The sequence below is a fragment of the Elgaria multicarinata genome, chromosome 4, assembly GCF_023053635.1.
Source record: "Elgaria multicarinata webbii isolate HBS135686 ecotype San Diego chromosome 4, rElgMul1.1.pri, whole genome shotgun sequence".
In the NCBI taxonomy this organism is placed as follows: Eukaryota; Metazoa; Chordata; class Lepidosauria; order Squamata; family Anguidae; genus Elgaria; species Elgaria multicarinata.
This window is the reverse complement of record NC_086174.1, coordinates 93,991,832-94,063,920: the sequence shown is the minus strand read 5'-3', so window position 1 is coordinate 94,063,920 and position 72,089 is coordinate 93,991,832. Positions and strand designations below refer to the sequence as shown.

The 72,089-nt window shown below is 41.8% G+C and overlaps 1 protein-coding gene across 2 annotated transcripts; it reads right to left on the bottom strand.

Annotated features, from left to right (window-relative positions):
* Positions 1-15,785: 15,785 nt before the first annotated feature.
* On the bottom strand, positions 15,786-65,406 carry SCML4 (Scm polycomb group protein like 4). 2 transcript variants are annotated; one of them, XM_063124837.1, is made up of 7 exons: positions 65,200-65,406; positions 48,987-49,116; positions 44,775-44,975; positions 38,642-38,833; positions 31,723-31,992; positions 22,316-22,461; positions 15,786-15,911 (listed from the first exon to the last, which is right to left on the bottom strand). In XM_063124837.1, exons 1-7 carry the CDS (start codon positions 65,398-65,400, stop codon positions 15,786-15,788), a joined length of 1,266 nt encoding a protein of 421 aa, XP_062980907.1. In that variant the 5' UTR covers positions 65,401-65,406. The 2 variants fall into 2 exon arrangements, with proteins under 2 accessions (XP_062980907.1, XP_062980906.1); XM_063124836.1 differs by having other exon boundaries at positions 31,723-31,989.
* Positions 65,407-72,089: the final 6,683 nt, after the last annotated feature.

Genomic DNA, 72,089 nt, shown 5'->3' with positions numbered 1-72,089 from the left:
CTTCCCTGCAATTACACCCAGGCCATTTTAATAATTCCCCTCCTCCCAGCTGAACTCCAAAACTAGAAGTAAATGTAGCTGAGGGGAAAATGGCCTGGGAAGAATCAATGAGCACGGGAAGAGTTCACCTTTCCTCCCTCCCCTCTGATGATCCCCCCACCCCCCGCAATGGCCACCTCATTCCCACACTACTGTGACCTTGAGAAATGCAGATCTAGAAATGGATGCTGGCCGAGCTAGCATGTACTTTTGACATTCATAGTGCACTCCTATGCAGGTGGAGCTTAGAAGAAAGCTCCGCTGGGATCTATCTTCAGGGAAGTGTACATAAGATCCGCAGCCTAAGAGAATAAGTTATAAACTGGTAGGTCTCCAGCTCAGTTCTCACTTCACAAGGTGAGCATAGGCAAGTCACTATAATCTCAGTCGTAGTTATACAGCCTGTAAAATGGGGATATTACTGACTATCTTGCAAGAATGTTGTAAAGATTCCTGAGATAAAGCATACGAAGTACTTTGAACACTCAATAAGTGCTGTAAACCACTAGCACATGTAGTAGTGGTCAAACAACTAGAAGGGCCAGTGATGGAGCTTGGTGCAGAAGATTAAGATGGCAGAGCCTAAAACTGAGTAACCACTGGCGACATGCCCCTACTGTGGTTGTGGTAGCATGAATTATAAGGACATTTATATAAAAGCTCTTTCTAAGGCATGTCATCACAAAGGCTTTCTTTCTTTCTTTCATCATGCGAAGTAGGGAAACCGCCATTTGCTTTTCAGTGGACATTTTAACAGTATTCCAGCAGGCCTACCCAGTGGAATTTTAGGGTATTTTTAATTCAGTTTTATGTATTTTATACTTTTGTTGTTCCCCGCCTTGATCCAAATGGAGAAGTGGGTAAGAAATAAAATTATTATTATTATTATTATTATTATTATTATTATTATTATTCAATTGATTTTACCTTGCAGAAGAATGATAGAGAAACGCTACCTCCTCCTGATATTTGCTTGTCAACATGACTTCTATAACCAACTTTGCACATATGTATATGAGAGAGAAAGAGAGAACATATGTCTATCCATATGTTGAAGAATTTTCCAGTAATTGTTTACTTAAAAATACAGTTTATTAGACAGTTTATTAAAACATACATAAAACCAAGTGAATGTCATTCATTATTAAAAAAAAATACAGAATTAATTTGGCAATAGTAAAAGAAAGCATTGGCTTTGCTCAAGGAGTTATCAAAAACAGACCCTCAGTTCATCGTGCAACTGAAGCCTACTGCTTCAGGTACTAAAACCAAACCAAATTCATTCTGTGACAAGCTCATAATGTTTAAGGCCAGTAATACTCAGCTCAATTCAGATGCAAACAGCAGCATCCAGGACATAGAACGGTTAATATACACTTAAACATTAAAAACATGCATATAAATAGTGGCAGAGTGTACACTTGAAGGAATAAATTGCAAATAACAACAACAACAACAATAATGGCTTTGTCTGAAGAAAAAAACACATTTGACGTAATGTCACTTGGGATATTGTAGCATATATATTTTAAAACACCGCACAAGGTTAAAAATGAATACAACCAACTCACCCATTCAGATCATGCTGAATGTCAGGTCTTTTATTCACTTGCATTTATCTGCATTGGATATTTATAGGAATATATACAGGGAGGTATGTATATACTGTATGGAGATATGATGTATAACCACACATAGACCATTCAAGTTGAAATATGTTTCCATCTTTGGAGATGAAATAACAATATCACTAATATTTCTTTTGCTCCCTAAACATTAGATAGCTAGGCAGGATCTACACTACTGCTTTAAAACGGTTTATAACAGTAGTGACAACTATTGGGGCCCAGGACACACTCCATATACAGTTTTCAAACTGTTTTCAAAATGTCATATCCTGTTTCGGTAGATCTGGCCATGGTCATCCATTATTGCTTTGTTAGACAACTCTTCCGAAGTATTCTGGAATGGCCACTGCTCCCTATTCATATCAAATTAAGGAAGCTGATTGGCAGATTAACTCACTTTATTGAAATGACTGCTCACTGGCCAGTGTTGTGTGGAGTACTGTGGTGAATTCCACTGGAGATGGGTAAACAATTATCTTCACACGCTGACAATGAATTTGGCTCTCTTGAGTAGCCAATACAGAGAAGTCTTTTGAGGTGGAGTTTTGATGTTCAAGTAGAATGCTCAAGGGGCCTGGCATGTCCTGCCATCTGAGCATCCATCCTCCACACTCACCATCCCATCCTGGTCCCAATTCCATCTCCAAAGACTGCATCCTGGTCAAGGAGAAGAAGCTTACCTTGAGGACTAGGATGAATTCACTGATGGTGGCTGTGACATGGTAAGAGAAGACCACTGAACCCCTTCCCTGTGGTTTTTTTCTAAACTCCGGGATGCTGACAGTATCTCTGTGTGGCCAACGTCTCTTTCTATCTGGATTATGGGGTTTGAACTACAAGTCCCATGGTTTCAAGGCAGTGTCACTTTCTGCAGGGGCTCATGAGAGTTGTAGTTCAGCTCACATGATCTCAGTCAGAAAGAGATGCTGCATGTTTTAATTCTGTTGTAAATCACATTGGCTCTTTTTGTTAAGAAAAGGTTCATTGTCATCATCATCATAGTGGCATAATAACACTATAAGAATCTTCTGCAAGGGAAAGGAGAGAAGCCCGATGGGAAAAGGGAGATGCCCAATTGGCATCCTCAGTTTTCCAATGATCTACTGCCACTGCAGCCATTGCCTGGCCCCCAGGGTCAAACTTTTCTTCCTTGGGGGCCAGGATGGGCTGCCAGGTGGGATCTGTGCCAGCAGAATCAGGTCATGTGCCCCTCTGTAGATGGGCTGTGCTGCCTGCCCTTACTCTGCTCACAGAAATCAAGCAGGAGTGAAATCAACCAATGGGAGCATCTTGATTTGTCACAATACCCCTAATTCCAGTGCAACATTTTGTATCCACAGGTTCTCTTAAGATGGCTGCTTGACACATTACAGTATCTCTTACAAATGGGTCACGCACGCAGCTTGAACCCCACAAACTCAGCACCTGGAATTCGCTACTAGCCCGTTGCATGTGGATTATCTATTTGTCTAAAACACTTCCATGTGCCTGCAGCTACAGCAATCCATCCAGGGGCTGTTCCATAGATATTACACAAGAACTGGCCCTTAGATACCATCTCGAAGGATATTGAACTGTGGTCCAGCTGCCCATACATCATTGTCATGCTGTTTCTAGTTTTCCAGACATTTTATCTCTATGTTCATTTCACCTCTTGGAGCAGTTAAACACTTTTAACTCCCTGCTATCAGCCATCTGCATATTTTTTTAGCAGGAATACAAAGAGCAATATTCGGTAGAATGGAACACTCAGTTGTATGATAAGTGATGATGGTTAAACATGAATATCGTGGATGTTTTTATTATCGGAGGTTACTGTGAAGAATTAAAGTGTCTGAGCAGTGCTTCCAAGGAGGAGTAAGATGCCTCTGCTACACAATCAGTTAGAACCACACTTTAATGGCATGCCATGGACGCTATAAATTGTCTTTAATGAGGTCTCCTGCTGCAAAACAGGAGAGCACTTACAATAAAGGGGCAAAAGCCCTCTGACTTTACATGGCTCCCCCAAAAAAGCTCGGTGAGAATCACCCTAATGAAAGCAATGCATCGCATTGAATAAATCCCATGAAAAACAATGTCAACATAAGTGAATGGACTCCTTACCCTCTCACCGAGACCTGCACCCCATTCACGGAAGGGAGTGGAACTCGCATGCCAGGAACAGAAGCTCCTTTTTGTGAAAGAGCAGTAACTGAAGCCCATAAATGCAAGTACAGCTGCAAGAGGGAAGTGCACCGAACCCATATCGTAAGGATTGTCACATGAGTGTCAACCCTCCCCACCACAATCTCCTTACACATCTCTGTCTAGTAAAATGTCAGATAGACATATGGAAATAGAATGGGTGCGAGGAAACACTTGTGGGTCAATCTCACTACATGAGCAGGTCATTACACACTACTATACTTGCTTGGTGAGCAAACTCCAAAACAAAATGAGAGATGTTTCACTTTTATTAATGAAGCTTGAATATCTGACTACAGGAGGTGGTGCAGAAGTTGAACTTTGGACGTTATAAAGATGCATGGAGAAATGGGAGCATGGGTCATTTGCACTGCCTAACCCATCCTCCAATTTTGTCATGTCTGACACGCTTAAACCAGGATTGATAGGATTGCTTTTATCGTATACTAATGTGAGAGATGAAATAAGTGTTGAAAGTCAATGCGTCATGAGCTAAAGAGGCCGAGAAAGGTGCCCTAGGATGTGAGGAGGTCAAGAGAAGCTGGGAAGGTGATGTCATCCAGGGAGACTGCTGGCTGATGTGCTCGGGGAAAGGTTGATGTCTTTTGTATTGTGGTGTGGAAAGGCTTGAGTTGAGCCATTTTTCTTTATATGCAGTGTTGCTAGAATGGTCGGGTTTTACAATGAAGTCATCCTCCTGGAGAAACAAACCAAGTTGTTTTTCACGTGCTAGTAGGCACTAAAATGAAATCTGGTCATACCAATGTAGAAAAGTGGGAATGGAATTTTCCAGCCGAAACGGCAACGTAATCAGTAAATTTCAGCATTAATCATTTGTTAAAAAAAAATTGTATACTTTTTACATTTAGTCATAAATACTTTAGCCATTTGGGCTCATATTCTGTTTTTATAGTTTATAATTGTTTTTAAATATATGTTTCTGTGTATGTTGTATGTTTTTGTGGTTTAAAATTTGTATATTGTTTTAAATTGTTTTAATCTTATGTAAACTGCCCAGAGAGCTTTGGCTATGGGATGGGATAAAATAATAATAACAATAACAACAACAACAATAATCCCATCATTACAACACATCTGTATTAAAAAGGAATTCTGATGTATTTACATTTTTATATACAAATTGACAGTAAAATTTCCCAATAACCTAACATGTAGTCAATTTTATTTCTAATAGATCTTAATTCCCAATGCCATGTCAATATAAACTTGTTAACACAACTGGACTTTAATGCATAAATATCAGTTTCCTTTAATTACTTCAGAAATCTGTTGGTTTAGAGAATGTATTGGTAAGTATGCCAAAGTAGCTCCACTGAAATCCTATAACATGTTTTTTGACGACTACCATCACAGAACAGTTGAAATGGGAATAAATTAGTATTTTAAGAACATAAGCAGAGCCATGCTGAATCAGGCCAAGGGTCCATCTAATCCAACTCTCTGTTCACACAGTGGCCAACCAGCTGTTGACCAGGAATCCATAAGCAGGATATGGTACAACAGCACCCTCCCACACACGTTCTCCAGCATGGGCTTACTGCCTATTTTAGAGAGTTTGATCATTTGGTCAAGGTTTAATGAACGGCTGATGTATACAAATATTGTATATCATTATGAAAAATATGTTTAAAAAACCCCATAATCAAATAAAACCATAATAAAACATTAAAAAACCTCCTTGAAAAGCCATGACAACCATAACAATAAGAAGGTAACTAAAACCTTCCCCACATGTGCAAGACTGCACAATTGAAAAGCATCCCTCTTGTGTTCTTAGGATATGCCACAAGGTTTTACTAGGCTCTGTCATGAGGTTTAACCTAACAAGTGGCAGCCTATCATAATTCATTTTGAGAGACCATTGTAAGGAAGAGTTTCTACCAGGAAGAAAAGTCTGTCCTCCAATCCATTACACCCACGCTTTGTTGAATTTTTGAACATTCTTATGAACAAACAAACAGCCACTCCTCCTCAAATAAAATGGTTGCCTAGCTAATAAGCTGCCTCCTAGATGCATCAGTATATTAGAAATACCACCAAGAAAAGAGAGACAGAGAGAGAATACTTTCTCAGGTCTATTGATCAATATACCCAACAGAATGCCACTACAGCAAAAAGAAGCGGTCATAAAACACGTTGTAGTTCAGCACATAAGAAACAAAACTGGCCATTTCATTTTGCTGCCTTTCATGCATGCCACTTCAGAACAGTCTCACAATGTGTTCATTTCATTTTTTCCTCTTCTCAAAGTTTGGAAAAATCACAAAACAACAGTATTGACAAGATTTATTTAAATTTCCTTTTTGTTTTTTCCCCAATTGCTGAGAAAACGCAGTGGAAGTCAATGGGAATTACTTCCGAGTAGACATATTTAGTGGGCTGTTTTCAGGGCCGAAGTGGACATTTCCAAAGAACAAAGTCATCCCAAAGCAATGTGCTTATTTTAAGGTTCATTTGAGGAGAAAAAAGCACGACCTCACACAGGTCCAGTCCTCGGGCGATGACGCAGCTTTACCTTCCTCCTATCAGCATTGCACCCCCAGCTGACTTGAAAGGCAGTATCACTAGTTGAGGTCACGCAGTCTCCCAAACCACACTGAAGCTGGTGCGATGGGAAAATCCACCACAAAATGACTTTGCAAAAATGCGGGTTTTACAGGATGAAAATGCATAGTTGCTGTAGGGAGGGAGGTACATCATGTATGATGTATCATGTACTACATGTACATGTGCATGTATCATGTACATCATGATGTCCAGCTGGACATCAGGAAAAACTTCCTGACTGTTAGAGCAGAACGACAATGGAATCAGTTACCTAGGGAGGTTGTGGGCTCTCCCACACTAGAGGCCTTCAAGAGGCAGCTGGACAACCATCTGTCAGGGATGCTTTAGGGTGGATTCCTGCATTGAGCAGGGGGTTGGACTCAATGGCCTTGTAGGCCCCTTCCAACTCTGCTATTCTATGATCTTCTGTGAAGTGCAGGAGTACAATAGTAAATCCCCCATCTAGATGGGGCCCCAGAAGTAAAGAGCTGGGAGTAGACTTACAGCATTTCCTCATGTGACTAATGTCGAGGGGAACACAATGTGCTAGTTCATATGGTCCAAAGAGCCACCCATCTTAGGGGAGGCACCCACCTGCTTTTAAATTATATATTGTTTTAACTTGGTTCATGGTTTAATTTGTTTTTAGCTCTGTATATTTATTGTTTTATACTGTATGCTTTTATCTGTATGCACCCAGAGATCTTAATGATATAGGGTGGGATACAAATGTTTTAAATAAGTAATAAATAAATAAGTCACATGTGACCTATTGCATTGCCATATACACCCAGATTCCTGGTGACAATTCTAGTGAGTTAAATACAGATTTCCACTACTATGGAAATCATCACTAGGAAACTGCAGTTGTACCAGGTTATACAGACAGACAGACAATCATATGCATAATCCATGGCATGGTGAAGGTACTTTGGACTGAATAAACCCTCCCTAAAAAGTACTAATGTTTAGGATGAACCAAATTTAAGATTGGGAAAATGCTCAAAGTTCAGGATGGGAGAAACTGAGTGAAACTGAAATTGACAGGTTCTTTCATCCCTATGTAAAATCACAGGTCATGGACAGGAGAGGTGGATCCTCGAATCAGGTACAACCAGGAGGGGATGAGCAGACTTCTAACGACAGAATTTTGACACTTGGGGCATGCCATGTCAAACAGAGAGCAAAGGGATGGGGATTGAGAGAGATGGATATTGGCACTTTTCAACAACCCTGGAAGCTGGAAGTAAAAGGTGAGAACATGGAGATATTTCTAATCTAGTCCTAGGAGAAAAAGCTGGTCTGTGTGCATGGAAGATGCTTGAAGTAGTAGGACAGGAAGGTTGCTATGTAATGGAGAGAGAGAAAGGCATTTTATTCTCCAAAGTCTGTTCATTCTGTTAATGCTACCTCTTTAACAATCTTAGTGAATGCACACTTAAGGATTGCCAAGGTGCATCAAGATGAATAGCGCTTTTAGTTAGCTGACTGACAGATAGTTAAAAATTAAGGCATAAGATGTCCAATACTAGTTAATTCTTAGCATCTAATAGACAGAAATATACTTTGTTTCTGGGAAATGCAGGTTGTGTTTTTCATTGCTATAGCTAGATGTGCTCAGTGGTTACTATTCTCCTTGTCTTAGTACTAATTGTAAAGGCATTTATGCAAACAACCATTTCTGCAGTCTATGGCAAAACAATTCATAGACATCGAGTAAAAAAAAAAGACGGCGACTGAGCGATAGCGTGCACATATAACTCTTACCCACAGACTGAACCCATAGATAAGTATTTTGACTCTAGCATATAAAGTCAACAGGAGTTCCTAATCAACTATCTTGTTAAGGAAATGGACTAGAAAAAAGACATCCATCTTTTAAATTAAACATTTCCTAAAACTGATTTGGGGTTGAATGAATTTGTGGAATTCATGCAGAGTCACAGGGAGGGAGATTTTGCATCTTTCATATTTTCTCAGAACATGTGTGATAATTCCACTACAGCCAAAAAAGCACTGGTAAGAGGAAGCCTCGCAGCTGTTGCTTATTAGCTTTAGCATGAATTTTACAAAGCAAATTGTAAGCAGACTTGTTTCCACAATATTTAACTTATGGCAATGAATAAAAGTTATCTTTCTTTTTAAAGTCAGGCAAAAACTTCTGGTTTCCAAAAGAATCCATTTCCAATTGCCCGTGAAGAAATGAGTATTACATAGCAGCATGTTACCACTGCAAGGAATCAAAGGCTGCCTGTGTTGTGATTTCTTATGGCCGGGACATGGTGAAGGGTGTGTGGCCTTCTGGGGAATCCAGAGGGCTGGATTGGGGCCAGATTGACCCCTGGGCTTGAGGTTCAACACCTCTGATATAAATAATTCCATATTTTGCCATTCTTATGCTATTTCTGTTAGCTATCATAAATGTCTGGGTGATTTATTTATTTACTTACTTCAATAAATGGCTCAGATACAAAGAAAAATAACTGGTTTTAATAAACGTTTTGTCTAAAAAGGAATCAGTATTGCACCACACATTTTGTAAAATAATCTTTTCTAGATTGCTTAGGTACATGCTTTCATGAACAGAGCTTCTTTCTGAGACTTTTGTTTCCAACGCTGCTTATGTACCTGACGGAAAAATAAATAAATGCTAGGGCAGCTGATGCTAGGGAAAGTGGAAGGCAAAAGGAAGAGGGGCCGACCAAGGGCAAGATGGATGGATGATATTCTGGAGGTGACGGACTTGACCTTGGGGGAGCTGGGGGTGGCAACAGCCGACAGAAAGCTCTGGCGTGGGCTGGTCCATGAAGTCACGAAGAGTCGGAAACGACTGAACGAATAAACAACGAACAAAGGGCAGCAATTGAGAAACACTCCTTGCTAAGAGCTGGATGACAGTGCAATCCTCTACATGTCCACCCAGAAATAAACTCTACTGAGTTCAATGCGATTTACTCCCAGGTAAGTGAGTATAGGATTGCAGCTTGAATTGCTTAAAGGGCTTGGATTGAATGTGTTAATTCTGTGCATATATCCCCCAGGATTTAAAAACAGTAAAAGGAGGAAGGGTTAGAAAACGTCCCAGGTGAATCTGCCCACTAAAGCAACAATAGACTAGGAGGTTTCACGAAATAAAATAAACAAACAAACCATGTGAGCAGAGGTGATAAAATCCAGACATTGCAAACACCCCGATTTATTTCACTGCTGCATTGGTGATCCCTGAAACATGGGACTGGAAGTACAAGTCTGAACTTTCAGTTACCCGTTGCCCTTCCCTGAATTAAACAAAACAAAGAGAAACAGCCCAAACTTTGATATAGTGAAAAACAGTGAAAATTAATCTCTACTTTAGTTGCAGACCCACAAACAGGATGCACACACACACATACTCCTTCTGCACTAACTCTTACATTCTACAGGAAATGTAATGTTCATAACATTTTTTAAAAATTGCTGTAAACAATACCTTTTGATCTAGCAGCGTGCTTTCATAAAAGAAAAAAGAGATGGATAATTGCATTGGAGGGCACAGACCTGCTCAGAACAAGTAAAAAACAATCTGAAGTGAAAGTGAAGGGTGTGGCCTAACAAGCAATGTGATTTGTACAAACCCTTTTTGAAATAGCACCTCATTTAGAAATGAATGGTGAATGGTCCTGACTCTTCATCATCCATTCACAAGAAAAGGCCTGACATTTTTACACCACAGCAAGTTAACAAATGCCTTTGACAAGGCTTGCAGGGATAGAGGGATTGTGATAATGGCTATAGCGCTACTAGACTTTTTGGCTCCTAAATGCCTATCAATTCAAAACATGTAAGAACGTGGTCCTGGTGAAATTCGTTAAAGGTTGCCTTGTTTTCTTTGGTTCAGGACAAAACAATATTCACTATGATAGTTCCACAAACCTTCACCAAAGGTTTAAAATAGCACCATTAAATGTCTGGACAAAAGCAATTACATTATGTATTAAAATTTGTGAACAGTGGTTATAGAACCTGCTTAGTTTGGTGAATAAATTAGACATCAGAAGGAAGGCAAGAGAGAAAACAAAAAGTATTTATGAGTATAAGAGGCATAAGAGTATAACTAGACAACTCCAAATACACTTGAAGGTTGAACACTTTTATACATACAGATCAAAAGGACTCACTCCCCCACTCTTTCAGAGCATTGAAAGGGGCATTACTTTATTCTATAATACCAATTAAAACAAACAGAGAGTGGTAGTTATTCAGGAGTTACGCATCCAGAATAAAAGGTTGTGAACTCAGGTATGCTTCTCTACTTAGCACCCAAGGGGGCAAAGGAATCAATAGCTTACCAGCCTTCCTGAATCTCTTTCCTTCCAGACATTTAGGACTTCAGTTTCCATCTGCCCCAGCCAGCATGGCCAATGATCAGGAATACAGTAAGTTGTAATCCAAAACATCCAGAGGGCAGTAATATAGCAGTAAAATTTGACATGTAGGTGCCCAAGGCGTGGCAATGCTTCAGGCAGAAATGTCGATGCATATCAACAAACCAGTCCTAGCAGTTTTCATCTCCACTACAAACAGGTCTTTTGTAAAATGAATGGGTCCCCAAAATACTTTGCATTATTACAGAAAACGATATATTGTTGTGGGGAACATGGATTTTCATCCCTCTCCTCCAGATACTATGAGGATTGCAGCCTGACTGGGGTGTAAGATGATGCTAATGAGGAAAAAAAAACCACCCAGCATTTCAACACCACTACCAGACGGCATCAGGTTGGGGAAGATTGGCTTACTGTGGTCAAGTTCTGTTCATTTCAGTAGAACAATACTAATGAACCGATAAATTGGTACCTTCTTTTTCTTGTTTTAATGATGAAGATGTGAACTGTAGTAATGTAAATCCAACTCTAAAGAATATTTTGAGGTACTGGCATACGGAAAAGCGGATGTCCTCTGTCCCTCCTTAGACATGCAGTGTTACCCAATGGCCTTGTGTTATTCTATGGCCAACCACAGTGATCCCAGCTCCCTGTACTCTCATCACCACAGCTCTCTCCCATCTTTTGTTTCCTATGGCTGATGGCTCCCAGCTCCACACACCCCACTTCTTGATGCTGCTGTGTCCAATTGCAATTGTTTTTCTTTGTATTGAAACAGCATCATCAGATTTATTTACAGAGGCACTCATTTTATACCCTTGGTCCCTACACAGCACAACCCTGTGTATTCCTCCCTTTGAGTTCACTGAGAAGTCTACTAAGCTCAGTGGAATTCTCTCAAATACATGTGTGTAGGATTGCACCTTCAGTATCTTAAGGCAGCAGCTGGGATTGTGGAATTGACAGTCACTGAGAAAGCAGAAAGGGCCATGAGGATCACAGGAATGGATAGGGTGGGAAAAGGGCTTTGAAGGGTTGCTCATGCCCCAGGGCCATTTGTTGAAGAAGAGAAAGTCAAATCCAGGTCCAGAGGAGACAACACTGCTTTTTAATGTAGGGAGAACCAACATAAATCAGGTGGCTATCTTGGGCAATAAAAAGTCATTGGAATTTTGCCTTTCAGCTACAGTTAACCAGATAGGGTGACATCTAAAAATGTTTTGAAAGCCAGGTGGTTAGAAAGCAGGAACAATGTTTACGTATGGTTCTTAACAATGAGAGAGGGCTTCATAGAAGGCAAAGAATGCAGATAAAGACTTTGAGATCATATGTCCTGCTGTTCTTAAGGAGAGGCAGAAATCTCCCTCTAGAGAATCTGTCTACCTTACAGAATGTGTAGAAGACAAGATTGTCATAGGAATTTCAGAGCAGATTATTACATCTATATTCAACTCTATATACACTCAGATTTAAGAAGACACAGAAGATACAGAACAGCTTTGTTTTACCACAAATCTGGCTCTTTAAAAGCAACAATTGTGCATAACTGTATAAACATCCCGTTCATGTGAATACAATTAACATATTTCAGTTTAATGGAATTACCCCCATGTACCACCTTAGATATCATGTGCTGTCAATTGACCTAAAGTACTACTGCTTCAGTACTTTTTCAAGCACTTGATATGCCAATAACTTCGTTCACACATGCATTCCATTTACATTGACCAGACCTTTGCAAACTTAACCTGGTTAATAGGTGCTCCTTAAAATAACTTAGGAACCCTGGTCCTTGGTATCATCATATATGGCCCCAATCCAATGAGGTGATCAGCACACAGGAAGAGGTTTCTGCATGACATTTGCTCCTTTCCACACAGCAGGCTGGTGTGGGACACATCCAGCAGTCATGCTAACAGGGTCCCAAGCCAAGGATCTCTGAGCAACAATATTTGTGGATACTCCCCACCATGATGTCGCACCTGTAACACACTCCAAGCACCCTACTTCCTTCTCCTGTAGAGCATCTGTCCAGGGTTTTGGTAGATCTGCAAGGATTTATGGACTGCAGCATAAAGATGTAAAGCTATTTGTGTTAATAATGTATATCAGGATAAAACCTTGAATGAATACACTTGTGAAGTTCATTCTACTAATGTACACCAATACTCTGTATATTGTCCAAGACATTGGGTTTCACATTTATCTACACAAAGTGAGTGGAATGGCACAATGCAAAGGTTTAGGAGTACATTCTCTAGGTTATGACAAAACACCAGTTTCTTATGAAAGATCATTACTTAGATACAAATTTTCAAAACAAGAAAAACAGGATAATATACATCTCCCTCAATATATCTCTTAAAGATCTACCTCCTGTCCTCCTCCAACCATGGCTTTATTAGATGTAGGAAATCATATTATTGTTATGCAGACTGGCAGGGTTTATGCATTTCAGTTTTATAGGATAACATGTATATTGACAGGTAACAAGGTTATTGACAGGTAGCAAGAGAAACCCAGCAAAAAACTGTTTCTTCTACATTTAATGTCATTGTGAATCTACAATGTGGCAGCTAATTTTCCCTCCCTCTTCCTGCTCCCCCTTTCTTTTTCAAAATGCATTACCAAACATCTTTCAAACAGGACAGCATTAAGAAGGCGGCTGGTCAAGATACTTGTTCGCTTTGTATGCTCCCTACCCACAAGTCCTGGCAACAGGGATCATTATCTGTTGTTGTGGCATTAGCCCAAGAATATTTTCTGGGACTGAAGGGCAGAATGCACCATCTGTGAATCAGGAAGGCTTGATTAGAGTGGGAGTGCAATTCTGTATGTGATTGAAGGTGAGATATAGCTCAGGGGGAAGTCGCTCTTTAGAAAGCAATGATGCCATCACAGCTCAAGAGTGGAATTTATTAGCATCCTCAGACCCTCTAGTGGAAAAAACAAGGTACTTGAGATTGCAAAAAACAAAAACAAAAAACCCACTTCTTGTTTCCACTGAAACAATTCAAGATTTTCAACTAATGGGAGACATCAGACAGGTCTCCCCAGAAGATAATAGGTCAATTGGAAACACTTTCTAGGTCTCTTGGCTCCTATCTTACCACCCTACGGTTGATGTGCCTGCATCAAATTTGTAGGTACAAGATCGTCTTACTTAAGGAAAGAGCAACAAGCATTGCCCAGACTACTTACTGTATCAGAAAAACGTGACTAAATGAGGGATGCTGTTAAAACTGGGTTACACTCAGAACTCTTTGGTCCCTGGTTATCACTCTTGACTTGGCCAAGGATGTGCAGCAGTTAATGCATCCCCTTGACTCTCTGAGCTCTCCACATAGACCCATCCTCTGATTGGAGTCCAGGAGGGGAAGAGCCTTCAGTGTGGTGGCCCCCCTCCTATGGAATTCCCTGCCTCTGGAGGTCAGGCAGGCACCAACTTTGTATTCCTTTCGGCGCCTCCTGAAAACATCATTCTTCCAAGAAGCTTTTCCTTAATGACTAGCCACAGTTCACTGTGCATTTTGCTTCTTTTAAAATCTATTTTAAAGTGTTTTATTCTGTTTTTATTTTATTTTATCTTGTACACCAATTCCAAATTTTCAGTGGAGAGCGGTATATAAATATTCTAAATAAAATAAATAAATAAATAAATTGCAGAGAGCATTGGTGCGGGGTGGGGTGGGGCTCTCTCTTGTTACACCAAGCTTTGGAGCAGACAGGTGTGTATTCATACTCCAGAGCTCTGCGCAAAATGTGACTTCCTGCTCCCCTCTGTGTGAAATGAGAGACAAAAATGGGGGGGGGGATTTGCAGAAGCAAAAATGTTAATGACAACCACAAAGCATGACTAATTACGATGCCAAGTCAAAATGTGTGAGCCCCTGGTTCAAGTGATGTAACGCTAACGTTTGTTGCACAAGAAATGCAAACAATATGGAGCTCACAACCTACATATTCCAGATGTTAAGCACTGGACCCAGTCTGTGTAGTCAAAAGAACTGGGTTCAGATGCCAGGCAATCCTAAATCTCTTCACCACTTCCCACTCTGGCTTTGACCCTGGGGAATGCTGTATGCCCATCGTTTTACAAAACAGAGGTTGCGTGTCTCAATATCTTCGTGTATATTACTACATTGGAGAGTTCATGATGGCACTAACTTGGACTAGAAGGGAAAGATATGAAGATCAGCACAAATACTGACTAGCTTTCAAGGACTGGATACCATGTAAACATGCTTGAATTCACAGTAAGTCTCCCATGTAGATGCACACCAGTTTGATGCCTGTGTAAACAACATTCCCATCTTCATATACCCAAGATATTCTCTGTGACTCTCCCAGGCCACTAGAATAAACGAAGCTGGACCTCTGCTGACAGAGGTATGCCGGTGATTACATGACAGACTTTGTTTATGAGTTGGTTCACCCATGCACATACATCACTAGATTATTCAGCAATTGATGACTTGCTGCTGAATGTGCTGACTGATTACAATGAAAAGCAATGTATTTGGGATGATATGAAAGTCCTGTGATGGTGATAACTTATTAACAAAGGCAAGTCACCTTGATGCTGCACAGATCAAGTGATGAACTTGCATAGGTGAAGCAGCTCAGAGAAAGGTTTGATAAAGCTTTCCAAAAACTCCTTTCCCTAAAAGTAGTCTGATTTTCAACTAGTGATTACAAAAATAGGACTTAACAATAATATTAACAATAAGAACAATATGAATAATACAAAATAATCATCATTATATACTTTTTTGGAAAAATTGTTAACACAAACCAGCAAAACAGACTCCCCACCCATCCCCCACCCCTCCACTGGATAAAAAAAAGTGAAGATGTACATTTGTATAAAGACCAAGTTCTCAGTACAAAAAGAGGGAGAAACAGCTTGAAAATGGACATCTCTCTGTAAGGCAACACGTTACCTTTCATCGACTTTCTGGAGTTACATTGGGATTGTTCGGTGTTTTTTTAGAAAACGTCAGAACTTGGCTTGCTTCAGTTTATCGATGTGATAACACAGTTTCAGTGCAGGTCCCAACTTCAGGCCCAAATATTTCATGATCATGTCACTTTTCAGTAGCAATAAAGCATTGCCGTCAATCTCCTAGTTAAAAAAAGAAAGTAGGAATCAAAAAGTGGGGTTGATAAACTATATTGCATAGGAGGGAAGCGAATCTCGCAATGAGCTCAAAAGGACTGCTTTATTGTGCCCTTTTTGGATTACTAGCCATCCTATGTATGGGCATGGGAGACTGACATAGGTGAGCCTTTGGAAGAAGATAACTGGCAGTGTATCTGGACTTCTTTTGAAACTTTATCAATTAACGTCAATATAAAGGAAGCACAATGCAAAGTTCTCAGTAGGTGGTCTATTAATCTGGCAAGGCTTCAGTTAATACAGCCAAACTATAGCCAATCTTATTGGAAGGGGTGAGGCCAGACTGGTTCATTCTTTCATCTTTGGTGGAAATGTTCTTCAACAGTGCAGGAGTTTTGGAACATGATTGCTGATTACTGTCAGGAATTTCTCCATGTGAGACCACTAGTAACTCTCATATTTATGCTTCTTCATGTTTTTTACCCTAATGACTCTGAGTTCCTGCATAAAGATCTCCTTAAGTGATTGTATATAGCTGCAAAGTCATGTACAATGCATAATTGGAAATCACCAAAGCAACCAACTAAACAGCAGTGCACTGATAAAATTTGGGAGGCTATGACTTTGTATAAACTTACCCAGACAGTGCAACAAGCAAGGAATCCTAATTTTAAGAAAGACAGCATGGCACCACAGTTTTTATTTATTTCCTGTATAGAAACCTTTGGAATTGTTGATCAAATTCTAACCAAGTACAGTCGCCTATATTTTTTCTGACTAATATGTACGTGTGCACACACACTTTATATATGCTGCATAACTTGAACTTTCATTCTTTCATTAAACAGTGAGCTAATAATAGTTTCCTGATCATTCATCCATCTATTTATTAATAATATGTATAACCTGCCTTTCCTCAATTGAACTCAAGGAGGCTAACAATAAATTGAAACAATAATTATAAATAAAATAAAAATGGCAGAATCAAAGTATAAAAAGCACAATTATCCATTAAAATAATTTAACCAGACAGCTTTTAGCAAGGTAAAACAATCCAAGAAAACCATTCATGGAACAAAAGTCTGCCTTCCCTTTCTAGGCAGTCAAGAGGGACAGGGAAAGCAGCCCTTGAGCGCCAGCATTGTGATCAGCCACCACAAAGGCCCTCTTCTCCCTAGTCCCAGCTAAGTGTACTTCTGGAGGTGATGGGGAAAACAGAATGACCTCTGCACTTTTCAGAGGACCACATAATATTTTAAAGGGAAGGTGTACAGGTATACACAGTTCTCACTTGACAGGAGCAAGTATGTACTATTCATTTTGAATTACTTAGGTATATTACCTCAACTGGAAAATCTAGAGTGAGTAGTAGCCCTAAGTATGGCTGTGTGGAATGCTCCCAATTCAGCATTCCAGGGTGCAAAAGAAAGGGTGAATGCAGGGTCGTGCCATGTGTGGTCCTCCAGATGTTGTTGGACCACATTTCAAGTTCCTGTTGGACTACAACTCCAGATGTTGTTGGACTACAACTAACCAAACCACTCAGTGGTGAAGGATGATGGGAGTTGCAGTTCAACAGCTTCTGGAGGATCACATGTTCCCCATCCTTGGCTTAGCAAGTGCTTTGTAAAGCAGAAACAGGATGGCATTCAAGAACTCAACATAGCCTCCATGGACATAGGCTTTGTTCAATTATAGATCTCATCTGTATTAATAATTTCTCCAGTGGTTTATAACCGCCACCAGGACTTATGACCGATGCTAGCATCTCACACACTCTGCTGGAAGGCTGCAAAAGTATACAGCAGCTGGAAATATTTCATGTGGCTTTATTAAGATCTAATCCTGGGAACGCTGACTGCCAAGCCTAATATTTCAAGCTTAGTGTTAAGCACTGTGAAAAAGGCCCACCAACCAACGCAAACGGGCATTAAATCAGAAGCCTGGCTTCACTGTGACTACTTAAAGTGTAACACACTTTTCTTGGTAATGAAACTGAAATGAAAGGATTGCTTTGCCAACCCAATTCCTTTGTGCCATACTCCTGCTCCTGTTTTCATAGGAGCAAAATAGACTGGCTTGTCCAGCAGTAAAAACACTCCGAACAAGAAAGAACATAAAGGGTGGTCAGCTAATTGGAAGAAAGCTAGAATAATCAATACTGAGATGGTTCAGCTCCATGAAACAATATATGCTTTCTGTTCTAATATCCATCATTGGAAGAGGCAGGATATAATTGTAAAAGGGCAGGTTTAATTGGCCTCAACTCAAAAGCTTTACTCTACCTTCAGTATTCATTTTCCAGCTACAGATCAGAATTAAATGAACAGCCCCATTGCACTGTTCTGCTCACTGTTGGATTGGCTTTCCTATTTGTTAGTCTTCCTTGATTTTAATCTGCATTCCTTATCACTTCCTTTCTAATTTTTATGCAGGCTCCTTTTCTAGGCCCAAACTCTCCTGAAACTCTTCCGCACCTCCCTCAGAAATGCCGAGAGGGCTATTTACTGGCAAGGAAAGTACACCTGGGAATTCTGGGTCAGGTACAGGTTGTCTTCTTTTGCATCTTGTCCCCCGGAGGAATGAAATGCTGCTTACTCAGAAGCCTTCCGACTAACTTAAAAGAGAACTATTTTCAGTAAACATAACAAAGAGTCTTGTGGCACTTTCAAGGTGAACAAATTTATTCTGGCATAAGCTTTTCTGGACACTGTCCACTTCATCAGTATAAATGTGTTCATCTTTAAGGTGCCACAAGACTCTTTGTTGTTCTTGTTGTAACAAAATAACACGGCTACCCCTCCGGAAATTCAGTATACATGTTGTTGGTCTTGAGTGAGAAGCGGGTCATCGCCTCTTCTTTTGTAATCCTGGCATGTCAGGGCCAAATTAGCTGGCTGAAAAAGCAAGGATTTCAGGTGCTAGCCGGGAATGTCAATCGGCGTCCAGGGCTTCAAACTAAATTATGCACCTGCTCCGTAGAATCATTTAACTCACCGGAAGACATGGCTAAGGTTAATGGAGTAATCACTTGTCTCTCACCTCTGGAGTCTTCCTGCTAATCCAGTTTAGATATAAAGGCTGAACAATTGCAAGGAAATGAGTAATTCAACGGCATAATTGAGCTGAATTGTGTGATGGCCTTAATCAAGCATTAGACCTCTTGTATGTTTCTCCGTGAAGCTGGCTGAATTATAAGCAGCAGGTTAGCGGGTGCTTCAATATGGAACATTTAGTGGCTGTACACCTTTTAATCTACAGCAGTTATCGGGCTACGGTGCAGCACAGAATGCTAGAATTCTGCTGGGCTGTTCTCATAAAAGCATAAAAAGAGCCCTGCTAGGTCAGAGCATCCCATTTCACAAAGTTGCCAATGTGAGACCTCTTGGAAGCCCACAGGAGGAAGGCTTGAAAAGGCAAGTGCTCTCTCCCACTATGATCCTTCAGCAACTGGAAGACCACTTCTTCAAGCAACTGGAAACGAGCCAAAATAGAACAGAACATGTCAGCGAACTAGCAGAAAGGAGCTCTGCTAACCTCTTCTGTCACTTTTTAGCTTTAGGAAGCACTAGCTTCCTGCAGCCGGTGGACACCACTGGTGCAACAGGAACAGTGGAGGTACAATATTGAATACTGCCCATTGTTATTCATTCATGTAATGTTTATTTACTATTAACATTTATTAACCACCATTACAGGCATGCCAGGTGGGAACGGGCCTTCTTGGTGGCTGCCCCAGGGCTCTGGAACTCCCTTCCCAAGGAAGCTAGACTGGCTCCCTCCTTGCTATACTTCCGGAGGCAGGTAAAAACTTTTTTGTTCCAGCAGGCCTTTGGCGAATAGTCTGGAGCTGTTTATACATTGGACTTCTTTTAAAATTGTTATTTGTACAATTTGTAAAATTGTTATTTAATATTGAAGCACATTTAATTACATTTTTAACTTTTGTATATTTCTATTAATATGTTTTAATTGTATATGTTTTAATTTTGGAAAGCCGCCTTGAGGCCCAGTATTGGGGAAAAGGGAGGATATAAATAAATAATCTGTACAGCACCATGAAAACTTGAAGGTGCTATATAAAATAATAATAATAATAATAATAATAATAATAATAATAATAATAATAATAATAATAATAATAACATGCCTCAAAAGCCATCAAGGCTATGTACAGCCATTTAAAACAATAACACATTGCAACATTAAAACTTGAATGTTAAAAACAGAAAAAACTTACAACATTTGAAAAGGCAAGATTGGAAAGATGCATCTTTGCACCCTTTCTAAAGGCCAAGAGAGTGGAAGCCAATCATAGTTCTAGAGGGAGCACATTCCCCCTTTGGGGGCAACCCAGGAGAAAGCCCTTTCATATGTGCCTGACCAACAGACAATGGTGCTCTCAAAAGGGACTCTCCTGAAGATCTTAGTACTCAGGTAGGTTCACAGCAAGATAGGCGGTCCGTCAGATACCTAGGTCCTAAGCCGTTTAAGGCTTTAAAGGTTAAGAACAATGCCTTGAATTGAGCCTGGAAAGCAATTGGCAACCAGTGCAGGTCTTTCAAGCCAGGTTTAATATGGTCCTCGTACTGTGCACCAGTTAGCAGCCGAGCTGCTGAATTTGGCATCAATTGAAGCTTCTGGACCCTTTTCAGGGATAGCTCCACATGGAGCACATTGCAATAGTCTAACCACGATGGAACCAAGGCATATTGTCACCAAGCCAGATCAACTCAGGAAGTATTGCAACTGGCGCACCAAGTGTAATTATACAAGCACACTCCTTGCTAAAACTGCCCACATGAAGAAGCAGGAACAGCATAGGGTTAAGGAGCACTTCTAAGTTGCAGACCTGATGCTTCAGTGGGACACAACCCTTCCAGAACAGGTTGAATTCCAGCCCCTGAATCAGGCTTTCTAGTGACCAACACCACCACAGTCTTGTCTGGGTGTAACTTCCAATTGTTCACCCTCATCCCACCCACTATTGAAACCAAGTGAAGTTCAAGGGCTCCATCTGCTTCCTTGGTGTTACATGACAAAGAGTTGGGCATCATCAGCACTTTGGGTGTCTCTGTTGGCACCTTACACCAAAGCTCCAAATGACCTCTGAGTGTTTTTATGTAGATATTATATAAGATGGGGGTACAACATAAAATCCTCTTTGACTCCTCAGGCCAATGGCCATGGAACCAAACAGTAATCCCCTATCACCATCTTCTGGGCACAGCCTGATAGAAAGGACCATAACCACTGCAAACAGCACCCCCAAGGACCAGCCCCACCAAACAGTCCAGAAGGATATCAAAAGCCACAGAGGTGTCCAAGGGACATACACAAGGGTCCCCTCAATCCAGGAGGGGACCCTTGCTCCCCTCAATCCAGTTCCTGGTGTAGGTCATCCACCAAGGTAACCAAAAGCAGTCTCAGTCTCATATCCTGGCCAAAAGCCTGACTAAAATAGATCCAGATAAATCAGTTTTAGCCACATGGTTCTGGAGTTGCAATGCCCCCACCTCTTCTATCACCTTAGCCAAGAATGGTACATTAGAGACTGGCCTATAGTTAGATGGATCTCCTGGGTCAAGGGAAGATTTCTTTAATAAAGGTCTTATTACTGCACCTCTTTTAAGCGAGAGGGAATGACCCCCTCCCACAAAGATGCATTAATCACTTCCTTTAGCTGTGGCACCAGTCCCACCCTGGCTGATTGAATCAGGCAAGAAGGGCAAGGGGGCCAAGGGCACAGGGGGTGGCCCTCACCACTGCCGATGTCCTGTCCACATCCTCGAGATCTACTGTTCACACAGTGGCCAACCAGATGCCCACTGGAAGTGCACAAGCAGGACTCCATGAATTTGTCTATTCTCCTTTTGAAGCCTTCCAAGCTGGCAGCCATCACTATATCTTGTGGTAGCAAATTCCTTAACTGTGTGCTGTGTGAAGAAGTACTTCCCTTTATCTGTCCTGAATCTCCCACCATTCAGCTGACAGACATCCTGTATAAGAAGTGCCTACAAATGTGCCCAGACTAGACTGTTCTCAGACTAGCTAAGTTAACATCGACACAGGGGTGTTTGGGGTGACACAACATATAGCAAGAGCAGCCACATAATTTGTAGCTGCCAGAGGACAAGTGCGCCTCAGACCTGTGCAATTTCTGTCCCATTGGCTCAAATGCAGCCCATCAGCCCTATACTGTGGCCTGCCAGGGGCTTCACAACCTCTCCATTTTTTTCAGTCCCAGGCAGACAGCCAACCAGGGAATTTATCAAGGACCTGGTACATTGTCACACTCTCCTGGTGGGTGTCACTTGGCTTGGTGTATCACAAGTTGCGCAGGCCTGGGTTAGTCACCTGAAGATTAGATTTGGATAATCTCATTCCATCGTGGACAACTTCCTACATACATGTTTTCTGAAGAGTTCCACGTGGGGTCCTAAAGCGTGAGGGTCAGCATCCTTTACGAACCAAACCACGTCATCAACCGTCCAGGTCAAAGGGTTCTTGCTTGTGGGCCGAATGACATCTTGTCTTTCTGGCGAAGGACTTGAGGCTATTGGTGTGAAAAGAAACAACAAACAACGTCTGAATTACAAAATCAGCACACTGATTGGGTTGCTTCCATTACAATTTTTCAGCCATTACTTGTAGAACCACAACAGCTGTCATCCATTGGACCTGTGCCATGCTCACAGTAGCGGTGCTTCCAGATGAGGCTTTTATCCCAGTATCACCCTGCCTCGTTCATGGAAATTTATGGGGTGGGGGTGGTCCAGATGACAGTATCTTCCACATGTTGCCATCCCATGTTTTCCTATTACTTCTTCCCGGGTTTTTTTATTCTTACCAGGGAAAATCCATTCAGAAAAAAAAGAAGAAGAAAAAGACAGAATAGCTGCACAGGGCCTCTTGACTGTCTATGCTTAGGAGCCCTTTGTCCAGAAACATTCTGAGTTTAACCAGTACCTGCATGAGACTTGAGATCTCCTCCACGTCCCACCAATGTGAAACATACGGTATGGGGGGGGGGCTTTCTCTGTTGTGGCACCCAGCTATGGAATGCCCTCCCCTTGGAGACCCGACTGGTGCCAACGCTGAACTCATTTCAGTGCCAAGTTAAAACATGGCTTTTTAACAAAGCCTTTGATGGCTAAATTCACCAAGGCTGCACTTAGTTTAAATTGTTTCTATTGCTTTTAAATTCTATACTGGTTTTAGCTTGATTAATGGTTTAATTTGTTTTTAGCTGTGTATATTTATTGTTTTATACTGTTTGTATGATTTTATCTGTACGCCGCCCTGAGATCCTAGTGATATAGGGCAGAATACAAATGTTTTAATAAATAGTCATTTACGTTATTAGTGCTTGTTCATTCTTGACCTGTTCACATGAGGGAGAAGTTGGAAGTCAGGAAGGCAGAATGTGAATGTGAACTTATGCTGTATCCAGGCATAGTGAATTAACTACACACCCTAAAGTACAGTCCACCCTCCACTGTTCCCCTTTCCTACTCTCCTGTTGCCCTAAGAGAAACTCTGCTGCAGGCCTGTATTTTAGGTTCCCTGCCAGGAAGCTGTATAAAACATTATTTTATACATTTGTTATGTTACTAACACCTTTGTGGAGCTTGAATGAGCAATCAAGATTCAACAGGCAATACAGGGTAAAAGGCTTTCATCCTCTTCCTAGATGCCTCTGATACAATGACACAGGAGTGCTCTGTTCTTTAGCTAGGTTGATGGTACAGAGATGTTTGGGTTGACATAGCACAGAGCAAGAGAAACCACAAGAGTCTGTAGCAGCAAGACAATGAGTGCTGTGGGCTGGGCTGGGAAGAGCTCTGGAGAATCCACATGACTTCTTTTAATGCTGAGAAAGGGGGAATAACCACCATTGGGAAATGCATCTCTATGGCCTCCAAGCAGGGATCAGTAATGTTTAAATTAGCTCAGAACATTGATTTTCCTGAGTTACTGTCCATTCCTATTCATGTTTTCTTGAAATTGTCCCACTAAGTTTAATGGGACTTACTTCCAAGTAAGTGTCTATGACAGAGAGAGGCCAAGGGGGGAAAGAGAAGAAGTCAGCCATTTTGAATCAGACTGCTTAACAGAAGCCATCTTCCTCAATTGGTGAACTGGGTTATAAAAATATAAAGGCCTCAGTCTCCTGCTGGGGGAAGGAAAAATATGCCAGCTGCCATACTCTTAATGGAATAACCCCTGCTATCATAACGACAGGCAGCTGAGACAGTGGCGTGAGAGTACAGCATCTTCCCATCTGGAATTAAAAGCATGAAGATGCTAAACAAGCCAAAACAAAAAAGTTAGTAAGAAAATTAGAAGCACAAAGGAGGGCTTTTGTCAACTGTTTCTTTTGGTGTTCTGGTAGGCTATGGGCTGCTTCACACAGGATATTCTTTCCTAGAGGAAAAGAGGGGAAAACAACAACATCTGGGTATGAAGTCACATAGGATATGTCTGTTTTGCTTGTTTATGTATGTCTGGAAGTTAAAGCACACATCAACTTCCAGATTCATGGAAAAGGAGTTGTTTCCTGGATTTTCTACAAATGATGGGGTATCTGTGTGCACCCTTCTCCTGACATTGATATCTGGGTCTGTGAAGGAAATGTAAATGTTCATGTGGGGTAACTAACTCCTGCTGCAACCTAAAGATGTTTTACTGCCCCGTCTTCTCCTAATCACTGGCTTTCATAAAACAGCGTCCCAAGAATGTCTATTGGGAGAGCTACTAAAACTGCCCTAAGATGAATGTTGTGCATGTGACTTTTTAGCGACATCAAGGCTGAGATGATTTAAGGCCACATCAGCCCCTTTCAACATTAAATCAAGGCAATAAAGCACATTGGGAGGAAAGTGCATTTATGTTTTTAGTCTCTGTAGAATTATACATCTCAGTTGCTATCACTATGGCCTGTTTCCTTCCTGAACTCTACCCCCTTTGTGAGCGCCTCTCCTCTTACAGAGAGCTATATTATGTTGAATAAATGTTACCTGCTTGGTTTGTACTTGCCTCTCTGGTATGTCTGCTTATGTGAGAACGTGCATGGAGAAGGGAAGGTGGATGAGCTCAGAGGAGGTGACATAATGTGAAAAAGGCTATCATCTATTTGACACGTTGGGCTCTATCATGAGTAAAAAGCTGTTGGAAATAGCAAAAGCAATTTGCACAGGAATTTCCCAGGTTTCAGCATAGCACGCAGCTAGAAATGAATCATAATATTTGTAAAAGATTTAAAGTTAAAAATGATCAAATTTCATGAAACTTGACATAACGTTTGATTTTAGTCGCTACAATTCGGAACTGAAACTCTGCAATGGTAAATTTGATCATCAAAGAGTCTAATACAGTTACACAACTTCCTACAACCACAACTTTCCACAAACTTCCTTAGGTGCTTCTGGGCAGAAATGCTCACATGTTGCTACAGTATTATTATTAATTATATTATTATTATTATTATTATTATTATTATTATTATTATTATTATTATTATTGCACAGAGAGGCCAGTTTAAGCTGCGAGGAGATGGAGAATGACACTTACGCACAAATGCCCAAACATTTACATTAGGGATGCTTATATTTTTCATAATGGAAGAAGACCTTCCTATTTTGTCATGGTTCTGGTGGATTGTTTGGAGATAGTAGCATAAGATATGTAGAGCTTCCTTCTACTGATTCAAACTGTTAGTACATCTAGCTTAGGAGCTCTGACTATTCTGACTTGTAAATATGCTGTGTCTCCAAAATCTCAGATGCAGGTTTTCCCCAGGCTCCTTATCTAAGATCCTTTTCCTAGAAATACTGGGAGCTGGTCCCTTATGTACAACTCACAAGTTCTATCCTTGAACTATAGATTGACTTATAATTGTAACTATTTAGATGCTTGATTGGATTTTAATTCAATTTTATTTATTTATTTATTTATTTATTACATTTCTATACCGCCCAATAGCCGGAGCTCTCTGGGCGGTTCACAAAAATATTTTAGGGGAATATAAATTCACATGGAGAGTTTCAGTACCTGGAATTCTTTCTTCTATGGCTGTAAGGGTTTGAAAATCTACCATTCTCAACCTCCCCTACACACAGGATTCATGGTGTACAGACTGTTGTGAGCATAAACATGTAAGTAACTGAAATTAATTTAATGAAAGATAGGAATACAAAGCCCCATCACATCTAGGTCAAAATGCACGGCTCCCGTCGCTTCTCTGTTGTTGCTCTGGCATCCCTTCCTGAAAACAAGAAGTAATTAGGCCCATTCAGTCCAGTAGGAGAGAGCAGCAACCAGACTTTTTCTGGGTGTGTGTGTGTGTGGCACAACAAAGGCCAGAAAAGGCAGAAGACGTGCAAGAGGCAGATGACGTCATGTGAGCAATCCATGAGTGCCCAGTAACGAGCGTGCAGTAAGACACTCGCGGATGGAGCTTACAGTGATTCACCTCCACAGTAAAACGTATGAAGCTGGTCTAGTGTACGTTGGCTAAACATCTGTCTCAATGTGCCTAATAATCATGTTGAGTGTGCAGCGCTAATTTTTGCTACAATAACTGACATTAAACTCAAATGAATTATATTTTTGAATTTACAAAGAATGGACTGCAGGATGTTGCAGTGCTATGCATGTGCAAATATGGGCTGATGGGCCTTTGTATTGGGAGTTGATGTAAAATATAAGAGTATAATTACAGGAGGAAGAGATCTCTGTACTAGAAGGAAAGGAGTGACTACAAATCTTCTCATTAGAAAGCCATAATTGGTGCTCAGGTGGAGTCAGGTAGTACTCTAGGATCCTAGCAGAACAAATGCCCTGCTCAATGGCTAAAAGGCCATCTGGAATTTTTGCCACTGAGCTGTAAAAAAGAAAAAGAGCAACAATGTAAAACAAATGCCACCATATGATCCTTAGTAATACTAAATATATCTGAAAGTATATTCCAGGTGTTAACAGGTGGATAAGGGCAAGAGAAAGCTACGTATCTCTCAGATCTGATAAACTACTGCTCTTCTAACCATATCAAATTTGCCAGCATCAGCATTCAAATGGGGTTTTATTTCCTACAGCTGTAATGCGATAGGTTGGTAATATTAGGATCATGGGAATATTGTCTATAGGTGGGTCGTCTGCCTCTACTGAACTTATAAAAAGCAGGTCAAATTCCACTTTATTTTCCTTATATAAATATATAATATAGCCTGTGGTAAAGAGAGTCTTTTAGATTCATAAGGTTTATTTACTTATTTACAACATTTATATACTACTCCCCATTCAAAATTTCAGAGCGGTGTACAAAATAAGATAAAACAAAACAGAATATAACACTTTAAAATAGATTTTAAAAGAAGCAAAATGTACAGTGAACCGTGACTGGTCTATAGGACAGCATCATTTGGCCCCCAAGATTATGTCAAATTACAGCTTCCAGAAATGTCACAATCGAAATGGAAACAGATGACTAATCAAGGTACCTTTCAAAGGCATTAAAAAAATTAAACATATAAGAAAATCTTGTATCAAGTTATCTGTACCCTAGAATCTTTGTATTTCAGATCCAAGTAAGAATTGCAAATGTGGAGTAGAGACATGGGTAAAGGTTAATATTACTGTAAATCAAACATTTACTTATACTCTACTTTTCTAAATATTCATAGAGGTGAACATTACAACCATTACAATAATGCGAATATGAAATCCAAGCCTACAATTAAATGCAGGATCTTTTTCCAAAGCATCAGGCACTAGATTGAATTAAAACCATTAGCCATCCATTGTTATTATTTCTTTAATGCTTATAGAGAGGACTGACTTTACAGCCCTTCTGAATCCTGCATGAATAGGTTAAGACAGGACTCAGTACTTTAGCATTTCTAAGTATCAGAGCCAATGCAAATAAGCCCCTGCTATGTTTTTTTTTTTTATTGAATTCATGCAAAAATACACCTTCCCCGACAATTTTAATTAATGGGAATTGTTCAGATGTCAGATACATTAGACCCACACCATGAAGGGCTTAGCAAGTTAAAACCAGCATCTTGAACTGGGCTCAGAAACTAAATGGTTGTCAAAAGAGCTGTTGCAAAATTGGTTCTTTTTGTGCAGTTTATGTGGGTATTTTTGTTTTTTCTGGAGTCCTACCTGTATATAAATCCTGCAATTTATGCATCTGAAATTATTCACACCAGGGATTAAATACATTAATAACAATCTCATCTCTCCCATGTCAAAGGTATCCTAGGGCATTGTGTCATCAGAATTAATCAAGATGATAAAGAATACTCAGATTACAAAGGGAGAGGAGTGTTTGGTACCAATAATTATCCTTAAAGATCATAATTTAGGTAAAATCCAATTTCCTGGCTTTGGCAGGTGGCAAGGAAAAAAATGTAAATGAATTGTAGGGTGCTTAGAAACTCAGGAAGCATTTCAGAGGGAAAGTGAACCTATTTAACTGTTTTTAAACACAGCATGTGGAGGGCCTGGAACCATCTGGTACTGTTTGGTTGTTTAGGTAAAACACCAAACCTTGGCCGGCTGAATAGATTGAACCTTAGTTATTCTATCTCAAGACTTGACAGCGCAATTGAAGCTAAAGAAAGCATTGCCTCAATTATATCAGTTGCCTTTCTGTTAGGAACTAGTCTAAGAATGTTCTGATATTAAGGCTACTTGGAAGCAAGTTCCACTTAATGTGAACACAAGTCCCACTGAACTCAGTGGAGCTTAATTCTGGGTCAACATGCATAGGATCATGCTCTAAGCGATCAATGGACACTTTCTACAGCAGCACAACCCTAATTTAAGCCATCTTCCATTTATTATTTGATTATTTATTTATTTATTAAGACATTTTTAAACCACCCTTCATTGTTGGGGATACCAGGGTGGTTTCTTATATAAGAACATGGTAGTGTAAGGCTTATTACTTGAGATTTACCAGACTGATTTTGCTCATTTTTGTTTTAAGCCAAAGCTTGAGCTGTGTAGACATGCAGAAAATTTTGAAAGTTAGAAAAAAAATCAAAGCTTGAGCTTTAATAGCAAAACAATATGTTCCTGTGCCCTGGCCTGAGTGACTTGGTGAATACAGCTCCCATATAACTGAGCCATGCAGCTGTGCATGGAGGAAAAACACAAAGGCATCGAACCCACTCTCAAAGTTGCCATATTGGTGGCAAGGATGATGGTAGAGGAGGCGGTAAACGCTCTGAGGTGGAGGCAGAGGAGGAAAAGAGGCAGCACTAGGAAATGTCTGGTTTTAAAATTTGGGGGAAGAGGGAATGAGTTGGGCTTGAGCAATGGGTATGAGGAAGCATGGGCCAAAAGTCCTTGTTTGTAACCTCCATACAGCTTCTAGAGAACTGACATAGCAGGAGTAAAGGAATAGTATGTTTCATGCTCAGACTACTAGTGCCTATGGTGACATGAGCTTTAAACTAATACAATATTAATAAAATATTACATAATGCAATAAAATACTAAGGAACAAAGGAGAACATTCAGGTGGTGGGAGAAAAGAATCTAAAGTTCTTTGGATCTGCATTGGATTCAATAGTTTAACAAGGAAGAGAAGGAGGAACAGATGGAAGAAGTTTACTAGGTTGCCTGAGGTACTTTCCTGGGTTGAAAGGAGTCATATGACATTAGAAACTGAGGATGGGGTTAGTCTTATTAGATGTGTTGTGGATAGCACAAATTGAAAGCCCAGAAAAAGTAACTGAAATTAATTTAATGAAAGATAGGAATACAAAGCCTTGGTAAAAATCATATCATGTGAAGCCCCAGACTTTGTGTCCTTTGCCTTCAGTGCCTCTTTTTCCGTCCCTACTCAGATAATTCATTTGATTACATTTAAAATTGATGATATACTGAAAACTTTGGTTCAAAACCTTGTGATTATACAGACCCCTAAATCAACTGTAAATATTGACTTATCCTAATGAGAGACTTTCTAGGAGATTTATCAGTCCTTGCCAAGAGTGCCCTTCATCTTCTGCTTCAGGAGTTAAAACAACAAGTTAAGCAAAGAATATACTGTTCAGCAAGAATACACTGAGTGATTCCCCCACCCCCACTTCATCTCCACCAATACTTCAGCTGTGACTTGCTATGTTAAGGTAAGGGGAACTCCGCTGCTGACAAGCTGTGGTCCCAAGGGGGAGCCAACGCAGCGCAATACAGCACAGCAGGCTGGACATCACAGCACCAAGGAGAGCTCCTAGAGAGCAACTTTCTCCAGCAAGTTCTGAGACCATACTGAAGCTTCTTATGAGTGGGCTGCCAGAGCCCCCTTTCAGTCTCCACCCCTTCCTTGCAAAGTGGACAGTGTTACAGATGAAGGGGAAGGCCTCTTGCCTGGAACCCAGCACTCTGTCCTTCTAAGAGCTCGTGCCAGGTGGACTCCATGGACTGTGGAGCTCTGGGGGGGGTGTAACCTGGCCTACTGCTGGTTCCCCATGCTCTGTGTCCAGGTCCCTGCTGTACTCTGGGGACATGACATTTGCTTCTGGGCTCTTCCTATTCCTAGGTTTCTTGCACATGCTCCATTTGGGGAGAATGAATGCACAAGGGGGTGGGGGAGTTGCTGTGGCAGCAGACTCCGCCCCTAATCGGTGCATGTCCTAAAGCAAGTGCACTAACATAGGCTCTCTTCAGATGTAGATCAGCCTTCCCCAATCTGCTGCCCTCCAGATGTTTGGGACTACAACTCACCACTCTCATGACCACTGGCCATGCAGGCTGGGGCTGATGGGAGTTGAAGTCCAAAACATCTGGAGGGCAGCAGATTGGGGGAGGCTGATTTAGGACAAGGGTGAAGAAGCCCTCCATGATGTTGCTTCCCCCACCCCCTCCAGCCTGCTTGTCCTACTGAAACATTCCATTTGGGAGGGAATTAAAAGGAAACTTGCAGGGGCTGAAGTGTGAAGGAGTCTTAAACCTTGGCCCTGCGCTTTCCTTTGCATTAAATTGATTCTCAAGAAATTGTTCTTAGGGGCAGGGGTGGGGGAGGAAAAGGGATATTATTTTAGATATTTAATCACAGCAACGTGATCCAAGGAAACATTTACTTCATTAAAACTGAACAACATAGGAATGGTAAAGAGTAATAGCCCTTGGGAGAATTTTTTTAAATCTCATATAAATTGTATTCATTAACACCTTGGCTTAGCTGAGATTTACTTTGATGAATTTTACTTTGTTCATGCCACATGTAATTCCATCAGATTTAAGGAGAAGAAAAAGAGCTCATAAATAGTGAGATAACAAAAAGCTATCTGAGTTCAGCATAGGAAGTAAAATGTACTACTGCAACTTACAAAGGCACTATACATGCATACAGTTCCAATAGATGGTCTTATGACTGTATCTAGGTTGGGGGCGGGGCTCGTTGCCATGACCACACTCCTACATACATGCATCCACTGTACATGCTGCTATTATTCTTATTATTGTTGTTGCATTTATATCCCACCTTTTTTCCTCCAAGGAACCCAAGGTGGCATACATAATCCTCTTCCTTTGCATTTTATCCTCACAACAACAACCCTGTGAGGTAGGTTGGACTCAGAGTCTGTGACTGGCCCAAAGTCTCTCAGTGGGTTTGCATGGCCAAGTGGGGACTAGAACCCGGATCTCCCAGCCTTCAGTCCAACACTTTAGCCACTGCACTGCAATTCTCATCAGTCCTTCCACAAGAACCAAATCAGAAGATGTATGAAATGAAATGCATGAATATGGAACTCAACACAATCTTAGAACCATGAGAGAATTAAATATATTACATTACCACTTCTGTTTCCTTCCAGATAAGTTCCATTTCGGGTTGGGCTTGATGTCTGATGCCTCAAACTAGCAGTTGATGGCCCTCCAGAAGCCAGCTGACCAGAACGATGACTACAAGAGGAAGAGGATCCTCCACCATGACGTCCATCTCCAGAACTCTGCCTCATAGAGTACACAGATCCCATACAATTAAAGGCAGAATCCGAGGGATCTATGCTGTAGTGCTTTGTGGTCACTGGGTCAACCAGGTAATCTTCAGGGATGACTGTTTCTGCTCAAAAGGAAAGGATCAGGGGTTAATGAAAAAATCATTGATTTTCTATGAAAGCGAAAGTAGTTTTTTAAAATTAACTTTTTCTGCTTTCACGCAGTCTTCGATATCAGACAGACAGCTTGAATCCATTAGAAAACTAAAGTGTGAACAAAGTTGAAAGAACTGTACTATGTGAGCTTTAATTCATCGATGAGGATTTATAATAGGAAATGGATTTGAATTAATTTTTGCGACAGGAGCTCTCTAGTCCTGAAATTAATTAATAATAAACTGGTTAACTGCAGTGCTTGGTTTATTTCCGAATGATTTTTTATGTAGTTAGAGAAAGTGTATTATCTCTTATTTCTTAGGCTTCGCTCATGCTTTCCTTTTTGCCCCCCCCCTCTCTCTCTCACTCACTCACACACACACTGTCTCTAAAAGACAACTGTGGTATCCAATACATGGACATCAGGAGTAGGGCAGGGTTGCCAAAGGGGGGGAGTGTCAGGTGGGGAAAGGCAGCCCATACTTAATTTTTGATCAATGTGTGCCTAAGCAATATAACTATACAAATTGGATGGCCAGACTTCAGTGTACTGCTAGAACATTGGAAACTCTCTACCACACACACAGAAAAAAGTTCCATAACTTCTATTTTAATTTATCTTTATCTCAGTTTTTGCAGTGTTTCAATATGTAGGCTTTCCCAATTCAATTCCTCATTAATATTTGCCCATGTCACTTTCTTTCTTTCTTTCGCTTTCTTGTCAGTGGCACTGCTCATATTATTTCATCCTGAAATCACCCCGTGACCCCATCCTTGTATCTTTTTAAGTGCTATAATATTTTTCTTATAATGGGATGACCAGATGTGACCCATCCATTTTCAGTGTTGTGAGCTCCTGGTCACCCAGACTTCTCTTTTGTTTTAGCTATTCTGCGGGTTCATCCAATTGCCTGCCCTGCTTCCTAGGCATTGTTGAGTAGATCCAACCAGCCAGAAAGCCTTATTTTAAAGACTGCCTAAATAATTAATATCTGGGTATTGTTGTTGTTTTAATTTTGTATATAATGCTGAGAACGATTCAGCATCTTTGTCAGGTCTGATCTCACCCTAATGCAAACAACTCACGGAAGTTCTAATCAAGATGACACTCTAGAGAAGCCTTACAGAGGGCCTTTCTGCTCCTTCAAACCAACAGTCATCACCCCAACTGATCTTTGCTAATGCATTTAATCTTCCAGGAGGCTTTTTATTTTGAGCTGGAAGCCCCTCGCCAGGTGTATATCATAGGTGTGTACAAAGGGTGTGACAGGCGTGCCCAGGCACACCCTAATGTCTCAAGCAATAAATGCCGAATTAAGGGGGCCACTGTGTAGGGATCCACAGGGTGATCCAGACACAGCGAGTATAGCCCTCCAGCTACGCCGCTGCTGACTACCACCACACCTGACAGTGTGTCATTGCTTCCAGCAACAGGAGTGAAAAGGAATCGCTCTGCTGGGAGCCTCTCTGCCAGGAGCCATGCTTCAAAGAGGGCAGGAGGAGGGACCCCAAAGGCTAATATCACCTTGTAAGCCCTCCTCCAGCCAGTGTCACCAAAAAGCCCCACCAATACTGGGGCTTGAGGAGCGTCTCCTCATTCTCCCCCCTCACCTGCAACGGCCGTCCCATAGTCATGCAAGCCAAACATGGAGTAAAACTTCAGTTTCTACAGTATTAAATAAATAATGAATGAATGTCCTTTATGATTAAGTATTCAATAAATGTTCACCTTTTTAAAAAAATCCCTGGGTGCACACCCCTACAGCGTACATCTGCTTCTAGCTACCCTGAGCACATTCCACTGGAGCTGCAAGAGAGGAATCATGACTGACATTTCCTCCTCCCATCCCTCCTGCCTCATTTCTGGTTTTCATGCCAAGGGGCAAGACAAACATCTCCCCCACAGGGATAAAGGTGTGGCACACCAACAACACAGGCATGTACAATGAGAATTACTTCGAGGTGGCAGGATCTATACTACTACTTTATAATGGTTTATAATGGTTTTGACAACTGTTCGGGCCCAGGACACATTACATATACCATTTTCAAATCATTGTCAAAGTGTTATGTGCTTGGTGTAGATCTGGCTGGTGAGAACTCTGCGAATGTTTAGCTCAAAATGCTTATCCACCGTGGCTTAGCGTGTCATCTGAACAGGGCCTATGAAAGCAGTATATGGAATGTGGGTTGTGCCCCAACAGTTATCAGTGCACTTCAATACTGCTATAAAGCAGTAGCATAGATCTAGCCTTTGGTAGTTGATACAGGAGAAGGCACTCCCTGAGGTACAGTTGTATTTTAACTATCTATTAACTATCAAAGAAAAGCACGCAACTACCTAATTTAACTTTGTTAATAGTGATTCATCTCTGAATCTAAAATTTCCCAAGAATAAGAATCATTTTCTTGTTATGGCTATATACTTCTCACTAATAAGCCAAACTGCTGCTCTTCTCTGGTTTGCAGAGCAGTTCACATATCTGATAGGCCAAATTACACAAGCCCTGGCACCAATGGGGAATTTAACCCTAAAGAGACCTCACCAATGATCTCACATATTCTTGGAGATCCCAGCCTCCCAACAGCTGGTGTAATTTGCATTAAAAAGAAACGAACTAGGTTAGATGCAAGCATCATATATAGTTTTGTCCATAAAGGATGACAGCTAAAAATAATGATCCAGGTGTCTCTTCCATCTTGTATTGGAACAACTTGGGGTCCTTGTCAGCTTCCTAACTCTTATGGACGAATTCTGACAGACAATTCACCACACATGTGGTGGTGTGGGAGCTGCTTCTGTGTGGTTCCATACCACACCAGGAATGCCTGCAAAGAAGAGCCATGTCAGTTAAGCTTGTGGCAACTTTATTGTAGAAAGTAAGCCCATAATTTCCCTGAAGGAAGTGGTTTCTTTTTACAGAGATTACTGTGTGGTGTGTACAGACCATACCACTGTTGCTACTAGTACTACTTTGCTCAACAAAGTCATACTCATAACACTTTGTTTGCAGGGGATACAGGCCCTGGAATCATATAGGGCTAGCTAATGGTGCCCTTCCACCAATGGAACAGAAACTGAAGGCAGATTGATTGATTTATACATCCCATTTTTTCTCCTCAAGGAACTCAAGGCAGTGTACATAATCCTCTTCTCCAATTTACCCTCACAACAATAACCCTGTGAGGTGGGCTGGCTGAGAATGTGTGACTGGGCCAAAGTCATCCAGTGGGCTTCCATGTGCAAGTGGGAACTAGAACCTGGATCTCCTGACTCCTAGTCCAACACTCTAGCCACTACACTGGCTCCTTCCCCTGGCATGTCCCCTGAATCTGCTCTGCAGAGAGTAGACTTGAGGAGGGGGAGGGGACATAGCTTGGTGGTAGAGCACATGCTTTGTAGAAGGTCAAAGGTTTAATCCCCACCTTCTCCAGGTAGGATTAGAAAAGCTCCTACCTGAAACCTGGAGAGCTGACGCTAGTCAATGTTGACAAGGGCCTGACTCAGTATAAGGCAGCTGCCTATGTTCCTATGACTATTGGGGGTGGGATGCTACATTGAGCCACTGCATTTGAACATCCCTTGCATTCTTCCTTCCTGTGCCCTTGGTCTGCTGCCTTCCTTGCCAGCTAGCTTCCTGTACAGTGTTGGGAAGCACTTAGACCGGGATCTGACTAGCGATGGATAGATTAGTTTTCTCATGTCATAGAATCATAGAATAGGACATAAAGGAGATCCACTGGCTAAACCAGCACAGATGGCGATCTTAGCCACAGCAGACCCAAGAAGCGAGGATGACACAAGAAGGAGCCGAGGAGCCCTTCCTTTCCATTCCGTGCTCCAGCCTGACCATCATCTCTGTGGGGGAAGTCAGCTGCCCCTTGAATTGTGCCATCCAATGCATCATTCCATTGCCCAAGACTAAGTGATAGTGTCACTCCGGCAGGTTATTTGCTGTGTGGGCAGCCACAGTAAGAGCCCATCAGTGTATCTGAAATAAGGGATCAAGTATACTGCATGACTGCATACAATACTGAAAATTAGCATTGTGAATATGAGCTGTGAGCCAAAACCCGAACAAAACCAAACCACCACATGGCTTGATATTAGCAAAAATTGTCCAGCCTGGTTTAAAACCAAGCAGGCAGCATCCCAGTGTACCTCCACAGAGACATGAGACAGCTGTCACGAATTGAAAAGCAGTACAGTAAATAAATGTCGGTTTCTACTTTGTGCAAAGTAGATGTTTACAAATGGCGTATTATGCTAATGTAATGTCTCCTTCACTGAATCACTGTCAACGGGTGCCTGAATTGGGGGTGTAGAGGCAGCAGTGCCATAACCCCACTTTTGACTGCAGCTCAGCTGTCAAAAAGAGTGAAAAATCCATGTATACAATCATCACGTTCCATCTCATTTCAAATGCTGCAGACAACATAATGACCTCCTCTCCACAAACCTTTTTAGATCAGGCAAATAGTTTTCTATTAAATTTTGTTGTGGTTGAGTGGATTGCACGGATCTCCCATTCCCCCTTTAAATCTGACCTTAATATTTTATTTATTGTTTAAGGGATAATGTTCATGGCAGAGGAATATATGAGGCAATAAATGGCTTGTGCAGGTAATTAAATGCTGAACCAAAGCCGGGACTACTGATAACCATAAAAGCCATTTATTTTGACTGTACTCCAAAGCCATGCAGTGCAGTTATTACAAGGGGGAAGGCAAAATCGAACCTGCTTGCTACAGGACTGAAGATGAGCAAGAATAACACAGCATGTTTATTGCCTTGGAGGGATAGAACTCATGTTGCTTCCCCCACCCCCTTCAGAAGATCACTTTGAAGACAGGCCAGAGACACACATGGCTATTATGCCCAGCCATTATAAAGTTTTTAATAAAGTCCTTGATGGGTTTTAAAAATTAATGACTTTTTATGACAGAACAAAATATTAAATGACACTATAAAGCTTAACTCTCAAAGCACTTTTTTCCTACCATGTACCTAGAGATGTGAAGGTTTGGAGAAAAAACAAGAATTGGGGAACCTGGGGGGTTGGACCCAGAAAAGTTAGTAAAAATGTTTTTCTGTGTTTTTCCAGACATTTGGGGGGCAAAAAATCCATCCACCTCCCCATTTTTTTCTGTTTTCTTGCCCATTTTTTTTAAACCTTCACATCTCTACTTGTACCCCAATGTCCTAACATTTGACAGATCTGAAGGCATAACTAGAAAAAGCAATCCAGAAAGTCATACTGCAACAAACCAAAAGCAGTTTTGCATCTTTGCCAAATGTGATTCTTTTCTTTTCTCCCCCCACCCTTTTTTTATGGGGTGGGGGTAATCATGCAGACATTGAAATGTGACCTGTGGACAAATCTTTGAGGGTGAAACTGTATAATGCATGTATATGCAAATCAATCTGAGCAGCTTGCCCCAAAATCCCACAAAACCCAACATTATGAGGGGGAAAACGGGATTCGCGTGTTTGCCTCACAACACCAATGTAGATGGTTCTGGGAGAGAGATTTGCCAGTGAGAATAGGTGGATGGGAGGAAATATTTTTATCTTTTCCCACACCCGCTGTTTCTCTCTTGCAAATCTCTACCAGTCTGCTCACCCAGTTTTCTGTTTTTCCCTCAGTTGGGTCTGAGACCAGAAGAAACCTGCCTATGGGGAAATACAGTATTTGCTGAGTCAGCAGATATTTGCAGAGAAGTGACACAGGTGGGCAGGGTAAGCCCCCATGTCCTGCTGATTCTCTCTTGAACATGCCTCTCTGCCTTGCATTCGCGTTAACTAGCTCTTGCGTCTTTGGAAAATATGTTTGCTGATGTGTAACGTATTGTTCCACCTAAAGTAGTGGCAATACTACTGATAACACTGCACTTTCTGGCTCTTTGGATGTGCCTACCACAACTGTTATTCCTGAAATATACCGTGGATATTTATCTAAGATACTCTTCCTATCCCATGATCTGCCAGTGTTTAGTATTTCATGTTCTCCACTATCCTTCTCCCAGGTGGGAAGGCTTACACCTAAATTAATCATATACTATTTTTATTATTGAAAGCTGCCCTAATATCATGGAGAAAAGCAGGTGCAAACATTTTTAATAAGTAAATAAGAGTGAGAGGCAAGTGAACAAGGCAGTCTTGACACACTTTCCTGCTTTACAGTAAGAAACCTGTTGTGAGATCTTATCATGGATCTCCTGCATCGCATGTGATTTGGCCCTTAGAACCTGTTGGGAATATTGCAATCTTGTCTGCAACTTACAGGAAAGTATTGCTGTTAGCTAGTTAATGCTTGGGAATTTGGGGCATAGTTAGCCTTAGGAGGTATATAGCCTACAGTGAGGCTTCCTGCTCCTCCCCTTTCTCCCCTCCCTCTGATTTTCCACCATTGCTGGGAGCACATGGCTTGCTTTCTCATTCCTGCCTGAACAAACAGGAACAAATGTCCTGCTCTGTGCCTGCATGCAAGAATACTGGTGAGTAAAGCTGAGTGTGGTCTTCTTCATCATCCTCATCCTCATCATCAGACAGTCTTGTGCGCATGTGGGACTGATCAGTGCTCATTTAAAAGAATTTCTTCAGTATCTGATAAAACCTACCTGACTCCATCCGTCCATTTTCATACTCTTCTGGGTTTTCAGCAGTGTTATATTGTGGAAAAGGCTGATTGCTGAAAAGACTGTCACACAATAAGCTACGGCAAAGCTTTTTGAGGAACCGCAAAACATAACCAATGCTGTTCACCACCGGAAGGCTCAAGAGGTGCTGTTTTCCATCAAAAGAAGCAGAAACTGGGGGTGAAATGAGGAAGGATTAGGGGGTCATTCAACATAAGCAATAACACCATATATAGATATGAAACAGACTGGGGACTGTTCTTTTGTTGGCCTCACTGAGAGTTGCGTGGCTTTTGAGCAAATGCTTATAACTGTGACCTCTTGGCCTTTGGGCCCTTCACTAAATAAATACATGAAGGACTAAAGTGGTATAGTGTAACATTGATTGTTGTTGCTCTAAATATATCGCTGAAAGAGGCGAGTCAGAATTTCTCTTCCAGAGCCCCAGTGTGGATTGCCTTCAAATCCATATACAAACTTAGCTGTTAGTTCATCTCTTTGTGCTGAGCTGAACTTAATTACCAGAATAAGGCAAAATCTGTACTCTGAACTTGGTTTCCTGCCATCGTGGAACATAGGACTAATTTACACAATTACTTTCAGTGAATTTCTATCCACCCACTCCAATCTACGGTGACGTTCTTTTACTGTTGTTCACATAGGTGACAAATAAGAGCTAATTGTCTTTTCCAAGAATTAGAAATGGCACAATATATCAGGGATGAAAGCACTGCAGATAGGTGGCATACATACGTGCATATACCCGCACTCACACAATAGATAGACTGCCTCTATTTCCCACTTGTAGTGGAAAATATTACAATGGAATGGGGAAATGGCCCTAAAATTGTTTGTCAACTGATCTATACATTCCTATGGTTGGGCTCAGATCTGAATGGGAACAAACCTGCATCTTTTACGTATGTAGTGTAGCTATAATCTATGCCATTTGCTGTTGTAGATCTAAAGCAGTTCATCATGTCTGTTTAGAAATGCTGGGAAGTTGTTCTGTTTTGTTATTGTTGCACTAAGAGCTCAGTACAAACTAGGGTCTGTACTGATGACTCCTGTGCTTTGTCTTCTGGGAAGAAAAAACAATGGTCTCAATACATGTATTTATCTTTCATCTTTGGTGGTTCTGAGTCTAGTCAGGACCCAAGGCAAATCATTTTGCAGCCTGAACTCTTAAGTCGATCAACTTATTAATGTTAATAGAAATTCAATCGTATTCATACTATAAGAAAAGAGTGGGCCTTTATTGGACATAACTGATTGGCATGTTTCCAAGAATTAGCTAAAATAATTTCTCGAGCGTGTGGGGCTTTGGATTTCTTTCAATAGGGGTCCAAACTGGGATCAGAGAGCCTATAGGAGAAATGAAACTGGAAATGGAATTAAATGTTGCACAGTGGAATAAAGGTCAGAGTTGCACAGCATGAAGGGTCCCAGTGACACAGTAGAAATGGTACAGCAAAACAGGTCTTATCTAGATCCACTGTCTATAAACTAAACAGTCATTACAGTGTATTTGTTCTTCACATTTATCTTAATAAAATGGCCTCAACCTTTTAATCCCTTATTTCCATGCACATTTATAAACATGAACTGTTACATGTATGGGTGTTTTGAAAAACAACAACAACCCGCAAATCAATATGAGTCAAAAGCACATTAGCAAATGAAAAAAAAAATATCATCCTAGCTTTATTTATTACATTTCTACACTTCCCAATTACAAAAGCTTTTTTGGAGAGTCACAACAGTTGTTTAATAAATACACAGTATCTGGGTTCTTTAAGTGGAATGTGATCAAACAAAGAGGTTAAGTTATTTCAGTGGATGTCTTGTTCCATCCTCATCACAGAACTTGTCAGGACTCAGCAGGAGCATCAAAATAATAAAGAATTTTGGGGCACCTTAAAGACGAACAAATATATTACAGCACAAGCTTTTATCAGCTAGAGCCCGCTTCATTAGACACAAGAAGTGTTATTAGTTGGCAGGTTCATATACTCATGGGTGTAGAGAGAGAAAGGTTAACAATGAGATCAGATGGAAATGCAATGCAAAAAATTAAGGCTGTGGCAATTATGTTGAAGCTTAAATGTATTTACAATTAGCACAGTCACCACTCAGAACAGCAGTAATAGATTACTACTGAGTTACTTCACTTAGGGCCTTGCTAGACGAGGCCTTAGCGCGCTGTGAGGCCCGGTTTCCCTGCTGTGCGTCCAGATGACGCACAGGGGAATCCGGCGCCAGGCCGCGCTGAAGCCTCCCCTAACGGGCCATAAGCGAAGTCGCTTATGGCGCGCCTTTTCCGCCGCCCCGGCCTGCGGAAAAGTTAGCGCGCCGTCGCCCCGCCTCCCTGCCGGCTTATCCGGCATCGTCTAGCAAGGCCCATAGTTATTCACAAAGTTGTGAATTGTTGCTTTGCTTCCTTGTCAAAGCAAGACACACACAGCTTGGGAAAGGCCCAGAAAGGAGCTTGAACATGTCTAGAGGTCCTGCCTATCCCACAATTTCAGAGCCTGGCTCACACTTCAAGTAAGGGACCATGCCTAACAGGTGAAATGAAGTAACACCTCTTTTCAATTTGCCATTTGGCATTCTATTAGTTTGTCTATTTGCCTCTAAAGTAGTAATACAACTGAACAATAAGTTTTTGGAATGAAATTTGGTAGACACTTTCAGGGCACAATTCTATGTTTCATGTTCAAATACTAGCTCAATTATTTCACTCTTCGTCAAATGTGAAATACAACGCAACACAACATGTCCCTTGATGTCTGAGATATTAGAAATACTGAAACTTAGGCCATTTCTATACCTGTGTGTAATCCAAATGACACACAGGGGAACCCGGGAGCAGGCAGGGACAATCCCTCCATTTGCCTGGGATAATCCTTAGGTGTAGAAAGTAGGTTGACCATATTTTGGAAACCAAAAAGCAGGACAACATGGTCGCCCCCCCAAGGGGGCGTGTCCAGCACCAAGGGGGCATGCCCACCCAAACATAGCCTTGGTCACATGTCTGATTTTACAGCACACATTTAAGCCAAATCTCTTCTACATAACATCTTAACGTTAAAATCACTGAAATAAAGAACAAGTGAGAGATTCAATGTATCTGAAATTAACTTCACTCATTCCTACTTTTGTAGGTTTTGCTGTACTTTGAAGCTTTTGCTATACTCTGTGTGTTACATTCTCCCTTTCCCTCAAATATCTTCTCTGACTGTATCTTCACTCATTGCAAGCTGCTGTTGTTGTTAACAGGGTTTGCTACTGGCCGGCCAGATGGCTGGCTTTTTTTAATTTCATTTTTTTTAAAAAAGCTTGTGTATAATTGTCCCAAGTTTCTCTACTCTAACATTAGGGTGGGTGTTGTGGCAGTGAACACTACTTTGCCCATTCACACTTCTCACTTATATACATTAGCTTCTCAAGGCTTGTGTGTTGGCATCACTTCGCACATCCAGACTTAGAGCTTCTGTCTACTTCTTGCACAAACATGCGACTCGAAGACCCTCTTCCTAATGCCCTGCTTTTCATGCCAGCACCATGGGGCTAAGTTACAATAGATGTCTCTGGGTTGTCTGTGTAGCCTCTGTTGTTTCTCACTCTAAGTCATTGAAGAGAAACCAAAGCCTCCAGCCTCAAACAATCTCTCTCTCTCTCTCTCTCTCCCCCAAAGTCTCCCAATGATCCAGCTAGGCTGCACACTTGTGGCTTGGGATATTGCTTATTGCAGGTTATTGCTTGGTCATGTCTGGTGACTCTTACATTATTATTATTATTATTATTATTATTATTATTATTATTATTATATCCCGCCTTTTGCCCAATACTTTAAAAACCTCTGCCACCAGTCGCCTCCAACTCCTCTCCTTTTGCACAACTTTGATGCACTCTTAAAACACTCTGCGTGGCAAGCCAGCCTCAACGCCAAACTACAGGTGCATCTGGGTTGCCTTCAGCCTCTCTCTGCCTTATGCCAGCCTGCCAACATTTCCATCCTCAAAAAATTCCCCACCGCCCTCTCTCTCTGCCAAAGTCTCCCAACGGACCAGCCAGGCTCTGCACTTGTACCCTGTGGCTGGGGGTAGGGCAACAGCTTATAGTTTGGTTGCATCCAGTGACTCTTGTTTTTTTTAAAAAAAAAAAAACTCCACTGCCAGCCGCCTCTGCCTGCACCAAAACTGGACTCTGAGACACTCTTAAAAAGGCTCTGTGTGGTACAGCAACCTCTCAGGGCTCAGCTACAGCCATCTCTGAGTTGTGGCTTCAGTCTAACTCTGTCTCTAAGAGATACGCCAGCCAGCCAAAGCCACAAATCTATCTATTTTTCTCTGGTATGCACTTCAAATGTTCTGCATTGCATCCCAGCAGTGCAGTCAGAGCCTAGCTCACAAGTGTACAAAGGGAAGTGGAAGGGAAGTGGTAGCGAAGCAAAGCAATGATATGCCAGGTTCCAACATTCGCAGCAACAGGGCATCCACAAAAAAGAGAGCCTCCCTCTCGACTGGCACCTTACTGTTGGTCATGAGAGTTTTTCTCTAAAGATGACCCTTCATCGACCATGATGTGGAATTTTTTTTAAAAAGGCCTCTGGACCATTCTGTTTTGCCCTGTGGGCTGCTTTGACCATCCTCTCCTTTCCCACATTTTGATTTGTGGATGCCTTGCCTCTGCTGAGCTCCAGGTACATGACTGCACACCAAATCTGCAACAGGAAAGGTGCCCTGCTTGCCCAGGACTTCTTACCTAAAGACTGGAGATCCCCTTAATGCCAAGGGCTGAAACTGCTCAATATGCAACACCCCAAAGAGGAGGTTTGACAACCTGAGTTTGAAGGATATGGCTCCAGCAGTTTTAAAACACAATAATTTTAAAATTTTGAACTTTTAAAAAATCCTTAAAAAATATATGGATGAACAGATCTGATTCAAACTTGGCATGGCTAAATCTCTCCTTAAGAGCTATCATGGTGCCAACTTTAAGCCCTTTATCTTTAAAAATGTCATTTTAAAAAATAATTTTAGAACCTCAGACTTTAAAAAAAATCCTAAAACTTAATGGATGGACAGATTTGTTTCAAACTTGGCATAGCTAAAGTCCTTGTTAAGAGCAATCATGGTGCCAAGTTTCATCTCTTTATCTTTAAAAATAACATTTTTTAAAAAAAAATAAATCCTCAAATTTTAAAAAATTCCTAAAAATCAATGGATGAACAGATCTGTTTCAAATTTGGTATGGCTAAAGCTCTACCTAAAAGCTATCATGGTGCCAAGTTTCATCTCTTTATCTTTAAAAATGACAGTTTTAAAAATAATTTTAAAACCTCAATTTTTAAAAAATCCCTAAAAAATCAATGGATGAACAGATCTGCTTCAAATTTGGTGTGGCTAAAGTTCTATCTAAATCCTATCATGGTGCAAAGTTTCATCTCTTTATCTTCAAAAATGACGATTTTAAAAATAATAATTTTAAAACCTCAATTTTAAAAAATTCCTAAAAAATCAATGGATGAACAGATCTATTTCAAATTTGGTTTGACTAAAGCCCTTCCTAAGAGCTACCACCATGCCAAGTTTCATGTCTTTATCTTAAAAAATGACGTAGTTATAAGCATTTTGTTAATTTCCATTAGAGCTACTCTTTGGGGAAATCTGGATTTCCCCTCCCCTCCTGGATTTGTCATCAAAAAACCAGGCAAATCCGGGCAAATCTGGTCATATGGTCACCCTACTAGAAAGGGCCTTAGCCTGCATTTCAGACATAAGTTTCATATATTTCCAAGTGAGACATGAAGGATGCAAAGCACAATGCAATGTGATACCTCCTTTGAAGATTTCAGTGTATAAAACTTGGTGTGCATGCTTGGAAAGCCATTATATATTTCATGTTTGAAGACCAGCTAATTGCTGACACTTGTTTTCAAAGGTGGGGTGCAAAATATAATGCAACATCTGAATTGAAGCCCCTCAAACAGCTTTGCTAGTTTTTATCAATGGAAATTAGATGAAAGACTAGTTCACAGCCTGTGGCCTTTGTTAATGCTTCCAAGATGAGAGATAATGTTATAAAAACAACAACTCTAGCACTGTTTTACCTGACACCATTTCGCCTCCATAGCCCTGTTTGACAAGTGAGAAGACAGTTTTTTGCTGGTGTGCGCAGTCAATGCAAGCCTGAACTGCCTGCTGTAGCACCATGGAAGGTCGTTCAGGTCCAAAGTGGTCTGGAAGTTGCTGCACTTTCTTTCGCTCAAGGTAGGGTCCCACATTGGCTTGTTTGTTGACATAAATGCAGACTGCAGACAGAGAAAAATCCCAGTGTGGTTATCAAAAGGGGCCTCAAAAAGCATCACAAAATGACATCTGTTTTAGGATGACATATGTTGGGACCGGGGCTTTTTTCATGCAATCTGCTACCGTTACTAACACCAGGTACGAGTAGAGACCCAGGGATGGAGTCTGGATGGCAAACCATAACAAATAATTTAAAATAGTTAAGGCTGAGTGTGCACTATATCATACTATATAGTATTTACTGTTACCATATTTGGTAATATTTGATTCAGGCTGCAATCCTATACCCACTTACCTGGAAGTGAGTCTCACTGAACTCAGTGGGAATTACTACTAGGGATGTGCTCCGCTTCTAATCGGACCGGCGAATTAGAAGCGGAGCGGGGTGCTTCGCCTCCCCTTAAGGTGGAGGCGAAGAGGATTGGGGGGCCGGCTGAGCGTGGTGAAGAGGATCGAGGTGAAGGCGGATCCTTCGCCTCGATCCGGAGCTCCGCCGGAAAGGTAAGTGGGGTTTACCGGGCCCTGCCGCTGTCGCCCATGCGGTAAACCCCCCCTCCTCTCCCTTACCTGCCACCGTCCGCGGTCCCTCGGCTTCTTCAATTGAGCCCGCGGTTCAACCAGGAAGTCTAGGCCGCACTTGCGGCCCAGACTTCCTGGCTGAACCGCGGGCTCAATTGAAGAAGCCGATGGACCGCGGACGGAGGCAGGTAAGGCCCCCCTCCCCCTTGGTCCATTACCAGGCTCTGCCACTGTCGCTGCACGGGTGGCGACGGCGGCAGGGCCCGGTAACCCCCCCGCCGTCCTCTCCCTTACCTGCCTCCGTCCACGGTCCGTCGGCTTCTTCAATTGAGCCCGCGGTTGAACCAGACTTCCTGGCTGAGCCGCGGGCTCAATTGAAGAAGCCAACGGACCACGGACGGAGGCAGGTAAGGCCCCCCTCCCCCTTGGTCCATTACCGGGCTCTGCCGCCGTCGCTGCACGGGTGGCGACGGCGGCAGGGCCCGGTAACCCCCCCCCGCCCTCCTCTGCCGGCCTTACCTGGCACCACTCCCCTCCACTGCGGAGCTCCGATTCAGAGCTGGAGCTCCGCGGCGAAGAGAAGCGAAGTATGGGCGGAGCAGGCCGATCCGAAATTTTCGGATCGGCCCACGGGGCGGAGCGGGGGGTCGGTGCACACCCCTAATTACTACTGTAAATATAGGAACATAAGAAGAGCCCTGCTGGATCAGATCAAGGGTCTATCTAGTCCAGTTCTCTGTTCACAGTGGCCAACCAGCTGGCCGTGGGAAACCCACAAGCAGGACATGAGTGCAACAGCACCTTTGTGCCCATATTGCCCTGCCTCTGAAGGTAGCACACAGGACGAGTAGCCATTAATAGCCTTCTCCGGAAAATTGTCCAATCCCCTTTAAAGACATCCAAATTGTTGGACATCACTACATCTTGTGGTAGTGAATTCCATAGCTTAGCTATGCACTGTGTGAAAAAGTAATTCCCTTTATCTGTCCTGAATATGCTATCAATCAGCTTCATAGATGACCCCTGGTTCTAGTATTATGAGAGAGGGAGAAACACTTAAACTGTACAAAATAGTCTGTGGATAAGGTTATTGATGAAAGAATATTTCCATCTGCAAAGCTACGTTTACCCCTGAAAGCCTGCTCACGAATAAAATGATACCACCTTGACTTCTATTCTCACCTGTTCCCAATATATCTTGCATTCTTGTGTCAGTCCTATCACCTTTAACTAACTGGAAATAAAGACATGTTAAATTGCTTGAGGCGGTTATTTTCCATCCATTATCTAGTTGCAGTACAACTAATTTCTTGAATAAGAGACAGACCCTCATAAGAAAGCACAAACCCTTTCCCCAAAAAGGGGTTCTCCTAACTGGTAGGCACCAGGGTTCATTTTCAATGAAATTCTCTTATTCAGCAAGGGAGGATTTCCAGTGATGCTAAGAAATGTATCTATGTTTGCAGAATGCAAGCTGTATAATTTCATTGTTCAAATTTGGGGCGGGCAGGAACATTTTCACTTCCTTAGTTTAAAAAAATAAGTAAATCTAGGGAAAGGATCTAATATTGTCATGGTGCTAGCATTATTGATGTTGCGCTAGCATAAAGCAATCCTATTGCAACATCAATAGCACTTACTAGCGCAATGGGCTTCCCAGGACTGGGTTTCATTGATATGGTTTACATGAAAGCAATGTAAACAGCACTAGCACTATAACACCATGGATCTTCCTCAAAAAGTCTACATAAGGATGTCAGAGAAATCTGTTTGGGGTTTTTTTTTGAAGTTCGATGGGTTTTCCTAGGTACGCCTCCCCCGCAAAAAAAATTCTGCTGTGGTACCCAACTTGATCTGCATAAAGTTGGGCCAATTAATGGATTTTCCAGGCATTTTGCACATGTTTTGTTGGACTTTCTGCAATCTGCACAAATTCCTGAGAAATTTTGCAAATCAGGCCAAAATTTGCACAAATTTATCAAAGATTAACACAAATTGTGGAACTTGAGGGAAAAAATGTGCAAAAAATGTGGAGTTTGGGTAAAAGCACACAGCTCGGCCTGCAAACACAAACTGAAAACACACACTGGATTTCCCAGCAACAAACATCCATAAGTCTACACTTCAAAGAGTCCATAAAAATTAAGTGATATACATATATAAGACTGATCTCCTGTTGAGTAGGGAGTTCTCATGGTCTTATTTGTTATTTGTGATACCATCCTTGATGCTTCCTTATACTTCACAGAAGCAGGGAGTTGGACTTGATGGCCTTATAGGCCCTTTCCAACTCTACTATTATATGATTCTATGAAAAGTCAGTACAAAGACCTTGGCTTCATTTAACAGTATATCTTATGATATGCACTCTCAGCACTTAAACCTTCAACATAGGTCACTGCTAAGGCTAAAAAGATGTAAGTACTTAAATCCAATGTTTGCATATTATTGCATGAATTAATAAACTGCTTTGTAGCACAATTCTGCCTCTTCTATAACAAGATAACCCATGTTAACATTGTACATAACAGAACCTTGTTTTCTAAAGGGATAACAGAGATTCCAGCATTTCTAGTGTGTATGCTTCTTATAAACGTGATCTTAGTCAGTCTAAAGTAAGACACATTATTATTGCTGGCTGCAAGCGTGCTAGAGTTGTCATCTTTCACAACATATAGCATTACCCTGTGACAGAAATCAGATAGGTGACAAAAGAAATTATAACAGAGCGAGGACGTGGGTGATGGCTGTGCAGTGTTGGGGATAATATACAGTTAGTATCACCATAATGAAAATCTAGTGCTTGAAGTGTTAACAGCCACTCAGCCTGAACAATAAAAAGACTCAAAGCAATCTATTCTGGGTAAATAGGACCATAATGGCAATAATAGTTAGCATTACATAGCACTTTAAGCCATCAAAAGGCCATACAAACAAATAGGAAAAACCATTACAAGCACAAACGAGAGACACAAACTGTGTTACATAGATCTGATGACAATTTTATTAATACAAAATAGCACAGACTTTACTTTCGGCCCGTGATGCGGTGTTTCTTAAGTCAGAGCTAGCGTGCTTTGTTTCTGTTGATTTTCTACCATACCTAGACATGGTAACTAAAAACGAAACTGAGAAAGTAAAGGGAGTAAAGGACTTCATATAGACTGCAACAAACAAACAAACAAATCGATTAAGGAACCAATCCTATGCATACTTAGACTGAAAAAATCCTACAACTCTCAGCATTCCCCAGCCAGAAATGCTGGCTGAGGAATGCTGGGAACTGTAGGATTTTTTCAATCTAAATATGCATAAATTTGCACCCTAAGTTTTAATTTTATCCAATTATAACAATCAAGTTTTGTATTTTAGAAGTTAATCAGCCTACTTTTGTAAGCTGCCATGGGTGTTGAAGGGTAGGGTAGGAATCCCTTAAATAAATGCAATTTTAAAACAAATGCTCTCTTTCTGATGACCTAATTGATTCCACGTACCTGTGAGGGCTTGTGGGGCTGCTGAATTGGGGATTGTAGCTGCATCCTGTGGGATTGAACTAATATCTGGTTCTGGTGTACTTCTTGGCGGGGAGATGGCTAAAGGAGTCATTAGAACACGAGATTTCAGCTGGAAGACAGAACCAATTTGGGTAATGAAAACACATATAGAATCTGTTCTATTATACAACATTTTTGAGGTCCTTGAATTCCCACACTCTAGCAAATTGCTATAGTATCACATTATTTCTAGACACATTAATGCTTCCAAGGAAAATGGAATACAGCGAATAGAAATAGCTTGCATTATGCATTAACATTTTATGTTGCAAGATACAAAATATTATACAATTCACAGCATAGTTATTTACACCTTTAGAAACAACTAATGTGGTATTGCTTATTAAGAACTTACTTACCTCAGACCTAAAGTGTGATGCAAAAGTATGAGATTCATTTAATGATATAAAGTTCCCATTTACTATTTGACCCTAAGCTAGACAAGTGCAAATACCTTACAATTAGCCAGTTCCTCCAATAAAAATGTCTCTCTGTTCACACCATTTTCATCACAAGGAGAACGGGGCTCCTGGGTAATCCAGTCATAATACCGTAAACAGAAATGTAGGCAGGATCTACACTACTGCTTTATAACGGTTTATAGCAACTGTTCGAGCCCAGGACACATTCCATATACCGTTTTCAAACCATTTTCAAAGTGTTATATCCTGCTTGGTATAGATCTGGCCCATGATCCCTGACCAACTAAAGTTAGTTGTGATGAAACTCTCATTGCTTTCAATATGACTTATTTACAATTTACTTTAGCCGCTCTGGGGCCCTTAGTCATTCTAATTTACAATGGGTTGGATTCAAAGGCTGCTTGGATTATCAGAAGGCACTAATTGTTTAGCAATTCAGCCCTGGAGCTGCACCCCCTGCGTCATATCCCACACCGTTCCCAGAGGTCAATTCACCTTCAGGTAGGCAAAAACTTCCTAGTTCCGGCAGGCCTTTGGTGAATAATCTGGACCTCCGTCTATGCCTAGGACTTTTAAAATTGTCTTGTATTTTAAATGTTTACATGTTTTAATATTGGAACATATTTGATATATTTTTAACTTTTATTTTTATTTATAGGCTTTAACTGCATATGTTTTAATTTTGTAAAGCCGCCTTGAGGCCCAGCATTGGGCAAAAGGTGGGATACAAATAAATAATAATAATAATAACAACAACAACAACAACAAACCACATTTAGTGAAAATGGAAGCAAAAGCCTCCTCGTGGCCACACCAGGGGAAGGGAGGGAAGCGGCAAGCACATGAGCCCAAGCCTCATGCTCAGCTGTAGTTTAGCATCATGTATGAACAGCCCGTGCGGATGCATCGGCAAAAAGGAGGAAAATGCATCAACAGAGGCAAGGGACAAAAAAAAAGGATGTTGATTTTCATAACCCTTGCATATGCTCATTTATACATACAGGTGCAAGTTTAGAAATAATTATTCTAATTTAAATAGAAATACAGGCCCTCTCACCATAGCGTGGAAGACTGTGGTTGGGTGACCTATGGGCCTACCTGTTCAGTCTGCAGCCCAGGTGCTAAGTATCAATGGGCAAACAGTTCTTAGGGTTCTTTATCCTTAAACTGGATTGGACAAGGCTTCAAATACAGAGGCATCTTCAAACGGAGGACAGTCCTTTGTAAAAAATAAATGAATTGACATGTGGCCACCCTAATAACACACCATATTTCATCTTATTTCCCCATCTCTTTCCTGTCACTGTCTGTCAGTTTACATATATCATCAGTCATTACCAACTCCTCCTCTAAATTGATCTATTTTAGCTGCCAGGTTGCAATCCCATGGCATCTTCAACTTCCCTGAGGTAGCTGGAGCTTCTCCCACCTGTTCTTTGTGAAAGCCTCTTTCCCCAGTGCTAGAATAAGCAGTGCTCTGTGTATGCTGAAAGCACCTGGCATCCCTTCTCTTAAGGTTAATGGTGCCATTTCTTAGCATTCCCTCCTTCTACCGGTTGGACTCCCGCAGCCGAACCAGCCTCTAACAGGCAAGGAGCACATGGCTTCCCACCGTGAAGATTGGAGGGAGCCATATTCTTCAGAAGTAAGGAAAGAGGCTAGATGCCGCAGCCCCTCACTGCTCCTTCCTTTCAACTCTGTGTCTCCCACTGCGAACAGGGCTATTTCTAATCTAAAAGGGGGCCTTCCGTCCTTCAGGGGTGGCCTTACAAAACTGCTGCACTGAGTGCACTTCGAAACACAAACCCAGAGCTACTGTCAAAAGCCCACGCAGAAAATGACACGCCGTATTTCATTTGATTTTCCCCATCCCTTTCCTGTCACTGCCTGACAACAAAATGTATGCCCCTATTTATTACCCATTAAAAAGTAATATGACGACAGATCACATGAAAAGGTACATTTTAAAAGTTCATTGTCTGAAATCTACATGTTCAAAGGCACATTCCACCACCACCACCACCACACACACACTTTTCAAATGCCATTCCTGGCACAGCATGTAAAGACCACAATGAATTTCTCGGAACAGAAATATTCCACTTAGCTGAAGCTTGTGCGCCGTATATCCTTCTGAAATGAAAGTTCCTGTAAATATAATTCACCACACCTCCACAAGTGTCGACATTAATACTGGGAAAGCGCCTGTGATTAAATCCCTCTTGCTTTTTCTATAAAAGCTACAAGATATAGTTCTTTGTAAACAACAGGCGAGGAAGACATTAAATATGTTTAGCCATTTATCTAGATGGAACTTGGCAGCACATATACATGGGGGGAATCTACACTATTGCTTTTAAAGGGCTTTAAAGCACTTTGAAAACGTTTTGAAACCTGTATATGCAGTGTGTCCCGGGCCCCAACAGTTGTCAAAACCGTTATAAAGCGCTTTAAAGCAGTAGTGTAGATCCCCCCCATGATGGAGACACCCAGCCCATTGCAAAGGCTTACACTCACACACACACGGTGTAGTCGAGACTAGGTTCACAGGGATGCAATGCTGGTACTTTTTTATTAGCAGGGACACTGATGTCATCAGCAACACTTCCTCCCGCCCCACCCTGCCCCAGACTTCCCTGTTCCTTCTGAGTTTAGCTCACAGTAGCTGGGAGGAAATGGTGGCCTGGTCTTAAGTCTCTAGGTTGAAAAATGCCCAGCTAAAGGTGGAGATGAAAACTGCTTGAACTGGTTTGATGTTGTGGATCAACACAGCTCTCTGCAGTTTTGTACTCTCCCAAGGGGTGACTGTCATGATGAGCACTACACCACCGCACAAAACCACACATCTGAGCCTTAATCTCACCTTTTTTACCCATTGGTTGGCAGCTCCATGTCCAGCTGGACCCATGCGCAGCAGCTTCTTCTTTCCCTGCCACTACAGGGGGTCACAGGGCTGAAGGGCCATGCCCACCTTGCAGATGCAGTTCAGCCCAGCTTCTGGTTTGACTGTCCTATGTTAGTAGGCTATGGGCTTGTCTATATGCTCTATATACACTGTTGGTTATATGGCACAGCTCCTAACTTGCAGCTACATTGTGCTATTCCTCACAAAATTGCGCTTTTGACTTTTTACATTGCTCTAATGTCACCATTGTCTGACAGGGGTGGTTTCAGTTTGGATTAAGGGAGTGGCCATAGTTTGGAGTGGATCCCAGTGCAGCGAAGGTGCAGGAATGCAGGGCAGGGGCTGGGCTCGACAAGCCTAGTAATGGCTGCCATGGTGATATTACAGTCTGGTGAATAACACAGAAGTTCAATCACATTTTCCCTAGCTGCATAGCCCATGCTCACTCCTGCCCTATAACCCTATCGATGCTGCTTCATAGCAGCGATACTGCGGTGTTTGAGGGAGATCAGTAGGCAAAGCATCATCACATAGACGGTCCCCCATAATGGTCGGTATTTACTGAAGCCCGGCTGGGGGTTGACTGGTGTGGCAGCTGCAGGTATGACTGCAGCACTAAAGCCAACTATGGTGACATCAGAGTGTGGTATGAAAAGGTACCAGTGCTCTGTGTTACACTAAAAAGGGGCAGAATAGCAGGTTCTGCTAGTGGCCATTTGTGTGCCTTCCACCATGCACTCATTTGCAGGGGAAGCCTAAGTTTAGCCTCCCCACAAGAGCAAATCAGATGGCAAAAGGCATCTCCCTTCAAATGCCTAGTGGATGAAAGATATTTAGGCTGTAATATCGGCCAACTACTTCAAAAAAGAATGAACCGCAAGTATTTCTATGGACCTTATTAAATGTTTAAGACAATTGAAAGGTGTGTGTGTGTGTGTGTGTGTGTGTGTGTGTGTGAGAGAGAGAGAGAGAGAGAGAGAGAGAGAGAGAGAGAGAGAGAGAGAGAGAGAGAGAGAGAGAGATCACTTCCTATGAGATACACAAGGGGCATCCTTTAATGCACTAAACCTGCAAAAAACTGTTCCCAAAGGAAAAAGTAGGAAAAAGTAGGATGGGTGTTCTCACCACAAGCAGTAATGCTTCTTTCAAACCACCTTCAACTTTCAGGCAGGGGGGAACCTATTCTTTCTCCAGCTTAAAATTACTATTACCTACAATGTTTGTGGTGTACTAAATAGTTGTTAAGGAAGATGCATTCTTATCCAGAGCAAGGTGGGGATGGTGCACCTGTCAAAGCAACTGTTTCTTAATTTTGTCCTAATGAAAGAAATGAAAGGCTTGAACTGAAGTCTAGCAGAGGTCCATTGTGAGGGCTCCAGGTACAAGGCTCTGCCTGCCAATTAAAGCCTCACCTCTCGTGAACTCAGGAGTGGGTTTTAGAAGCTGGTATGTTTCTGATTCAAAGTAATAATAGCAATGGCAAAACCTACAGTGCTTCATGAGTTCTGTACACACAAAAGCTGGGAAATCATTTTTCCAACCATAATGTCAGGCCTCTTTCAAACCACAAGTCGCTTTGGGCAATGCGGCCAGCAGCCCATGTGTGGCAAGTGATGAAGGGCGGGAGCCCCTTGGGATGTACACGTGACTGTTGAATGAAAGAGCTCCAGGACCCATCAGCCAACAGCCTGAGTGCTCGGACCTGTGAGATATTATGTAATAAAGGTGTACGTATACAAAGCTGGGAAATAAGGTGTTTGCTATAAGGAGAGTTTTCAAGAAGGCAATCAAAAGCAATGGAGGAGAAAATTGCATGTTGAAAGTCCTAATTTTGATCTGATCTTTATCCCTTCAGTAAGTGACATAATCCCTTGGAGATCAGTGGATATAAGTCACATCAAAATCAAAAGTATTTTAAATGTAATCCTATTTTGCCTTGTCCTTCAGTCAACAGAAATATAGAACTTTCCCTCTGGGGAGATTCACGTGAACCATACAACATGCTGGCCAATGAAGAAGTTATCCTATGGAAAGTTGATTTTGGCCATACAATGAGTAGAACATTATCCTAGAGCATGACTTCATTTCCTTGGAATTCTCAGCATTTGCTGGGGCACCGTGGTGCTTGCCTCACTGTATGAACGCACAGATCTGCATATAGGGTGGCATTTAAAACTGTCATGTGTGCTCAATATTTGTTTGAACACATCCACTGTCTCGTTTTTGGTGCCTCCCTATATAAACCATGCATTAGGATAAAAGAGAGAGGGAGGGAGGGAGGCTTGTCCAGGCTACCAAGCAAACTTCATAGCTGATCACCTGGAAGTTTCAGGTGGCCTACAGCCAATTCAGCTATCTAGGGCAGATCCACACAGAGGCTTCGGGACACCCTGAAGGCGCTTTGGGGCGTCCCGAAATCGATGATGTTTACCCTAGCTTAAGCGTTCCAAAAAGAGGCGGAGGAGGCGGCCCCTCGCGGGGACGGGATGAAGAGTTGCCGCGCCCGGCGCCTTCGCCAGGGAATCAGCTGCCGTCCACCTACCCACAGGCCTCCTTTTGCTGGTGAAAGAGCCACCCGGGCTCTATGACCCAGGCGGAAGCTGGCGGCAGCTTCTTCCGCCAAGCTCTCCGACCCGGGTGGGCCCGGGTGGCTCTTTCACCCGCAAAAGGAGGCCGGCGGGTAGGTGGGCGGCAACTGATTCTCCGGTGAAGGCGCCGGGCGCGGCAACTCTTCATCTCGTCCCCTCCTCCACCTCTTTTTGGAACGCTTAAGGTAGGGTACACATCATCGATTTCGGGACGCCCCAAAGCACCTTCAGGGCGTCCCGAAGCCTATGTGTGGATCTGCTCCTAGTTGCAGTACCACACTGGCTCTCAGATCTATTCTTCATCTTTTCTCCCCAATCACTTGGAGCTTTTAGCAAAGAAGCCTGAGCTGGCTTTTTAATTGCTTGCACTTCTCCTCAAAACAAAACTAAAAACCCAAGAAATGTGTTGGGACGGCATGCAGATGTGTTAGAATTCTTCACTTATAATCTGTGAATCCCTTATGGTGAGACTTTGGGGCAAACATTACGGGGTGCCCTCAGCAGGAAGTCCAGAGTGAGGGATCTAAGACAGTTAAATCCAGACCCTAAAACTGCCAGAGTGCATCACTGTGTATAATACATTAGATTTTTATCTAACAAAACTCTCTAGTATAGCTAGATAATGATTTGTCCAGTTATCTCTTCAAAACTCAACAGTATGACACTGGAATAATTAATAAATAGGTCATTTTGACATGGCCCTGGCTGAAATTAGAAAATAATGGTGAGCTGCATCTTGCACCCGCTCTCTATAGATACACATTTACAACAAGCTGTCTGTCTCACCCCATAGGACATCTCTTGTTCAGGGCTTTGGTCAGGTTGGAAGACAAACCTCCCATCGTTGTCCTTTGCATCCTATCCGACATTGTTCAGGGGACCCCCTGAGCTTACAGAGAAATCATAGAATCATAGAATAGTAGAGTTGGAAGGGATCTATCAGGCCATCTAGTCCAACCCCCTGATCAATGCAGGAATACAGCTTAAAGCAGCTGCTTCTTGAAGGCCTCTTGTGTTGGAGAGCCCACGACCTACCTAGGTAATTGGTTCCATTGTCGTACTGCTCTAACAGTCAGGAAGTTTTTTCTGATGTCCAGCCAGAATCTGGGTTCCTGTAACTTGAGCCTATTATTCTTTGTCCTGCACTCTGGGATGATCGAGAAGAGATCGTGGCCCTCCTCTGTGTGATAATCTTTCAAATATTTAAAGAGTGCTGTCATGTCTCCCCTCAGTCTTCTCTTCTCCAGGCTAAACATTCCCATTTCTTTCAATTTCTCCTCATAGGGCTTTGTTTCCAGACCCTGATCACCCTCGTTGCCCTCCTCTGAACCCCCTAAAGGAAATGTGGCGCCCAGATCTGGACACAGTATTTCAGGAGATGCAGGTAGTTGGAGGAGGAAGGGAGGGATGGGAATTTTTCCTTTCACGAACTTCCTTGATTTAACTTATCTTAGCATGCAAGTCTCTTTGTCTCAGCTGCTCTCAATCTGCCCTCCATTCCCTCACATACTTTTTTGTTCAACTGACACTCAACTGCTCAGTCATAGACTAAGCCAATGGACTTGTATAGTCTTCCAAACTTCTGGCTCTTTTAGGCCTTTTTTCTTTAAAAAAAAAAAATCCAAAGTGGAAGTGACAGCTGCCCAGAAAAACTATAGAGAAGTCCAGGATTTTAGAGCAGCTGGGATTGGACAGCATTTGTCCCATTCCAGCCAAACAAAAGGTAGCAGGACAGACAAGAGTTCCTGTTTTAGAGTTCAACGTGAACCTGGAAGTTCCTTCTCCAGACAATGAGATGAATGATTCTAAAATCTTTTTATCTCTATACATTCATATTTGGACATTCACAAGTCCTTGTCACCCCCATCTGGAAGATACTAAAAATAGTATTTTCCTTTTAATTTACAAACAAACTGCTACATACCTAGGGAACCCCCCAAGTACACAGGCGCTCTCTCTTATTTTTGTGTGGTCCTTTTTAACCTCCGTACTGATAGGTACTTGTCCCACAACTCCAACTGGAAAATCTATTAAATCTATCTAACATGGCTACCAAGCAAAATAAATATAGTTTGCAAGTGAGCAACATATGGAGAGTGGTGTCAAAAGTGAGGCTTCATATGCAGTTAATGCCCATATTATATTAAAAAATCTCCAAAATGGTGGCCATCACAAGCCACCAGAACAAACCTTGTTAGCATACTGCAAGTTAATGACCCCCAGTTTTGGCTGGAGCATTTCTCCCACCACTTGAAAAGGCTTATCTTGCTGTTTTAATGCTGATGGGATGTAACTTTTGATATGTTTATATTATGAAGAGAATGACAGCACAAAAGACTACACAACAGTACCCAAGGCACTTGCTCTAGTCAAGTGAAAGAGCAATGTGGTGAGGGCAAGAAAATGACACATAGCAGAAGCCATCAAAGCCAAAGTATTCCTTCAGCCTCGGTTAAGGAAAGGTTTCGACAATGGGGTGAGGATGGGGTGGGTGGGAATAAACGCCGTGAAGCCAAACAAAAGCAGACATTTACAGCGGTTATCTATTAAGCTAAGCAGAGGCAAACATTTATAGGTGTCGGCTGAGAAATCTTGATAAAAAAAATCTTGTAACAGTGCTGGTGCCAAAATGAGTAAGTATTGGTGCCTAATATACTGTGGCTGCTAAATAAATTTTAGCCAGAAGTCAGCAGCAGTAATAACTTTATGGGGAAGATAGTGTGATGGCCACTGCTTTCTGTACTGCAGATGGAAAGAACTGTTTATGTTTTTGTGTGAATGATGGGACTCATGTTGCTGCAGTTCCATTCCATAGTCTACACAGGCTGTCTATTTGTTCCTGGGCCCAATTTAAAGCACAGGGGTTGATTATTAAAGCCCTAAATGGCTTGTGGCCAGATTACGTTAAAAACTGCCTGCTCCCATAAGAACTTGACTGACCTTTAAAACCAGTAGCAGAAGGCTCTGCTTTCTGTGCCATCATCCACCCATGAGACCAGATGGGTAGATTGGAAAGACAGGGCCTTGCCAGGGGCAATGTCAGACTGTGGAGCTCCCTGCCAGTGGAGATCCATCCTGTCCCCTCCTTACATGCTTTCAGGCATATAGGGAAGACTTGTTTGTTTCTGGCTGCTTTTAGAGTATGGCCTAGGTTTTAAATCCAGTTTAAAATCATTTCTTGCTGGTGCTTTTAAATTCTGATTGATATGTGTTGTAGTCATTTTGATACTTTTAATGTCTGATTTGTAGTTTTGAGGATTATTTATTTGTAATGGTTGATTGTTTAAGCATAGTTTTTATTTTATACCGCATATTACACACTTGTAAATACTCACATGGGAAAGCAGAATATAAGTACTAAACGAAATTGAACTGACCTACAATTAACATGAAGTGATGGATCTAGAGTAGACCCACTGACATCAATGGGAATTAAGCAACTGATGGAGATTGCAATCAAACCCAAATGCTGGAACCATGACTCCACTCAATGGGTAGGGCTAGTAATGGACTTCTATGGACCCCAAAGGCTCTGAAGTTCATTCAGCTCACTCATCTTAGCCTCTGGTAGAATGTCGTCTTTCACCAAGCAATAACTATCTGAGTAGCAGTCTAGGGGCTCTATCACACCAGCGTTGTAGCCTGCTGCCACTGTGCATTGTATGCAAAGGACTCAGTTGACACCATCCATGTTCTACTGTGATTGCGGTTCTCCCTCCCCCCTTAGCGATAAGGGGGGAGTGAGTGAAGGTGTTCCTCACCTTCAATCCCTAGGAGGTTGGGAGAGGCTACCTGGCATGCTTTCTGGGCTGGTTTCCTCAACAAGGTGTTAAGCTGGACTGGGCTGGCTGCATAGCTTCTCTCTCCTTTCCCTTTGTTCCAATCTCTCTCTCCCTCCCTCCTCCTGAGTCTCTTTCTTTGCCTCTTGCAGCCCAAAAGCCTCCAGTGAGAGAGAGAGATTCACGTGGATGTGGCAGTTAACTGCCCTTTACCTCCAAGTAAATGCAGCTTGGGTTTGGCTGCAGCCCAAACCATGCTTGCTTAGGAGTAGAAGCACCCCTACGGGGGGGGGGCACTGCCAGACAAGCTCTTCCCACTTTAGGCAGCCCGCGATGTGCATGACCCAGCCAGGGATCCTCCCCCCACTGTGTCTTCTCCCCAATCCTTTTCAGTAATAGGTGGGCTGCAAGTTGCCCTCAATCCAAGGCTCTGATGCGTTTTACTCCCAAGTAAGCATGTGCAGGATCACAGCCGGGTTCCCCCTCCCATGAAGTAAGCCATCACTTTCTTCCTGCAGCTCAGTATCCAAAGGGGGAGGGGGTTCGAGTCCTTTGAAATGAACAGGATGAAACTGTGAATAAGCGCACCAACACACCTGTGGTCTTTCGTGCAATTGGAAATGTGTGACAAGGGGAACACTATGCAACCTCCAGTAGCAGCTGATAGGAGTTTTAGTTGATTAATAAATTAATCTATGGATTAAATTTGCGTGTGGGTTATAAGCAGTCCCTCTGGAGCAAGAAGAGGTCCCATTGAACTCTACGTTCTTATTCCTGAGTAGGCATTTTCACCTTAAAAGAAATGTGGAAAATGCACCCTCCATGCCAGCAGCACCCTCATTTTTAAAGTTAAAACCCTCTTAAGGAGGGCTTTAGCCATGCCAAGTTTGAATCAGATTTGGTCATCCCTTGATTTTAAGGGATTTTTAAAATGGAAATTAAACAAATGCTTACATCTTCAAAGGTTTTAAAGATAAAGAGATCAAAATTGGCACAGGGATAGCTTTTAGGGAGGGCTTTCAGCATGCCAAGTTTGAATCCGATTGGGTCATCTCTTGATATTTTATGATTTTTTAAATCCACCCCTTAAACCCTTTTCCTGGTAGTGGCTTTGATTATGTGAAGCTACATAATCTACAGATCTGCTGGTTCCCTTACTCAAAAGTAAATCCCATTGATTTCAACTACATTTACATCCCAGTCATACTAAAATCACATGCAGGCTTAACTTTGAGTAAACCCCATTCAACAGAGAGAGACTTACTTCTGAGTAAACACATATAGAACTGATTTTTAATAGTGTGGTCACTCAGAAGCAAAATGGAAAATGGAAAGAAGTGCTCTGCAAACCCCATGCTTACTTCTGAGGTCTTACTTCTGTTTACTCAGAAGTAAGTCTCTCTCTGTTCAATGGTGTTTACTCAAACATAAGCCTGCATCTGATTTTAGTATGTTCACACTCCAAAGCCGCAAGGCAGGGTGAGGGGAACAGGCATAGCCTAGGCAACAGGAAATAACCATGTAGGAAGGGAGGGTGCAGTGTCCAACTACCACCAACCAATGAACTGTAGGGGGAGGTACAACGGAGATCTGGGGTGTGTGTGCATCTCAACAGAAGAACAGTGATAGGAGAGGAGAGGTGTAAAGAGGAATGAAACGTAGAAGTGCAAAGGTGTAAGTTGCTCAGGCTTCCACATTCTATGGAAACAAGGGCAGATAATTCAAGGGTAAACGTCCAGGTGGGATGGAGCTCCATGTTGGCTGGGTGAACACAAAGTAGAATAGCTCAGAGACACTTTTCAAAAACTACTCTGAAAAAAACTTAGATAATCTAAAAATCCATGTCTATCTTTATGAATCTATAAAGAGCTGATTATCCCAGACATGAAGGTGTAATAGTAGCTGGGGAAAAAATCAGATATATACTGAGGACAATAAATGTGCCTTTTTTTGGCATCTTTGGAGATACAGCACATCTCCATCAAAATAAATTTTAAACGAAATAGTAAATTCATATTTTTTCATAAAACGCAGACACAATTTGATCCATCTGTTCTGTAATAACCCAGCTTCACATTGTCATAAAGAAGTGGGTTGCCTGCCATTTGAGTGTGCAGGAGCTTTTAGAAATGCACATAAAAGTCTCGCAGCAGTCAGAGCCCAGGCCATTTGTGAGCTAATTAAATCAAAAGATCTACCCATCGCAAAATTTACTCCCTGAGTCTAGCAGCAAGAGCATTTTGATGGAGTGCTGTATGCTTTAGCAGTGGGGGCCGTGCACAACAGAAAGCCTTCTTCCAGAAACGTTTGCCTCGGCGTACAAATCTACCAACGCTAATGAAAAGCACAAAGTCAGATGTGTTTAGTGTTAGTGATTGCTGATGTCAACCTCAGAACCCAAAGTCATTGCTTACCAAAGGATGTTGTACTTCTGGTCTTCATTCATCACGAAACAGCCTTACCCCTGAATATGCCATTCTTACATACTGGATGACAGAAATGATTGCGTTAAACCAGACCCCATAAATAATGAAAGTTCTTCAATTTACTGCCTCCCCTCCTACTCCTTTTTTTTCTTTGCTTCTCCTCGAGTTGCCATTCAAATCTTGTGCCAAAAAGGAAATGTGCCTTTGTCAGGTTAAGCTGAAACAATTATGTAAAACATCTCAAACTTTTTTTTTTTTGCTGTAGCAGTTAAAATACAACCTTGTAAGGGTTTGCCCCAACCCCTATTATAGACCCTGTTCAGGTGACACCCTAAGCCAAGGCATGTAAGCATTTTGAGCTAAACATTATGGTTCAGCGTGTCTTGTGAACCATTCCTAACCATGGTGGCTACATAACCATGGTTAAACATGCTCAATAACCATCTAAAGCAAAAATGCTAGTGGCCTGCCCATGGCTTAGCATGTTGTCTGAACAGGCCCATTGTTGAAGGAGCCCAAAAACCAGTAAACCCCGGGGGAAAAAACAATAATGGCTCGGATTTGTTGTACTCCAAAATACTATGGACAGTTGCTTATATAGGACAAATGGGTAGGATCAAAATGAGCAACTCTTTCTGACAGGCAAAGGTAACCTTGGACTCAAACCCAATGGGCCCAAAGACAAGGAAAATAAGCCATGGTGGCTTGTTTGTCCCACTGCGCATGCCAGTGGTACCGTATTTTTCTAATTACGTTGCTTGCTGCATCATCTGACCCTGGGTGGCATGGCTTGTTGTTGGGGGGGGGGTGCTGCAGCAGCCCTCAAATAATTCAACAACAACCCATGAGTTGAGGGTTGCTACCCCTTCAAACAAGACATGTTACCCCTTCAAACAAGACATGTTGTAAACCGCCCAGAGAGCTTCGGCTATGGGGCGGTATATAAATGTAATAAATAAAATAAATAAATAAATAAACCTGGATTTGAATGAAATGGCAAGCCACATTAGTGAGGGTAGTTAGAGAAGTCTGGCCGGCACATGACCAGCACACACAGTGGGTTACATCGTTTGTTAACCATACCAAGTTCACACGATTATTGCAGCCCACCTTTTATAACTTCGTTGTGGTTAACAAAACAGCCAGAAACCATGGGCTGTTTTGCAGTTATAGATAATTGTTAACCATGCCAACAACTGAACCCTTGTCAGGTTCAGGCAACAAGGCAAACCAGGCTCAGTATAGTCGCCCGCCTGCACAGCACATACACACGGTTTAAATAAGCCATGGTGTATTGCTTGATTGTGTGAACCAGTCCATTGGTGTCTACTGTTTTCAAAGAAGTCTGTATTCTGCACTAAAATAAAATAAAAAATCTGTATAAGATTGGCCTGTATATATGGGGAAGAGCTGGAACTCAATAGCAGAGTACCTGCTTTTCATGTAGAAAGTCCCAGATACCATCTATGGCATCTCCAGCTAGGGCTAAGAAAGAATCTTGCCTGAAACCTTGGAGAGCTGCTGCCAGTCAGTGTCAACAATACTGAGCTAGATGGACCAATGGTGTGAGTCAGTATAAGGCAGCTTCCTAATGTTCGTTTACATTTTGCAGTTTAGTGGACAAGGTACTTGGTCTATAAAGGTGGACAAAGTGCTACAGTCTATAAATAAATTTTAACTTGGTGTTTTAAATTTGTAATTTTGCATTGCTGCTGTTTTTATCTGGTTGAGCTTTTATATTGTATTTTATACTATGGTTTTATACTGTTGTTTTATACTTTGAATGTTTTTAATTTTTGTGAACCGCCCAGAGAGCTCCGGCTATTGGGCGGTATAGAAATGTAATAAATAAATAAAATAAATTTAGCAAATGTGCATAGATATATTTTATTTTGTTTATTTATAATTTCTGTCCCATCTGTTGGAAGTTCAGAATGGCTCACAATGTTTTAAAAATAACAATTAAAGTGCATTAAACAGTCAACTAAAGCAAACCAAGAATAATACGCTGCAAAGGGCTGGGGGTGGGACGAGAACACAAACTTCCTAAAGTTCTGGCAGAACACAAACTTCCTAAATGGCAAAAAAGTACCAGGGCAGGTCTGGTTGACCTGCCTATACAGGCAAGGATGCCATTGAAAAAACACCTGATCCAATGGACCTAAAACAGGAGGGATCTCTTGCAATGTCACCAAAGGATTCAACACACTAGGATGAAATCCTCCATTGTGATTTGATATGAATTTCAAACTGACCATTTCCATCTTTTCCATTATACAGCGCCATCTAGTGATTGAATTATAATGTAACACCGGTATTTCACAGAGCCAATCAATAGGAATGACACCCCTTATTGCGTTATCTCCAATCCTTTTGAAAGTGGGATAAAAATCATAAACCACAGCAGGGGCCCTGGAGGTTTACAATGTCATGTAAAGGACCTACAAACTTCCGTAAGCAGCCAATCTTGATTGTACAATATAAGCCCCATGTAAAAGGGCTCCAAGTATTCTGGAGCACACTCTTGTTGTCCACTCTTACCACACAATCATCTCTTTCATGCTGTGAAGTACTCCATGTCTTAGAGCAAGGATGGCAGAAAAAGATCTCCAGTTATTTTTGGACTTCATCTCCCAGCATTCCTAACTGTTTGCCATGCTTCTGGGGGTTGAAGTCCAAAACATCTGGAGATCTACCTTCTCCTCACCTTGTGGTTCAACTAGGGCTGGACCTTGGGGCCAAAGTCCAGGCCCCAGAGCTCAGCAGGGCCAAATGATTATCTGGGGAGCGGCAGGTGAAGATGGCATCAGGGCAGCCGAAGCAAACTTCATTTTATTCCTGTAGACATCAGGGTGCTATGATACAAGTGAGTTTAAAATGCAAGACTGCACATGCTCAGATAATTTATTTATTTTTGATTGGCAAACGATTTTGTTATTATTGTACTAACATATCAGGAATGTAGGAGCTGCTGCATATCATGGAATGGTGGCTTGTGGGGTGAAGAGAAATCTTAGTTGTGTGCTTCACAACTGAAGGAATACACATGGCCATGTAAAGCCCCCCACCCCCGCACTGCTGCATAAGACTATTAGACCTTAATTTTAGACCTTAATTTTACACCTTAATTTCAGACCTTAAGACAAAGGTCTAAAATTACCTACCTGCACTACCGTGCTTACTCCTGTTCTAGAGTGCAACCAGACGCACGTAAAGTGTAGTCTACCATTTCTAGTATATTAGAAATTGTAAATTTCTGAAGGTTTTCCTTCTCGAGATGAATAATGCCCAAGTTTATGCAACCTTTTTGTGGTGTCTTTTTTCCTAAACATTTTGGCCATGATTCAAAAGAAATAATGTGTGTAAACAAGAGTCGTCAATCAGGAGACAGAGGTCTCTTTGGCATAGTTTGCCACATCTCCAGACCTAAAGTTATGAGCTCCTGTTCAGTCTGAAGCAATGACTTGCCTCTTCAGCACTCAGAGCTGCTGCAACAAAAACAAAGAAGGTGCCATCTTGAAATGCCTGGGCACCACAGCTGGAACAACAACAAAAGAAGCAAGGGCACAGGGCAGAAAAGAGCAGAGCGGTTTGTGCATAGTAGGTTGTTACACTGCATCCACACAGCATCTTCTGGAAAGCTGCATTGGCATCAGCCAGTGATGCCACTAATCCGAACAGGTTGCTACGGGTCTACCAATAATACCACATTGCAGAATTATCCTTCCTGCTTCTCAACCACTCAACTGTGGGAAGCAATATGACATTTCTCATTTATCTTAATTTGTGTGGCCAGAATTTGCAGCATTCATTCTCCTGGAACATGTGGCCCACAGGAGGATCATTAGAGACATCAGCAGGCCTATGCAAGCTGGGAACCAAGATTTGGGCAGACCAGATAGCAGGCCTTACATTACCTACCCATGCTCTGCGAATGCATTGCAGAAATTAGCATGTTCAAGCCACGTGTCTAGATGAATATATCTAAAGAGAGAGACATATAGCCACCAATCAAATTGGAAAAATGTCATACCTTATATCCAGGTTTCCTCCCTCGCTTCTTTGGGATCTTCACAACTGGTAAAGAGCCAGCTGGAGCAGAATAAAGATTATGAACTGCCATTTTCATTGGAGTAGAATGGAGCGGGGGTCTTCCTCTTTTTCTACCTGGTATTCTGGGAGACTGCATGTCAACAGTATCCAGTCTTGGAGGCAGTGATGGCAAGTGATTCATTAGTAATGGAGCTGTAATTAAAAAGGAGAGAGAGAGAGGTATTGATAAAAATTAAAAACAACAACACAGACACAATTTTCTTTTGTTTTTAATTTGGAATCTCATTTACTAGCAACAGTCAATGATAGCACAGATCTACAATCCTAAACACACATACTAAGGATTAAGTCCCATTGAATGCAGTAGAACTTACTTCTGAATAAATATGCATTAAATTGTGCTGCATATATTGTTACAGTTGTTTGAAATCCAGAAATTATATCCACTCTAAAGAGAGAGGGTTTTTTGCAATTATACAAATAGTCACTGACACATCACCAAGAAAAAGGAGGGAAAGAGGACGCTGATTTGCATAAAAATTTCACATGAAAATGTATATGTATAGAACCAAATTTGGAAAGAATTATAATTTAAATAGAAATACTGTCCATCTCACCATAGTGTGAAAGACTGTGGCCAGTTGACTATTTTCAGCTTTCACAGGACTGGGGTAAGGGAGAGCTCATTGGAGTTGCCTATAGTATCCATGATCACAGACCACACTACAATTCAGAATGGGCCCACTAAATGAAGAAGGGATTCATTTCCCCCACTTTGCAGTTAGGGAGTTGGAAAACTACAATATCCTCACCTTGGGGGATGATGGTTAAATCCTGCACTAACAGTGCATTTGTTGTACTGCGTAATGGTCATCCCATCACTACTGGAGTTTGTACAAAGCAATGCAATAATCAATTCCTCCTTAAGAGAGGGAGCAATACCAACCTCTTTGAAAGCAGTAATAATCAAACTACTCCTGAGGTAACCTAATCAGAAATAGAGGACAACAATAAGTCAGTTGCTAACATCCCCTTTCTGGGCAAATTGCTCAAGTGAGGGGTTGCCCATCAACTCCAGGTAGTCTGGGATGAAGTTGATTTTCTAGATCCACTTCAATCCATCTTCAGGCCCAGGTTTGGGACAGAAACTGCCTTGGTCACCCTGTGGGATTTGTGAAGAACAGGGTTCTGTTCTTCTTAGTTCCTCTACCAGAATATGGGGTTTGCATCTGTGGCTTTCCTTACAGGGCTGATGTTAACACGGAATAGATTACAAGTGGAAGATTACAAGTGGCCTTCTTGCTAGGGTCTCTGTTAAAAAACATCTTTGGTGAGAATTACCCAGCAACTTGCCACCTGGCCCTTGTTAGCAGAATTGTTGGAGCAGTCAGACCTCCGAGGCTATAGAGAAGATGGATTCCAGCTGGGTTGGTGAGAAACCTTCCCCTCGGGAGGGAGGGGAAGCCAAAGGAGCAATATCTACCTGAAACTGCTGGGGAAGGTTATCTGGGTGTGTGGGCTGAGCTATCATCAATATACAGGTGAGAGCCAGCTCTACCTTACCTTTTCATTTGACACCAAGGCAGTGGAAAATCATGAATAAGTGCATGAGCAGGGTAATGGATTGGATGAGGGTCAAAAAACTGAAGCTCAAGCCAGAGAGGACAGATGCACTGTTAGTGGGTGGTTTGCCTGCCCAGTTGAGTGGTGTTTAACCTGTTGTGCAGGGGTTCCACTTCCTGTGAAAGTTCAGGTATACTGTTTGGGGGTGCTCCTTGACCCATCACTGTCTCAAGGCACTGGTAGTTTCAGTGGTTAGGAGCTTAGGCTGATATACTAACTGCGATCCTATATGGACAGTGACAAGCTGGTGATAGTTATTCATACTCTGGTAACCTGGTTGGATTATTGCAAAGCACTGTACATGGGGCTACCTTTATTATTTATTTATTGCATTTCTATACCACCCAATGGCTGAAGCTCTCTGGGCGGTTTACAATGAAAACATTTTGGAAATTTCAGTTCAATTCAAAATAGACTAGTAACTCAAAACTAAGCTGCTATAACTGAGGCTGGTCAATATGACCAGTGCTTTGTCAGCTGCACCGTCTCCAGTGTAGTTTCATGCCCAGTTCAAAGTGGTGTTCTCCTTTAAAGCCCTAAACAGCTTGGAGCAGAGTAAACAGTAGCATATGGAGGAAGGGAGCACGGTGCATGAGGGAAACCTTTTGTTATATCCAATCAGGTCATGGGGCGGGACTTTGGGAGGGGTCCAAAGGCTTAGGGCCGGATCTACACTATTGCTTTAAAGCGCTTTATAATAGTTTTATAGCGCTTTAAAGCAGTTAAAGCGCTTTATAACTGTTATAAAGCGCTTTAAAGCAGTAGTGTAGATCCAGCCCTGGCCACCAGATGAACAGGATTAGCCTTGCAGGCTGGAGGTTGCCCTCTCTTGATTTAAAGGAAATCTCCTTCCATGTGTACCTGCTCAGATCTTTAGTTATCTTTGGAGGCCCTCCTCCAGGTGGTCCTGCCAAATGAAGATAGGTGGCTACAAGGAGAAAGGCTTTCTCTGTTGTGGCACCCCCTTTGTGGAATGCCCCACCCAAGGAGGCTTGCCTGGCACCTGCACTGTCATTTCAGCACCAGGCAAAGACATTTCTTTTCTCCCAGGTAGATTTTAACTATGGTGAGGCCTTTTAAATCACTATTGTATTGTTTAATGCTGTTCTTAATATGTTTTATTTATTTTTCCAGCTGCCATGATAACTTTTTGTTATAGCGCATCATAAATATAGTAAACCATGATAAATAATCAAATGAATAAAACAATATATATAATATTAATATATATATATATATATATATATAAAAGAAAAATAAATAAAACCTTGGCTTGTATAGCTCAAAGCAGCTTGGTGTCACATTAGAAGTGTGTTTGTTCAATTTGGGTGTGAGTAGGGGGGGCTTCCACAATAGACAGTAACAGTGTTATTGCCTAGTGTGGAAGGGCCCCCCCCCCCCAGCCAAATTGAACAAATTTGGGTGCTTTATTCATGCTTTTTTTTTTTACAGAGCATGAAATCATTAGGGCTGTTCAGACAACATGCTAACCCACACCCAATGTGGGTTATTTTGAACCATGGGTTGTTTGCTGAACCATGTGTTAGCATTTTGTCTGAATGCAACATTTTTTCTGTAGGGTCGGTTGTTGTGTTATCTTAATACAGTCAGGATGACTTGTTAACCATGCAGTGGTGCTTGTTAACCAACCTGAATAACCTGAGGACAAACCATGGGTTCTCATGGTGGCTTGTTTGAGAAAATAAGCCACACTGCATGGTTAACAAGCCACCCTAGCTGCATTCAGTCAACACACTAACCCATGGTTAAATAAACAACCAGTAATAATAATAATTTATTTCTTACCCACCTCTCCATTCTGATCGAGGCGGGGAACAACAATAAATGATAAAATACATACATGTTCAAAACAACCCACAGTAAGCCACTGACTGTGAGTTAGCATGTTGTGTGAATAGCCCCATTGACTGGGTTCACATGCCAGAACAACCCATCAAGCCATGGCGGTTTTTGGTAGGATGGTTTTATTTTTGTGAACACACCACCCTAACAACCCATGACTTGTTCTTGGAGTTATTATGCCTACTAGGAGTTTGGGAAGTTGGGATGCGGGATGGGAGCATATAGGGTGGGGTGGGCACTGGCAGCAACCAAATCCAGCACCCTGGAAGTCGGAGAGTGGAATGGGGTGCAATAGAAAAAGAGCATTTCAGAGAGGGGAGGGCCACAGGAGAGACTAGCTGAATGAAAAAAAACAGCATGGGCAGGGTGGGAGCAGTGTGTTAATTAAAAACACAGAGAAGGGCATGAAAAGGTTTGAAGCTTTCATTAGAATAGGCAGGTATCGGCAGGCACAGGGTGGAATGAGTGGGGAGACGATAAAAAATTTCCAACAACAGCCAGCAAAGCACACAGCAAACATACCAAGGAAGCGAAGGATGGCAGGATATGGATTCTGCTGTGATGACAGCTGGGATATGTGCCCAAGTGGGCAGGAGGACTGGGGGGGGGCAAAGGAGGAGGATGGAAGAGGCAAGCCTGACCAACTGTTGGGTACATTAAATTTGACATTGTGGGTTGTTCCGCAAACAACTCACACTTCATGGCTTATTTGCTGGGTTGGCGTAACATGCCATGCAAACCCCCCTGGATTTATTCTCTTTTCTCATACTGCAGAAAATCCCCCCTTTTAAAAAGAAAAAAAAAAGTCAGAACATTAGCAAAATGTCCACAAGCACAGATTGCCACCCTTCCATCTTTTTAAAGGTGGCATAACTTTGACATAAACAGTTGAACCTATCACTCGCATCTATACCTTGGCACACTTTGCTCTTTCCTTTCCAGTCAGCTCCATTTTAGCAACATATTTGTGTAAGCAATCTTTAGATTTTTGTTTTTTTAAATTATTAAAACATTGCTTCAATGAACTCTCAATAATGTTTAATAAGTGCTGAAACGATTTAAATTTGGTTTTAAAATGTGCTCTGCACATGGCCAGAAAACTGTCCTTATTACATGGGAGATTAAAATGTGTTGCAGAAGCCATTAAATTTGACATGAATAGCACATGACACCAATGCTTCCATATTTTCTGAATGATACTTAGAAACAGAGATGCCTCCAGTTTTGTGCGGAAGCAAAAGCATTTATTTTGAAACTAATTCATAACAGATCTTTAACAGAATTATGCGCACTTACTCTACTCACATCCATTATACTCTGTAAGACTTGAAGACTGGTTATGCCATTAACACCAGCTGTCCAAAACTCTCAAACACATGGTAAAAGGTCTAATAGTGTATAAAAGCACATGCTGCAAAGAAGGATAATAGATGCAATGAGTCTAAATTAATAGATTGTCTAGGAATGATGTGATAAGACTGCTGAGATAGATACTACTAGCTTTTTACACACATTTTCTATTGACATAATTTGTTATCTTTCAGGCTAGACATTTCTTATAACTGTGCAGGTTCCCCCCACCCCCGACATCCAGACATAGAGCATTATCGGATGGGTGGATTATCAAGTTTCCCTCCCATTGTCTGGCCTCCTGCTGCTGTCCCACAATAGCACCGGTCCCTTTACACGGGGAGGGTAAGAGGAAGCAGCAATGACCATGTGGCCCTTTCAGGGGGTGTTTATGTCACACCTCTTTTCCTTCACATAACAGGAAATGGTGGCATATTCTGTTTATTTTTTAAAAAGACAGATTAAAAGGGCTCTATTTTGTGATGGAAAAATGAGTGGACGTAGCGGGAGGAACGTGGGAGGCGGATATCATAGTCCCATTTTTACCCTGTCCTGGACGGGGTTGCACTCTCCCTAAAGGATTGGGTCCATAGTTTGGGGGTGCTCTTGGATCCAGAACTGTCACTTGAGGCACAGGTGAACTCAGTGGCAAAGAGCACCTTTTATCAGCTCAGGCTGATATACCAACTATGCCCTTATCAGGACAGAGATAGCCTAGCTACAGTTATCCATGCTCTGATAACCTCTCGTTTGGATTACTGCAATGCGTTATACGTGGGGCTGCCTTTGAAAACGGTCCGGAAACTTCAGCTGGTACAAAACAGGGCAGCCCGTTTACTAGCAGGGACTGGCCAGCAAGACCATATCACGCCAGTCCTTCTGCAACTTCATTGGCTGCCAGTCCAGGTCCAGGCCCGATTCAAAGTGCTGGTATTAACATTCAAAGCCCTAAACAGCGTGGGGCCAGGTTATTTGAAGGAACGCCTCCTCCCATATGTGCCTGCCCAGACCTTAAGATCATCCACAGGGGTCCTTTTCCATGAGCCCCTGGCGAAGGAAGTGAGGCAGGTGGCTACTAGGAGGAGGGCTTTCTCTGCTGTGGCACCCCAGCTGTGGAACGAGCTCCCCGGAGAGGTTTGCTTGGTGCCTACATTGTTTTCCTTTCATCGCTAGCTGAAGACCTTTTTATTTTCTCAGTATTTTAACACCTAATTTAACTTAAATTTAAACTCTGCTGTTTTAATCTCATATTTTAACCTATATCAATTTTTGCTGTGTGGTTTTATCCTGGTTATGCTTTTTATATTGTATATTGTATTTGTGTTTTTAAATTGTTGGTTGTTTTATTATGTTCTTCATGGTTTTAATTTTTGTGAACCGCCCAGAGAGCTTCGGCTATTGGGTGGTATAGAAATGAAACGAAATAAATAAATACATAAAATAAAGGACACACAAACATCCGTAAGTGGGCACTAGTGAGTGTGTGATAAAATGCTCACAGTCACAGCAACAAAATTAACAGGCTTAGCTATCTGGTGGGATAGGTCTTCCATGCAAAACTCATTTCTTGCCCTTTTTCTTGAAATGCCAGAGAGTGCATGGCCAGGGGGTAGGGAGTGGTATTGTGGTTGTATGTTTATTTGAATTGCTATTTGTACTTTGTGAATTATTGTTAGCATTACTGATGCTCTGTTATTGTTAATTATTGTTCTTTATTGCTCTTTGCATACATTGCTTACTATATTCATATTGCTATATATTTATTCTTACATGTTTATATTGTTGGGTTATATTGTTAGCTGCTTCAGTTTTCTTTAGAAAAGAAATTCTTGTTTAACAATAAAAAAAGCAAAGTTGGTTATGCTGATCCATGACACAAACAAAAATCTGTGATATCTTTGGGCAATATGTTTGTTAGGAATAACAAAACTTCCCCCCTGTCAATGATACCTGCTTCATGCTTAGTAAACCACAGAAAAAGAAATGATAATTAATGTAGCATTAGCTCCGTTAGTCACCTATTAGCAATGCAGA

Bases quoted from the DNA above. Each gene is read 5' to 3' on its own strand.
- SCML4 (XM_063124837.1), bottom strand. From the start codon at position 65,400: ATGAATCACTTGCCATCACTGCCTCCAAGACTGGATACTGTTGACATG. The intron at 49,117-65,199 runs GTATGACATTTT...TCTGTCTTCCAG, and splicing joins GGAGGAAACCTGGATATAAG to CTGAAATCTCGTGTTCTAAT. The intron at 44,976-48,986 runs GTACGTGGAATC...CTCTGTCTGCAG, and splicing joins AGCCCCACAAGCCCTCACAG to TCTGCATTTATGTCAACAAA.